Source organism: Myxocyprinus asiaticus, chromosome 22, assembly GCF_019703515.2.
Source record: "Myxocyprinus asiaticus isolate MX2 ecotype Aquarium Trade chromosome 22, UBuf_Myxa_2, whole genome shotgun sequence".
Classification (NCBI taxonomy): domain Eukaryota; kingdom Metazoa; phylum Chordata; class Actinopteri; order Cypriniformes; family Catostomidae; genus Myxocyprinus; species Myxocyprinus asiaticus.
Genome location: NC_059365.1, coordinates 12,098,141 through 12,159,088, shown reverse-complemented (window position 1 = coordinate 12,159,088; position 60,948 = coordinate 12,098,141). Strand labels below are relative to the sequence as shown.

General features: G+C 37.2%; 3 protein-coding genes across 5 annotated transcripts; 1 reads left to right on the top strand and 2 right to left on the bottom strand.

Annotated features, from left to right (window-relative positions):
- The first annotated feature begins 3,072 nt into the window (after positions 1–3,072).
- On the top strand, positions 3,073–4,926 carry il4 (interleukin 4). The gene is made up of 4 exons (XM_051649804.1): positions 3,073–3,263; positions 3,407–3,454; positions 3,609–3,707; positions 4,650–4,926. The coding sequence occupies exons 1-4, from the start codon at positions 3,132–3,134 to the stop codon at positions 4,779–4,781; spliced, it is 411 nt and encodes a 136-aa protein (XP_051505764.1). The 5' UTR covers positions 3,073–3,131; the 3' UTR covers positions 4,782–4,926.
- Positions 4,927–4,985: 59 nt separating this feature from the next.
- Positions 4,986–25,779, bottom strand: LOC127413020 (kinesin-like protein KIF3A). The gene is made up of 17 exons (XM_051649803.1): positions 25,636–25,779; positions 24,482–24,764; positions 22,896–23,040; positions 22,660–22,744; positions 21,217–21,322; positions 20,663–20,802; positions 20,385–20,582; positions 20,081–20,255; positions 18,790–18,888; positions 10,289–10,445; positions 8,316–8,496; positions 7,955–8,065; positions 7,698–7,823; positions 6,989–7,042; positions 6,805–6,873; positions 6,572–6,699; positions 4,986–5,698 (listed from the first exon to the last, which is right to left on the bottom strand). The coding sequence occupies exons 1-17, from the start codon at positions 25,639–25,641 to the stop codon at positions 5,650–5,652; spliced, it is 2,112 nt and encodes a 703-aa protein (XP_051505763.1). The 5' UTR covers positions 25,642–25,779; the 3' UTR covers positions 4,986–5,649.
- A 2,284-nt stretch (positions 25,780–28,063) lies between these two features.
- Positions 28,064–49,581, bottom strand: LOC127413212 (E3 ubiquitin-protein ligase SH3RF1-like). Of its 3 annotated transcripts, XM_051650149.1 has the most exons (12): positions 49,465–49,581; positions 49,258–49,372; positions 48,612–49,019; positions 47,493–47,759; positions 44,140–44,235; positions 40,574–40,879; positions 36,433–36,554; positions 36,072–36,242; positions 34,198–34,439; positions 31,492–31,781; positions 29,093–29,376; positions 28,064–28,812 (listed from the first exon to the last, which is right to left on the bottom strand). In XM_051650149.1, the coding sequence occupies exons 3-12, from the start codon at positions 48,984–48,986 to the stop codon at positions 28,632–28,634; spliced, it is 2,334 nt and encodes a 777-aa protein (XP_051506109.1). In that variant the 5' UTR covers positions 48,987–49,019; positions 49,258–49,372; positions 49,465–49,581; the 3' UTR covers positions 28,064–28,631. The 3 variants fall into 3 exon arrangements, with proteins under 3 accessions (XP_051506109.1, XP_051506110.1, XP_051506111.1); XM_051650150.1 differs by having other exon boundaries at positions 48,612–49,372; XM_051650151.1 differs by having other exon boundaries at positions 49,258–49,530.
- Between the last annotated feature and the right edge of the window lie 11,367 nt (positions 49,582–60,948).

Sequence of the window (60,948 nt, the reverse complement as noted above, 5' to 3'; positions counted from 1 at the left end):
TAGGTTACATGCTGACCTTTGTTAATTCAGCATTTCACTTTTTTCAGTGTCTTTAAATAATAAACTTAATTCAAAATGCCAAGTGTAATTTGTAATATAATCTTCAAACTATCATTTCATGTGCTAAACTGACAATGTAGCTTGATAGTAGACCGATAGCACCCCCTGCAGATAAAAGAAAACTTGATTATCATTAGATTTTTTTCAAAATTATTAATTTTAAAGGCATCATATCCTACCCTTGTTTATCTGTCTATTTTTTAAGTCCATCTAAACAGCAATCTGGTTCTATAAAGCATTTTTCTCAGTTAACAGCTATTTGAAATTAAATGTGTTCCATTTTTATTATTATTATTATATATATTTATATATATATATATATATATATATATATATATATATATATATATATATGTGCTGCCTTTGACATCACAGCTCAGGATAGTTGCTAGTGAAGGTCTTGGGACTGGTGCCATCAGTCAATAAGTGTTGTCATGAATGTCCAACATCACTTACAGCACGTTTAAGCAGTCAAGTATTAAATAAATGTTCTATTTGGATAGAAGTTCTGAAAGTTTACATACTACATTAAAAAACTGTTCTATGGAATATCTGCTTTTAAGACATGACCCCTTTAATATTAGTAGTAGTCAGGGTTGGGGAGTAACGAAATACATGTAACGGGATTACGTATTTAAAATTCAAAATATAAGTAACTGTATTCCACTACAGTTACAATTTAAATAATTCATAATTAGAATAGTTACATTCAAAAAGTATTTTGATTACTGAAGAGATTACTTTGCATTTTATTGTCATTTGTTTCATTTAATATTTAGTCCTTTCAGATGGAAAACATTTATACATATAAATGATGCGATCCAAAGTGCATTTGAACAGTGGTAAAACACTTGCTTATGATGTGTTACATTCGTACGAGCAGACAGAGAAGTAAGTTTGAAGTAAAGACACATGCACGTTACCAGGCATGATCATAGTTGTTTATCGAGAAAATTCATGTTAGATCATAATTTCTTTTTTTGTAGTAAGACCTTTGATATTAGGGCAAATATCGTATTCTTGATAAATTTTGTATTGTTTTCCTGTAAAAATATCTAAAAATCCTTAAAATAAGATCAGTTTGATTGATCTTGTTTTAGAAACAACACTGCATAAGATATTTAGGTTTTTCAGAGAATGTATTTTTAACATGTGTATTTTGTCTTTCTGTACTGGCAGAGTTTTTATAGTCAAAACAAGTGAACAAAAATCTACCAGTGCTGAAGAAGTAATCCAAAGTATTTAGAATACATCACTGACCTTGAGTAATCTAAAGAAATACATTGCAAATTACATTTTACAGCATGTAATCTGTAGTAGTGGAATACATTACAAAAGTAACCCTGCCAACCCTGGTAGTAGTATTAACCCTTAAATGCATGGGAATTTCACCAAACACTCTCACATATTCGGGTCTTTAGAGACCCAGCACATATGTCTATCAAAATGGATCTACAAAATGCCCAGATAGTGTACAATTTTCAAAATATTTAAGACAATTAGAAAACAATAGAATAAAATATATTTATCTATTTTGATGTTTTATTTTTCATATATCAAACATATAATGCAACAAATCAGGACAAATCTAGAACAGGATTTATTATTTTCCCACTCAAATTTCATGAGACAACTGGCTGTCAAACACATATTGAGCTACACATAAGTATTTTCTCAGGCACATATTGAGTCTAAATAGATGCAGAATTTACATAATTTCAGTAGTACACCCAAATGACAATAGTCATATCATACTGTTCGTATATTATACTTGCTATAGTTTACTTCCGTGTTGTTTCATCAAATAGCAATGTCAAATGTAAATCAAGTCAACCACTGAAACAACAGCGCCACCTTGAGTAAGAAATAGCATGCATAATATGTATGTGTACATGCATATGAGATGCTGATAATTCACCATTGTTGCACAGAAAATCATTGTGATATAGTATTTATTTGTATGAATATAGTACTAATTTATCTTGTAATAAACAAAGAAATAGATATCCGGTGATAGTAAATGTATATAGATATGAAATAATCTAAATAATTATTAAATATAATAATAATAAATAATATGAGTGCAATTTTGGCTTTTTGTGTGTGTGTTATACTATTTATAAGAGATATATTAAGGAATACTAAAAAGGTGTGGGCATAACTCCAATAAATGGATGAGGTACAGGAGGTGAAATTAAGTCCTGGGTTTCTAAAGACCCGAGGTATGCATTTAAGGGATAATAATGGTAACACTTTACAATAATGTTCCATTTGTTAACATTAGTTAACGTTGGCTATCATGAACGAACAATGAACAATATTTTTATTACAGTATTTGTTAATCTTGGTTAATGTTAAATGAAAATACAATTGTTCATGAATATAATGAATATTATTACCATTATAATAATAATACATGCAAACATTCTCCAATTGTGTCCTATTGATTCTATTTAGCTAATTAATTAGTGATTGAATGTTTCATTTTATCTCATTTTACTTTCCGAAAGAGCTAAATGTGACCTGGATAAAGGTACATAACCACTTGTTTTGCGCTGAGTCTGTTATTGGTACTGCGTGATAATGCATCTGGTGCATTGCTCAGTTGAGTTCAGTCATCTGTTGTGGTTTTGTATTGTCTTCCTAATGCAAACCCTAATTTACCCCTGTCTGATTCTGGTGCACTATCCCTCTCAAACATCACAGCATGTAAACAGAACTTAAGAAAAAGTCAAAAGAAGATGAGCGATGCTACATGGTAAAACAATCTCAGATTAAATTAGCAAATATTATCTTCCTCCATATTAAGGGGATTCTTTCATCATACTTATTCTCTGAAATTACTGATAATGAGGGGGTGGATGAGAGGTGTGTTTTTTTTTTTTTTTTTTTTTTAAACAAGTAATCAACTGATCTTTAAGAAGTATTCCCCCAAATAAACATTATCTCAGCATCAGGGCAACATCCTCTCACAGGACTATAAGTAGGTTGATCGTTCAATACTGAAGCCATCAAGTTAGAGACCAGCATCTCATCTGGATAACTCAATAGAAATCATTTGAACCAAAGCTATGAGAACATTCTTGCTATTAGTCCTAACTATTGCAATTAGCGCTGAATCAGAAAAAACTAACGCAGGGATGGTTCTCTTGCAGGAATGCAGTGAAACAGCGAACCATATGCTACGTAATAGTTCAACGGAGGTAAGAGCATTTTACATTGTACTTTAAAAATTAATTATTAATTGAAATAATTTAAGAAGTTGTGACAACTATTATCACAATTTTAAGTTAAAGCCTGGAGCTTAGTCTAACAACATTTAAACATTTTTTTTTTTTTTTCATAGAGTCTTAACCAATACGTACAAGATGTATTTGGGACAGAGGAGTGCTCAGTAAGCAAAATTTTTTATTTTTTTATTAATCAAACTGTACAAGAACTAATCTGCGTGATGTTAAAAGCTCCTTTTCAATTTTCTCACCACTTATAATACAATATAAATACCATTTTAATATAATTATTTCTTAATCATTTCTATGGCTACATAGGTCAACACCCTTTGCAAAACATTAACGGTCCTGAAAAAATCGCATCTGAATCGCAGCAAGCTACACAGACAGCTACATTCCTATGTAGTCTATACAGAGGTAAGTGTTCACTAATGTTCATTTATTGGCAAAGTATAAAATTCTCACTTTATATAGAAGCAACATGATATTGTAACAGTCTCAAACTATTATTAGGATTGCAATTATGTATACTTATACTCCTGGCATGATTCACCCACTTTGGACCTTAGTCAGGGTAGACGTTATATTTACTTTGATGTGAATGAAAAACGTGGCTGTGAGAGATAGACATATAGTTTATAGATCTAATTTACACTAATTAAGTTTTTGATGTGTTAATTCGTTTTTTGTCAACTTAAATATTTTATATCTACTGAAAAATACTGAAAGACATATTTTCAATGTTTTGTCAGCTATCATTTTCATTACTATTAGTGTTCTTTTAAGCAATAAGATATGAGAGGCTGTGCAATATTGTGAATATAGTCACAGCTGAAGGGCATTGTAAGGCATGACATGAAACTGCTGAAGTGCACTGCCTGAAAACCCCTTCAGCCGTGACTATATTCACAATATTGCACAGCCTTGAGCGCTTATTGCTTTTATAAAGCGGTCACCACATGATAAAAATATAAAGGACACAAATGTTCATTTTGGAAGTAAAATCATTAAATGACATCCTTCCACCAGAAAATATTGTCCTTGGCAGTAAACAGAACTTTGTTAGGCAAAAAGAATAACTGTCAGCTATGGGTGATGCGGAGTGATACATATAGTTCCGTGAAGAGGTCAGAGCTGTGCTTTATCATGAATAAAGCATTGCTATTGTCCAATCAGCATCCAGAACAGGAACTATCAGTTTTATAATAAACAATAATGCAAGTTTACATGAATATATACTGTACACCATGCCTACACGCAACAGTTAGGTTTACAGCTTATTTTGTTAGAAGAGGTTTGGGTTAAAATTTGAATGTAAGCTAACATGGCTAAATGTGTTTTTTTTTTTTCTCCATACAGCACGTGCGTAACTGCAACATCACCACTTCACTGGAATACACAATGAAGGACCTCCTGAAAAACATCAAAATGTGTTGCCAAAAACAATATTCCAATCTTTTAACTCACATGCACAAAAAAGAGAAGAAATAATTCTAGACTTGTTTATCAGGACGATGAGATCTGCTACAATACTTACGTTGTCTAATACTGTATACTGAATGTTTTTTTTATATTTATAAAATATTTATTTTATTTATCAATAAAATATACTTAACAGAAATTGTATTTTTATTATGTAAAATAAACTTATTTTATTTGAAATTTGGAATTATTGTACCATAAAAATGCAGCACATTTTAACTTGTAAAATAATTTAATAATTTAAGGAGAGTACAGGATAAAACACAGTAAAATGTAAACATTTTTACATAGTACATAAGACTAATGGTTTTACTACAGTGCACACTGGAAATACATTACAGTTAGAATAAACTTAGATAATGTTAACATGTCACTAAAGCCAGAGAAATATGGCATGCACATTCTCACTATATATATATATATATATATATATATAAAAGTAGCATAGCTTGTGTACATTAAGCTAAAGTAACTGCACACTGCCAATTGTATTAAACAGAGTTTGATTAATTTCTCAATAGCATATTCCCTGACACCAAGCTAATCCTTTGGGTCAAGATTAGTAATATCCTGCTTTTAAGACATCCAGCCAGAATAACCATCAATGTAAAGCAGAATATAAAATAACAGTGTTTGTTTGATGGTTGAAGGTAAAATTTGCCTTTTGTAGTTCTATCATAGGAGACATTTTAGTGCGAACTGTCCTCACCTTTGGAGCACTGAAGTTCCTGCATATACACACACTTTATATTTTTCACTTACATTACTCTTTACATCAAAGTGCCCTTAAGTCACAAGAATCATTATTTCCTAAGACATATACTGGACAGGCCTTGTAAATGCGCAAAATATGGTTGGTTGTCATTAGACAAGAGGCTCACTGCAGCAGAGATTCAATCACAGCCTCTGGTTTGGAGGAACGTTTCCTGAAAAACAATGGAAAACACACACACATATATATATATAGTGTGAAATTTAGATTCTTAATCATAGAACTTTGCATTTACAAATGTGATCTGTAATTGCTGAAATCTGTAAGCCTATGACAACACTACTTGGGAAGCAACTGAATGGGTTTCTTATGATCTTAAAAAATAAAATTGAATCTAAAAGACATTTCTTTTTTTTAATGGATAGAATTGGACCAGAAATTTGCTGCATAATTCTCATGTTTCCATTTGTGTTATTTCATATTTTTGATGATTTTATTCTGATTAGCCTAAATAAACTGAATGATTATGGATTTGTTTAATCATTGTATAGATTCAAATTCATTAAACCAGTATATGCAAAGGTGTGAACTTAAAGGTGAAAGGTTGCTTTTACACTAAAACTTTTGGTGCACACACGATTCGTTAGACGACAAATTTCAGATTGGTTTGGATGATGTGAACGCTGTTTTCCGAACTCAGGTGCACACTCTTGAACCACACCAGAGTCTGCTTGAAAAGGTGGTCTGGGGTACTGATATGAACGCAATTGTCCTAAATCGCAGAAGTGAACCGCTGTTCATGCCATATGATTTGAGCCTTTGCATGCTCCTGATTGCAATAATTAAAGTACAATGCATTTCTGATACCTTCTAGTCTGTCAGATAAATAGACATTCTTCACATCTTTACACCTTCAATGCATCTGCGGCAGACTAACGCAAGTGTCGTTCTGTGCATGTAAAGTTTTGGTGGTAAATCCAAAGGGACAAACTTAGGGCCGGGTAAGGTGGAAGGAAACCAATCCAGGATCGGACCAAGCAATCAAACCAATTGTAAAAGCATGCTAAACTAAAGTGTAGCACCTCACCTACGTCCAGTTTTAGGCCTGGACTTCCCACTCTTTGACGTCCGAGGCCTTTCTAGTTTCATTAAGGACTGTCTCATGCTCTCCTCAGTGTAGGCCAGGTAAACATGGGAAAGGTCCACTTCAAATGGCTATGTCATGAAGAGGGAAAATGCATGAAATATTAAAAACATTGAAAAGGCAGAATATGCAATGGGTCACCCTGAAAAAAGTGATGTAAATTGTCAGATACTTACATCTTTCTCTTTCTTGTCTGACATGGGCGTCTGTTTTCTCATGTTGTTGCCTGTGTAGGCCACACATTTCTGAAAATAGCAATCAGATCAGTTGCATTGTCAATAGTTGTTTTGTTTTTTTTGTACCCAAACACAAACTCAGATTTGGGAGAGTTGACGCAGGGAATGTGTGAAAGAATCTCACCAGCTGCCACTCTCCAATGTCCTCATTCCAGTGCACATAATTCTCAATCATCTCCTGTGGAAGACAAAAAGAGACAGATGATGATACAGCATCAAGCACAAGTGCTGTTCCTTTATTTAACATCATTTAAAAATTAATTGAACTCCCACAAAAGTGCACACATAAGATTCTAAGACAGAACTTAGGCACATGCTGCAAAGTTAAGCCACGGCAGATATTTGTTTTTTGAATATCGTTTTAATTTTTTTGTTACGTTTTGAGGATCTAAGCCAATGATCAGTTCGTTATTAAATGTTTACATTATATAGTCTCAAAATATACATTTGCCATTACAGACAATACAGGGTTTACACACTTTTTTAACCAATTAATTTCCATGACATTTCATAGTTGTTTGTGATTCCATTAAAAATAATTTTGATTCAGACTGATTCACTAATGAATCATTCAGACCAATTTACAAATCAGACATCACTATGACTTGCGAGCAATTTCTACCCGACAAGCTCTAACCATAGAAGTATGCTTCTAAGCATAGAAGAAGATTTAAGTAATTCTGCCATGTATGGAATAGTTTGAAGCGTATGAAACTACAGTAATAAACTTGATATATTGCAGGGAAATTGCAGTGTTGCAGCAGCAGAAACTAAATGATCACAGTATCTTGCACAAAATATGTTTGTCCATGTGCACTGGCACACATACAGACCTGATATTCCTGAGGAATAAAATTGTCAATAATGAGCATCTGTAGACGGAGCTCTCTGCTCAGCTGCCGGATGTTTTCCAGGAGACCTTCAATCTCCCTGTGATGCTCTTGCTGCAGATCAGCCATCTGAAACACAAGAGAGACATCTTAATGAATACATTGATGTGCTTTTGTTGTGAATTTGAAATGTGATCTCATAAGGTTCCGGTGAATGGCTGTTTGAAAGCACAAGCAGTATACACTTCACTTCATTGCACCTCAGATTTTGCTGCCATCAACATGGTCCACACTTTCTTCAGTTTCTTGGTCTTGCCTTGAGCTTCTTCCTGTAAACTGGTGTATTTCTCCTCAATGTCCAACCGCTCTTGCTGTTTCGGAGACATTTACAAACATGGTAAATCTTTGGCTATGAACTGTCATTTTCTATTGTTTAAAATGTTGATATCAGCTATATCAAGACTAGATAAAATTTAGGTGATGGTATACTTCTATATAATTATCGGGCATGATATCGGGCAGATAAAATAGACCATGTCGGAAATGTTACAAACAAGTCTGTCAGACTGATCAATAATGATTTATTAGAGTGCTATGAGAGTAGTCTCGTCCAGTCTTTACCTCCTTTTCTTCCAGTTCCTTTCGGAGCTGCTCAGCCCTCTTCCTCCGCTCCTCCAGCTCACTGTTAGATTCATCCAGAAGCTTCTCTTGCTCCTCAGCCTTTGCCAGTAAATCAACCCCACCAACAATGACCCTCTTCTCCAGAGAGGACAGCTTCTCTAGTAATAAGTGGTGTTCCTGTCTGAGATGGAGGAATTATACAGTGCAAGATTAATATTTATAATAAATTAGTGCTGTTAGTTGATTATAATGTTTAACTGCGATTAAATCGCATAGTTATCGTGATTAATCGGAGATTAAAAGACCTGAAATTTGACTCTATATATTATTCTTTTCCTGTCAAGATGCATTTATTTCCTTTTTAGGAAAGAAAACAAAACAATACACAGGGTTGGGAGGGTTACTTCTGAAATGTATTCCACTACAGATTACAGAATACATGCTGTAAAATGTAATTTGTAACGTATTCCGTTAGATTACTCAAGGTCAGTAACATATTCTAAATACTTTGGATTACTTCTTCAGCACTGGTAGATTTTTCACTTTTGACTATAAAAACTCTGCCAGTACAGAAAGACAAAATACACATGTTAAAAATACATTCTCTGAAAAACCTAAATATCTTATGCTGTGTTGTTTCTAAAACAAGGTAAATCAAATTGATCTTATTTTAAGGATATTTAGATATTTTTACAGGAAAACAATACAAAAATTATTATCAAGAATATGATTTTTGCCCTAATATCAAAGGTCTTACTAGAAAAAAGAAATTATGATCTAACGTGAATTTTCTTGAAAAAAAAATATGATCGTGCCTGGTAACGTGCATGTAAAATGGCTAGAAATAGCATTTTAGCTTAGCGTAAAGCTGACAATTTACACAAGGTTTATTTCTATTTCTTCTGCTCCAAACTTACTTCAAACGTACTTCTCTGTCTGCTCGTATGAATGTAACACATGATAAGAAAGTGTTTCACCACTGTTCAAATGCACTTTGGATCGCATCATTTATATGTATAAATGTTTTCCATCTGAAAGGACTAAATATTAAATGAAACAAATGACAATAAAATGCAAAGTAATCTCTTCAGTAATCAAAATACTTTTTGAATGTAACTATTCTAATTACCAATGATTTAAATTGTAACTGTAGTGGAATACAGTTACTTATATGTTGTATTTTAAATACGTAATCCCTTTACATGTATTCCGTTACTCCCCAACCCTGACAATATGTAACAATATAATGCTTTATTAACATTTTCCATACAAAGCCTTCCACAGTATAAAGATAGAAATGCACTAAAATAGCATCAATTCAAGTATCATTAAATGTTTTGTACAGTCTAATTGGGAGGTTAACTAACTGAAAGAACTTTGCAACCATAGGTTGACTATTCATTGCAATGCACATTAAATCTCTCTTACTCTCATCCTCCAAGGACTGCGGCTATCCACTTTGCTAGAGCAATCATGAAGCCATATTCATGATTCGTGTCAGGGTGTCAATGCCAGTGTCAAGTGCCGCTTTGAACTCCACATGAAAAGAGCTGGCAAAAAACATCTCGTTCTGCATTTTGGTGATAGTTAAGACATGACGTGCTTCTGTGGTAATTAAATTGCATATTACACAGCCTGCAAAGTACTTGATTTAAATCACAAGTCCTATCTGGACAACAAATAGCTTTAAGAGGTCCTTTGCCCATCATTTGATCACTGACATAGCTGTTGTGTGTGTGTTTTGTGGTGTGTATGTCAATGTAATGACCTTGGGCGGACACATCGCAAAGGTTCCGTACATTTTTTTTAATTAATTGCATGCGTTAACGCGTTAACTTTGACAGCTCCTTTAGAATCAGAGATCATGGTCACAAAACGCCTTTCATTACTCAACAAACAAATTATATTTGTTGAATGACTTACTGCTCATACATATATTATATGCCCCGAAATTATGTTATATTATTTCTCACTGGGCTTTGAGAAGGTCCTTCTCTCTCTTCTCAAGTTCTGCACGTGCTTTATTCCTTTCTTCCTCCTCCATGTCTAATTTGGCTTCCAGGGCCTTACGCTCCTCCTCGATCTTTGCCTGCATCTCCACCATCTTATCTGGGGACACCTTCTTCCTCCCTGAGCAAGACACATTTTGAAAACAGATATAACAATAAATAAAAATACACAGACACACTTGTGCATGGTGCAAAGTTTAACAAGAGAACTCTTAAAACTCACCCCACAGTTTCCTTGTTAGCTATGGAAGCAACATCTCATATACCACATCTCTGAGTTTTCTGTGATCTTCTGAAGAGTTAACTGGTTTACACAGTCCACCAAGGCACCACAAACTATCTTTTTTTCTGCCAGACTCACCATCTCACTCACTGATGTGTTTGCATGATAAACTTACTGCTACCTGGTGTTTCATACAATGTGTCCAAATGCCATTGTGGTCCAACATGAACCACTGTCTATGAATTCATTGCTTTCACTGAGTTATATGCGATTTCTCACACATATAATTTTGTTGGTAAATGTAAAATTCTCTCTTTTTTTTTTTTGTTTTTTTTTGGTGGGGCCAATTTTGGCAGGGCAATTACAAATCTGAACTTCTTACCTTGTTTTTATCTCATCTCAAAAATGACAAACTATGGGGCCTGGATAGCTCAACAAGTAAAGACGCTGACTACCACCCCTGGAGTTCTCGAGTTCGAATCCCAGGGCGTGCTGAGTGACTCCAGCCAGGTCTCCTAAGCAACCAAATTGGCCTGTTTGCTAGGTAGGGTAGAGTCACATGGGGTAACCTCCTCATGGTCGCTATAATGTGGTTCGCTCTCGGTGGGGCACGTGGCGAGTTGTGCATAGATGCCACATTGGATGGCGTGAAGCCTCCACATGCGCAATGTCTCTGCGGTAATGCACTCAACAAGCCACGTGATAAAATGCGTGGATTGACAGTCTCGGATGCAGAGGCAACTGAGATTCGTCCTCCGCCACCCGGATTGAGGCGAATCACTACGCCACCACGAGGACTTGGAGCACATTGGGAATTGGGCATTCCAAATTGGGGAGAAAGTGAGAAAAACAAAAAGACAAACTATTGACTCACTATTTGTGCAATTTTAGCATACTTGATTTTAAAACTCTGAAAAGCTTATGTCATGGTGACAATCTTAGCTGTGGGACAGTATATTACCCATGTGATGCAAATAAAATAGGGTTTAACAATTAAAATTTATTACCAACAATGCACAACATTAAAAAAAAAAATGATTACATTTTATGTTTGTTTACTTTGCAATACTCAGGGTAAAAGCAAACACGGTGACAGGAGGTTGGGCTTCTGAAGAGATCACGACACCAATCTCTTTGGCCTTGAATTTAGAGTAGAAAAGTCAAATGGGCCAGCACATTGCATAAGAGGGGAGAAAACAGAAGCACATCATATCATCATCTAAATGTCTTTTAAAGACAAGTAATATTTGCAAAAAAAAAGGTAACACCCAAACGGATGACGGTAATTGGGTCAGCGTGAAATGAGACAGCACACATTCAACCACTGGTGAAGGAAAATCTGCAAGATGAACTAAAAATGATAAACATGAAGTAATCAGATGCGAGTATCAGTGATGCCTGAGACACATTTTTAGAGTTCCTGTCAGAAGACGTGAGGGTTTTCTTTTCACCAGTTTCTGCTGTGTCAGTGTGTCTGCTGTTACCTACTGATTCAAGTTACATTAAACCTAAAATAAAGGTTTGATTGTTGAGTAATTACATTTTTGTCATTCTTTGTAATTAAATTTTTTTTATTGATTCACACACACACAAAAAAAAAAAAAAAAAAAAAAGCAAAACATATATACACAGAATCAACATTTAACCACCACTACCACCCCTCCCCCTCCCCAACCCTCAACAAACACCCTTGTGGTCACACAGGAGCACATACACACAAAAAAAATAAATAAAATAAAATAAAATAATAAATCACACACATAATAACTACACCTCACTCTCCACTGCCCCACCCCGAGAGCCCTCCAAGAATGCCAAATATTTGCCCCATTCCCCATTGCCTAAAATACAGAGTCTGGGGCAAAATGAAATTTGAGTGCCCAATACATCACATAAAACTCTGAACCTTCAACCAAAATTCTTGGATCTTAACACACCACCAAAAAACATGGGTTGTGTCTCAACTTCTCATTGGCATCGCCATCAGGTGGGTGTGTCTTTAAGACCAAGCCTATACAATCAAGAGGGGCTCCAATAGAATCAATGTAAAATCTTGAATTGCATAAGGTGCACCCTTGCATCTCTAGATGCAGAATCCTAGCCCACATTCCCTCCTCCAATACCAAGTTTAAATCTTTCTCCCATAATCTCTTGATAGAAGTTAAAACTCTGTCCCCCAGACTCTGAATTAACAGGGAGTAATACACTGATGCCTCATGACCTTTTCCAAAAGCAGTAATCACCACTCCCAGAGTATCTGCCACTTTAGGGGGGTTTATGCTACTCTCAAAAATAGTACAGAGCAGGTGGCACAGCTGTAAATACCTAAAGAACTGAGATCTGGGAATCCCAAAATGTTGAACCAAATTTTCAAAGGATCTCAACACTCCATTCTCATATAGATCACCGAGTGTAGTGACACCCCCTTACAATCCACTCTGACCAGCAGAAAGGGGACTTATTAATACATATTTTGGGTTCAGCCATATGCGAGGCAACATTTAAATATATGTCCGAATTAAACACTCTGCACACTTTTGTCCATACTGAGTGCAAATGCGAGATAACGGGGTGTTACTTCTCCGATTAGTTTGATAGAAAGGCTTTGCAATGGCGAAATAGGGGCAAGAACTTCCTGTTCAATACAAAACCAGGGAGGGGCTCTCTCAGATGGAAGCGACCAATGAGCCAAATGTCTGAGACCGAATGCATAATAATAAAGCAAAATCTTGGGTAGGCCTATTTATGTAATTCTTTAAAGGTTATTAAATGGCCAGATTTTGTGATTAGCAGAGGGTATTGCAATCACAAACAGGAACAGCTGCATCATGAAGGGCTGATGGGTTATCAGGGAGAAATGCTGAAACCGAAGATGTGAGTGCTTTTTGACCTTCTAATTGACTGTCCAATGTAACCCTAAAGCTAAATCAGGGTTCCCACTCTTTTCAAGGCACAATTTTCCAGGACATTTCAAGGATATTTGATGTGCCCAACAAGTGTAATATTTAAGCAAAAACACGTGTCCATTTAAATTGTGCTTTTATTTTGGCGTTTCTCTGTTTTTTTCCCCCCTTTTTTTCCTCCCCTTTTCTCCCCAATTTGGCATGCCCAATTCCCAATGCGCTCTAGGTCCTCATGGTGGCATAGTGACTCGCCTCAATCCGGGTGGCGGAGGATGAATCTCAACTGCCTCTGCGTCCGAGACAGTCAATCCGCGCATCTTATCTTGTGGCTTGTTGAGCGCATTACCGCGGTGGCCTAGCATGTGTGGAGGCTCACTCTATTCTCCGCGGAATCCACGCACAACTCACCACGCGCCCCACCGAGAACCACATTATAGTGACCACGAGGAGGTTAACCCAACGTGACTCTACCCACCCTAGCAACCGGCCAATTGGTTGCTTAGGAAGCCTGACTGGAGTCACTCAGCACGCCCTGGATTCGAACTTGCGACTCCAGGTGTGGTAGTCAGCATCTTTACTTGCTGAGCTACCCAGGCCCCCGTTTCTGTGTGTTTTTGATGGTAGTTTCTCACCTCCAGATATGCAGTTCGCTACATGGTCCAGTGTGATTATTAATCTCATGCATATAATATTAATCCCTGTAAAACTGTGATTTAAATAAATACATAGTCTTCATAATGCTCTGCTGTCTGTCATCTCACACACTCAAGAGAGTGCGTTATGATCATGATGAGGTATTTTCAGTGTATATGTGGCCGGCTTCACACATTCATTTTGAAGCACGCATCACTTGCAGATTATATAATTATTAAATTAAATCACAGAATTTTGTGGTTTAATTATCCCACTAGCACATATCGCAATTTTAATTTGATTAATTGTGCATTCAAACATTAATTTAACATTCATGAAACTAGATTTCATGTTTCCACATACTACATGTGGTAACCGTGGTATAAGCAGACTCCGATTGTTGAATTCTTGAAAATGAATTCACATCTCGAGGTGTGAAGGCCGAATCACCACGCTACCAACTCAGGGTGTGAATTTGTTTTCCAAAAAATCAGTTTTGGTCCGACAGTCAAATGTTTTGAGGTTAACACAACAGCAATTTTGGAACGAAACAATCTTATTTTGTACTATATTAATACTTAAACTATTTTGTCGGAACAAAGCAGAAATGACAGCAGATGAGCAGAGAAATTATGTGACAGGTATTTGTTTATGACAGTCAACCATTGACATTGTTTCACAATGCGCAGCTTCCGGCAGTGACAAAATTTGTTTCCTATTCCCGATCGTTACAATGTTTCTGTACATGTAAAAAAACAAACAAAAAAAAACTTGTTCTTCAATGGCATTCTGCAGTCAAAAATATTTCTGTATAATGACCACTATATTTGACCTTGGTAGTCCCAGGTAACCAACCTCATTACATTGTGCTAGTTGTATGAACTCTGTGCTCTTTCTTCTCACATAACATAACTTAAACTCAAATCAAAATTGCACGCACATACATTTACTTAAGTAGCTGTTTAATAAGCAGGATAATGTTCAGTCAGCAAGTCATTATGGCAAAACAAATCATGACAAGACCTGATGCAAAGCATCAAGCGGAATGATCTTCAGTGCAAACCAGTCTTAACCAATGTTATGTAAACTGTCAAATTTCAAGGTTTAAACTATTTCCAGAGAATTTCGTTCTGCTTGTGTTTTATGAATGAGGCCCATTCTCTTTGGGGTCAGAATTTACATCTGCCCCATAGTTATGTTTAATGGACATAACTCTGAAAACAAAGCAGAATATACAATTGTGCTCATTGATATCCTTTTTACATTCATGCGACAACTCAAACAACTATTTGAAAGCACTTATTGTTGCAGCCCTGTCCTTGTAAACAAGATTTCGTTTCTCGGGGAGCTAATAAAAACCTTTGCACCCTGATCTGGAATTTGCAAGAAGTCAGCCAATCATATTCAATCTTGATTTTTTATTTATTTATTTATTTTTTCAGTTTATTTGTCATATTCATTAAACGATCTGTGGCCATGATGTCTGACAGAACAAGTATGTTGTCTGTTTACAGAGGGGGGTTTACATCATCTGCGCATGCGCCTGCCATTGACTGTACTAAAGATAATCACAAAGCAGAGTCGTAAACATCTTTGCAGCTCAAATAATTCATGAGTTTTAACAGAAAAATTCATGTAAGTGCTTTTATAAAATTATAAGCTTCACATTTCCACCTTTAAACCCTTTAGAAATTGGCCCCATTCACTTCCATTGCAAGGGCCTCATTGTAACCCAGATTTTTGCTTTTTTTTAAAGGAAAGGAGTGATGAGTCAAAAAAAAATTTTTTTGTGGTAATCAACATTATGCCACAAATGCTGTCGATTGGATGAGCTATCCAGGTACTGCTCCCACTCTCTAGTCTAGGATCTCTCCTCAAAGTGCTGTGCTAAATAGCAGGCAGAGTCTGAACTAAGTGTTGCTGCAATTGTGTGCAAAACAAAAAAAAAAAAAAAAGAAAATAGAGAGAGACTGAAAGACCACTAGCTAACAGCACCACAGTGGCAGCGAAGACAGAGACGGAGCTTAAATCTTGGAAAGCAAAAGTCAGCAAGCCAAGCCAGTGAGTTTTTCTCTAAAGATAACCTTAAAAGCAGGTATCTGAGTTAACGTTAGACATATGTGGGCACAGAGACATAAGAGTCATTGCCAGGCATTAACTGTTAAACACATGACGCATGATGAAACCACATCTTTTTGATCTGATGGCCTAGACAAGCAAACCAAAGCCACAATGTTTCTTCCTCCACAGATACAAAGAAAGTGTCAGGGTACGCAAATAAATCAGATGGTTAATGGTAGGGATGTGCGCTACGACTAATTTGACTGTCGTTTAAACTGAAGTTTTGTAACCGACTAGTCGACTAGTCTAAAGAGAAACCAACCTTCAGAAAACAGTAAAAAAAAAAAAAAAAAAAGTGTTTATGCGACCCATTTAAAATACTTAATCTATTCCAAATCCGATGCTAAATTCCACTGAAAACGGGCATTTATCTGCGATGTCCTCGCCTTGAATTATGATCATTGTACATTAAATATAGAACATGACACGCATTCACTGTATTGAAAACAACTGAATGAATAGTGCAGAATCAATGGAACAACCATTAAAAGCCTGTTCTAAGCGGAAATCACCAAGTAAAAGTTACTTAACATATTAAAACAGTCAGGACATTGTTGAAAATAAGTAACAGGTAGACTAAGCCAAATCTATGACAGAGAAAAAAATCCACTGAAAAGTTGCGGGTATTTCACGACGTGCAGTTGTGCATTAGCCATTGATCTAATATGACAGCTGTTCGGTAAAGAACATTAACCAATAACAGTTACGATGTAGAAAAAAAAAACTAGCTATAGGATAGAAAAAAAAATAGGCCTGTGATGTATCCTACAATAAACCTAATGTATTCTAAACATGAAGTGTACACAGAATAAAAGATAGTTTAACATGTTCAGCAGTCAGCATCTTGTTGAAAATAGCCTTCTTAATCAGCAGATTAAAAAAAATGGCATACCTAGCCTAAAACAGTTATTTTCTAGGCTACTTACTCAAAAGCATAATTTTTTGGATGAGCAAAATTAACCCGTCAACATGGTCTTGGTCATGGTCTGGGGAAAGACGGGACTTGACTCACCTGAGGCGTCTATCCTGCACTTGAAAAAGCCCGCTCAGTGGAAAAATAACGTACAAGCATGCACAGATGTAAAGACTCAAATGTGAAAACATCCATTGGGACTTTCAAACGTTTGGAAAGCCAATTCCCGCACCACCAAGTGATTTCATTACTACTTTGCTGAATTTGCTTGTCTAGCGAGAGGACATTTTCCTGCGCAGCGTGAGTGAGAGAGGGAAGAAGCATGCGCAGCCTGAGGTGAAATTAAACTCTGTATCTGCTCCAGAAATACTCTTTTTTAAATAATATTAGTATTATTAATTCTATTTAAAATATGTAACATTAATATGACAGTAATTTAAGTGCAGCCTCTGTAAAAATATAAAGCCAAACATAAATGTGTAAAAATTATGATCAGTTTAATGGGGGGAAATATTAACCGAATAGTAATTCCAGTGTCGACTAGCAGTATCAGAACCGTTTAGTCGACTAGTGGACTAGTCTCGCACATCCCTAGTTAATGGCCATACAATCAGGAAGTAGCAGTCTTTTTAGAAAATAAACTTAATTGATGGTACAATGACTTAATGTTTATAGTAGGCTTAGGATCCTTTTTCACACATCAATAATCTGAAGATTTTCCCGATGACTGTCGATATATATCAGGATTTTTTTTTCAGATGTAAAAAGGGCTAGCCGTTGCACAATAGTCTGTCTTTTCAAATATATTGCTGAACACAACTTTTGCAAAGCGTGAGCGGCAGGGTAAATTAAAGGGTGGGGGGTTGTCGCACACTAGATGTGTCTGACGGACAACATGGCATGTTCTAAAATTCAAAACATTCATTTTCTATGAAGGTATGTACGCACACACCGTGGGCTGGCTGTCTCTCGAGGCTGCTCAAAAATCTGCAGTGCCACGGAGCTCAACTCGCATTAAATTCGACCCAAATCATTATCAGAGGACAAAGATTATTTACTCTAGCCATCAGTGGATGGTATTTTGTGCACATGCATCTTTCATTGAGCCTGCGCAATGAATTTTCAGTTACAAGTATGTCTTTTTGTGGTTTGACAAACCTCTTCAAAAGATACATACAGAGAAATTGCATAATTTCTAATTGTTCAGTTTGTATACATCCTGTGCAAGGAGCTCTAAGGTGATGCCTTGCGTCCTGTTCAGTAAATGACCCCCTTGTGGTCTCCCAAAGCATTTACGCCAGACATTCAACAGAAGCCCAACTGAGTGAGTTGGAAAGCGTGCAAATTAGTCTTCTAAATATTGGCTAATGTAAACATATCGATGCCTCAATAATATATCGATAAAATAACGTGCCGATCAATAATCGATATACGGATATTTCATGACATGCCTAGTTTTTATATTTACATAATATAATCAAGTCAACAACAAAGACCAAAAAAAAAAAAAAAAAAAAGCACCTTATGCCACTGACAATTCTACCAGACTTTGAAGATGATGTTCAAAGCAATACTTGTAGTCAGAAGTCAGGACCACTGATTGCAGTATTTTCAAACAAAGCTCTCTGACTAATGTTGTGATGGGAAAGTGTTGTCAAGAGTACGTCAATACCCCTTCGTTTCCGGCGTCTCTCCCCTCCATCACCCACATCATCTTCACCTTCATCCATGTCATCCGATCCACTGCCATCAGAACCAGAGATCTCCTCACCTGAGCAGGAACAAATATATATATATATATATATATTTATATACAGTACTGTGCAAAGGTTTTAGACACTTGTGAAATATGTAGCATAGTGAGGATTTCTTCAAAAAATAGTGCCATAATTAGTTTTCATTTTTCAATTAACATCATCCAAAGTCTAATAAACATAAAAAAGCTAAATCAATATTTGGAGTGACCAACTTTGCCTTCAAAACAGCACCAATTCTCCTAGGGACACCTGGACAAAGTTTTTCTTGTTTATTGGCAGATAGGATGTTCCAAGCTTTCACCACAGTTCTTCTATATATTTAGGTATATATTTATTTATTCTTCTATATATCTCAATTGCTTCCATCTCTTCATGTAATCCCAGACTGACTCGAAGTTCAGTGGGGGTCTCTGTGGGGCCATGCCATCTGTTGCAGGGCTCCCTGTTTTTTCTATTCTATATGTAGAAGGAATGTTTGGGAGTCTAAAATGTATATTTCCTATTGACAAACTACATCTAAAGATATAAATAACCATCTTAAGACAAATGTTTTTGTTAAACATCTTATGTGCCTCAGACTTTTGCACAGTATTGTATATAGCTCAGTACTGCATCAAGTTGCCAATTTTTAGGCATCACAGCCCCACTCCCCATATGCAGGCCTTTTCAACAATAGGTAGCAAAATAGTTCTGCCTTTTAAGACAACATGCTCAATGAAAATCAAAAGATGGAAGATTCAAAGGAAACTTCAATTTTATATAACTAAAAAATTTAACTTAAAAATGTGTAAAATATATAACTTTATACAAAAATAATATAAATGAAATAAAAAATATTTCAATATTTGTGTGTGCTTTATTTTTGTGTTTGTTAAGAGTATCAAGTCATTAGCTTAGCAAAATGCTAAAATGTGTCTCTATTGGAATCAACTGTGAATGTTAATCGAGTCTCTTGTGCACTTCACATAAGGAGCAGTATTTGTGTGGTGCTTGTGAATGACTGTTAACGGAGTAGCTGCCTTTGAAAAGCCTTTCAAATCAGTTGTGTTTGAGGTTCCATTTCAGGTTATCATGCTGCTCTAGAAGGTAAGCTGCCTATGTGGACCATAGACGGCAGGGTAGCACACTAGGTTTGGAACAAACACGAGTCACATCCTGGAGACCAATTCCCACATTAAGACATAAGATGAAAATGATGAGTGGTACCTTCTTCCAGCTTTTTCTTGAGCTCTTCAATTTCCTTCTGAAACTGGCGCAATAATGCATCCTTCGGGTCCTCATTAATTCTGGCCTTATTCTTGATGTTTTTAGCACGGTTGGCATAACGAAGAGTACTAATGGTCTCATCATAGTTGTAATCTGCTGGGCCGATGTTTGCACACTGCAAATTCAGAGATGATTCAAAAAGTTGTACCATGTGCAGCACTGTTCACTAAAATATTACTACATTCTGCAGAAATGTAATCATAACTAGTAGAACAAATGTTTTGATCAGTGCACATTTCCATACCATCATGGTTTTGGAGTTTCCTCCCAGAGAGTCCTGTAACAGTCGTGTAAGTTTTGAGTTCCTGTAGGGCACATGGGTGCTCTTTCCATCCACTAGTGCAGAAATAACATTTCCCAGGGTGGACAGAGACAGGTTGATCTTTGTGGCCTCTTTAAGTCGTTGACCTGTGGCACCTGTTTTTCCTTGCCTCTCAGAACCCTGAGCAACAAAACAGTATGCTCAGTATTTAAAAAGATGTTACAAATGTTATACTTTACCACATGATCTGGTCTACTTACCGCAAGGTCAACCAGGTGTAGTTTGCCCATGCGCACATGTTGATCTCCATCTATACCCTTCTCGCTGCATTCAATAGTTATAGTGAAGATGGCATGAGAGCGAGAACTGTGTTCGTTCATATTGGTCGAACCAACAGAACCTGGAAAAGGAGAAAAGACAGGTGTTGGCTATCATTTGGGCACAACAAATTTGCTATATAATTCAGTTATGCAACAGTTGAACATTTTTGTTGCAACAGCATTAACATTCAGCTGTTAAGATCATGTATTCTCCCTTATTCAAATGTAACTGTAATCCAAAACCTCAAGATAGTTCATGGCAAATATTTTGGTTAGGTCAGCTAGTTCTTGAGAAATGCAAAAAAAAAAAAAAACCCCACACCAGTGAGTCAGTGTCTCCAGAAGAAAAAGTATTCCACATCTTCATATTCACATCTTTATTGACTTTATAATCCATAATTCTGCTTTAAGATCCAAATCAACATGATTTCCATGGTGCTAGAGTGATATATAGACTAAGAAGATTCACATACAAAGAACAACAATATACTTACGGTTTTTATGTCCAAGGGTCATAATCCTATCCATATCATCAGCATTGTTTACCACATATCCAGAAAGATCCTTAATATAAACTCCTACATCAGGTCTCTCCTTCACCTATTTAAAACAAAAGAAAGGGGATATATAGGATGCAAGGTAAATAAATGGTATTTACTTTGTAAATCTCCATTCTTTCAGTCTATTATGCTCCCTGTAGTTTGTGTATCAGTTGCATTTCTGGGGTTTACAATTCTGAATTCATGTTGCACAGTAAATTATGTGAGTGCTTCATTCCAGTGATTCAAGCTGTGGTCAAGTCAGACTTCCTCAAAAGCAATGAACCTAAACAGTGATCTTATATTCATATCATTAGGTTACGTTGTAATCTACACAAGCCAATGTTTGTGGATCTATTTTTAGAGGCATCTTTATTCTGGATCAGTGTTTCTCAATCTGGCTCCTGGGCCCCCAAACAACACTGCACAGTTTAGATGTTTCCATGATCTAACACACTTGATTCACCAAATCAGTCAAAGCTTTTAAAGGGATAGCTCACCCAAAAATGAACATTCTCTCATCATTTATTCACCATCACACCATTCCAGATGTGTAAAGTATGACTTACTTTCTTCTGCAGAACACAAAAAATCTAAAGATTTTTTGAAGAATATCTCAGCTCTGTAGGTTCAAACAATGCAAGTGAATGCTGACCAAAACTTTGAAGCTTCAAAAAGCACATAAAGGCAGCATATAAGTAATCTATAAGACCAATCGGTTTTGGGTGAGAACAGACCAAAATGTAACTCTTTTTTTCACTGTACATCTTGCCATTGCAGTCTCTAGGGTCAATCATGATTCATTACACTGACTAGTGCTTGACGCATGCATGAGTGCTAGATGGCGATAGGAAGTGTAATCGAGCTTGAAATCATGATCCCCAAGGAGACTGCAGATGTGAAGATTAATAGTGAAAAAGCAGTTATATTTTGGTCTGTTCTCACCTAAAACCGATTGGATCGCTTCAGAAGACATGGATTAAACCACTAGAATCATATGGATTACTTTTACGCTGACTTTATCAGCTTTTTGGAGCTTGAAAAGTCTGCTCATCATTCACTTGCATTGTATGGACTTGCATTATTCTTCTAAAAATCTTCTTTCATTTTCTGCAGAGGAAAGTCATACACATCTGGGATGGCATGAGAGTAAACGATGAGAGAATTTTCATTTTTGGGTGAACTATCCCTTTAATAAATGAGCATGCAAGGGACAAGGGGGGTGTTGAACTTTGTGGATAATCACCATTCAAATTCTGTGCAGGCCTCCATGACCTACATTTTTTGAGACACCTAAAATGTGCAATGCTGGGGGATCCCCAGAAGCAGGTTTGAGAAACACTAACATCTATATCACCACTGACCTTTCACCTATGATGAAATATGTTGGTTTCTCACCTCCAGCCTCTGCATCTGATCCTTTCCTAACAGGTCCCTCACCTCTTCGTTGTAAATTTCCAAATATGAAACTCTCACTAGAAACCTGTGGTTAGATAAACATGTCATCTGACTTTTTCTTGATATTATGCAAATCCCTGATAAGGTTTAGAAGATATCTCATAAAAAAATTAATAAAAAAAAAAAAAAAGACAGACATTTAACACCAGATCACTCAAAACAGTCCAGGTTCTTACCTAGTGTCTCCTTCTGCTTTTGCAATGTGGCCAAATATATGAGCAAATGAATTAGGAATGATGCCTCGGAGTTCAGGCACTGCCCTGACACCCTCCATGGTAAATGTTTTCCCCGTGCCAGTCTGACCATACGCAAATATGGTTCCTGAGAAAAAAAATTACCCGGAAAAATGTAATGCTTGTAAAATCAATCAAACATACAAAATAGAGGATAATATACAGTATGTGATTAAACATGTCAATTAAGGAGATCATGTATTCTCCCTTATTCAAATGTAAATGTAACCCATAACCGCAAGATAGTTAATTGCAAATACTTTTGTAAAGTCAGCTAGTGTTTGAGAAACGCATAAAAAATCACATCTAATGTTGCTGAGATTATCATCTCTACACTATAACCACCAGTGAGTCGGTGCCAGCAGAAGCAAAAGTATTCCACATCTTCATATCCAGCATCTGTATGTTATAGTATGTTATAGAGGTAGACTGATATTTTAGTTTTACTGATTAATCATGCCGATAGTTGCTTTTTGGAACTATCGGTTATCGGCAAAAATCTATGCCATAGTTGCAGAGACTTTTTTTTATTATTCCTCTGTGTTTCTCTGTGGCCGGTGCTATTATTGATTAGATAATCAAGTAATCTAAATTGAAGCAAGTGCATGCAACCAAAAATGCGACTATATGGAAACATGCCCTATTAGCACATACATTGTGTCTCCAACTTCATCTCTTGAAAATAATAAACCTTATTCCTCATTAAACCTCATCTGGTGATATATATATATATATATATATATATATATATATATATATATACACACACACACACACACACACTACCTGTCAAAAGTTTTGAAACACTCATTCTTTATTATAATTTTTTTTCCTTTACATTTTAGAATAATAGTAAAGCCATCAAAACTATGGAATAACATAAATGGAACTATGGGAATTGTGACTAAACAAAATCCAAAATAAATCAAAACTGTTATATTTTAGCATCTTCAAAGTAGTCACCCTCTGCCTAGAATTTGCAGACATGTACTCTTGACATTTTCTCAACCAACTTCTTGAGGTATCACCCTGGGATGCTTTTTAAACAGTATTGAAGTATACGTATATATGTATGTATGTATGTATATACAAACTGGTGAATATATAGGCTATAAAAAGCTTAATTTGGTAAATACTTAAATATAAAGCATTTTAATGGTGCAAAGTCTCCATCATTACAAAATAAGAGTCCTTTGTGTGTTTTGGGCCTGTTTACAGTTAAAAGTCCCACTTTATGCATCAAATCTTTATTTTTTGGGTTATTATTGGGATTTTGCTTGAACAATAAACTGAATCTGGGATTTTATTCATGTTGGACTCTTGTAGCCTCTATGTCTGTGCCTGTTATAGTATAGACATTTTTAACATTCTTCAAAACAAATTTAAAAACTATCGGCTGATTGAGGTATTATGTGCCTTTCCACCACATTAGTCATCAGTATCTGCAAAATCCACTATCGGTCGACCTCTAGTATGTGATTAATTGGAAGTTGGCTATACTAAGTCAGCATTTATTTGTCTTTACTTACCATTATAACCCTCTAATACTGAGTCAATGATGGGTCGTGCTGTTAAATTATACACATCCAGCTGTTTACTTTCTGGGCCAAACACTGTATCGAAGGTGAAAGTCTTTGGTGGCTCACTGGATATATCAAGTTTGTTCACAGTAATGGTTCCTCTGATCTCATCCACAGACACAGACTTCTTGTGTCCCATTACCTTCTCCTTCTCATTGAGGGGTCGGCATCTCACCACCACCTTCACATTATCACTCACCTCCACCTTCTCTGGTTTATCCAGCTTATTACTCTGTTAAAAAATTTAAAAAATATTACAGTTACAAGTGAACAGGATTGCAGGCAGTGTTTCAAACCCTAGTGGCTGTCTAGTGATGCCATCTTTGGGCACCATAGGCATGTCGATGCTGTCTAGGTAGACACAGTCATAGAATTATCCTGCGTAGTTTAAGCCAAAACATCGTAGTTACTACTACAGTTATTACTGTAATAAAACCATAACACATTAATTTGGGCCATCGCTCATTCAAACAGTTTTTTTTAAATATATATAACAATGGTGACTGAAGTAAGCACAGTCTAATTGTAGAAAAAATAACTAGTAACTATGGTATTTTAAAAGGGACTAATATAGTGACCACAGAAATTGTATTGTAAGGGTTGTTGTTGGTGTATTTTTAGGAGTGTTTGTGGGTGGATGGGAACTGAACTCTGTTGCTAAGCAGCCGAAGCGCTCGGCCTATCTCGAGCTAACAGCTAATTAACAGACAACACAAAACATTTTTTTTTTTTACACACCGAAAGTAACTAGTTATTTCTTTTAAGCAGGTTAAAAATGATTTCCTAACGTAACGTGAAACTGACTCGTTGAGAGATCGTAATATCGTTAAACCCGCTGAGGTTTCCGTGAAGCTAATAACTAGCAGGCGGCTAGCTATATGTGCACAAAACCACTTGTGGTTATTTAAAGTCAAAATCAACACATGTAAATAATTACATGTAGCAAATGCATACAATTACAATGACAAAACGTGATGGAAAACGCGGTCAAATAACAGCCCAGTAAATATTTGCATGCGATTCCGGTTGCAATGCAAAGATGGGGCATAACAACACTCACATTACACCGATAGATGAATAAAGAGATGGCATTGCAATCTTACCGGCATTTTCAGATTTGAATATGTATTTTATTTAGACTTAAATAAACAACAAACGTTCGCCTCTGGTGCGAGGAGAATGAGGACTTTCGGGTGGATGTTTTCTCCAAGCACAGTCGCCCATCCCAAACACTCCGCTGCTGGCTTTACTGGACATGCGCGTCAACGCTTATAGATGTGTACTTCCATATTCGTGGAAATCAATTGTTTAATTTTTTTTTTTACACGTAAAACAATAATATAATATTTAGTATTCCCTCTTGATTCTCTACTATCTTAAATAAATGGCAAAACATATATATAATAATAATAATAATTGCACCGCACTGACAAGAGAAAGAGGTCATATTTCATTAAAGTATTTATTAAATGCTAAAAATCCCATAAAAATAATAAAAATGCTGCAATCTGGGCCACCCCTGGAGTCACAAGTTCGAATCCAGGGTGTGCTGAGTGACTCCAGCCAGGTCTCCTAAGCAACCAAATTGGCCTGGTTGCTAGGGAGGGTAGAGTCACATGGAGTAAAATCCTTGTGGTCAGGATTAAGTGGTTCTTGCTCTCATTGGGGCACGTGGTAAGTTGTGTGTGGATTGCAGAGAATAGCATGAGTCTCCACATGCTGTGAGTCTCTGCAGTGTCATGCACTGTGAGCCATGTGATAAGATGCACGGATTGACTGTCTCAGAAGCGGAGGCAACTGAGACTTATTCTCTGCCACCCGGATTGAGGTGAGTAACCTCAAGTAATGGGAATTGGGCATTCCAAAATTGGGGAGAAAAGGGGATATACAGTGGTGGAAAAATGTTTGCCCCCTTCCTGATTTCTTATTTTTTTGCATGTTTGTCACACTTAAATGTTTCAGATCATCAAAAAAGTTTAAATATTAGTCAAAGATAACACAAGTAAACACAAAATGCAGTTTTTAAATGAAGGTTGTTATTATTAAGGGAAACAAAATCCAAACCTACATGGCCCTGTGTGAATAAGTAATTGCCCCACCTGTTAAAACATAACTTAACTGTGGTTTATCACACCTGAGTTCAATTTCTATAGCCACACCCAGGCCTGATTACTGCCACACCTGTTCTCAATCAAGAAATCACTTAAATAGGACCTGCCTGACAAAGTGAAGTAGACCAAAAGATCTTCAAAAGCTAGACATCATGCCGAGATCCAAAGAAATTCAGGAACAAATGAGAAAGAAAGTAATTGAGATCTATCAGTCTGGAAAAGGTTATAAAGCCATTTCTAAAGCTTTGGGACTCCAGAGAACCACAGTGAGAGCCATTATCCACAAATGGCGAAAAAATGGAACAGTGGTGAACCTTCCCAGGAGTGGCCGGCCGACCAAAATTACCCCAAGAGCGCAGCGATGACTCATCCAAGAGGTCACAAAAGACCCCACAACAACATCCAAAAAACTGCAGGCCTCACCTGCCTCAGTTAAGGTCAGTGTTCATGACTCCACCATAAGAAAGAGACTAGGCAAAAATGGCCTGCATGGCAGAGTTCCAAGACGAAAACCATTGCTGAGCAAAAAGAACATTAAGGTTCGTCTCATTTTTGCCAGAAAACATCTTGATGATCCCCAAGACTTTTGGGAAAATACTCTGTGGACTGACGAGACAAAAGTTGAACTTTTTGGAAGGTGTGTGTCCCATTACATCTGGCGTAAAAGTAACACCACATTTCAGAAAAAGAACATCACACAAACAGTAAAATATGGTGGTGGTAGTGTGATGGTCTGGGGCTGTTTTGCTGCTTCAGGACCTGGAAGACTTGCTGTGATAAATGGAACCATGATTTCTGCTGTTTACCAAAAAAATCCTGAAGGAGAATGTCCGGCCATCTGTTTGTGACCTCAAGCTGAAGCGAACTTGGGTTCTGCAGCAGGACAATGATCCAAAACACACCAGCAAGTCCACCTCTGAATGGCTGAAGAAAAACAAAATGAAGACTTTGGAGTGGCCTTGTCAAAGTCCTGACCTGAATCCTATTGAGATGCTGTGGGATGACCTTAAAAAGGCAGTTCATGCTCGAATACCCTCCAATGTGGCTGAATTACAACAATTCTGCAAAGATGAATGGGCCAAAATTCCTCCACAGCGCTGTAAAAGACTCATTGCAAGTTATTGCAAATGCTTGATTGCAGTTGTTGCTGCTAAGGGTGGCCCAACCAGTTATTAGGTTTAGGGGGCAATCACTTTTTCACACAGGGCCATGTAGGTTTGGATTTTGTTTTCGCTTAATAATAACAGCCTTCATTTAAAAACTGCATTTTGTGTTTACTTGTGTTATCTTGGACTAATATTTAAACTTGTTTGACGATCTGAAACATTTAAGTGTGACAAACATGCAAAAAAATAAGAAATCAGGAAGGGGGCAAACACTTTTTCACACCACTGTATATATATTTAAAAAAAGATGCTGCAATATTTTTAGTCCATTATTACTGTAATCTGTTTATTAATAATAATTCTCCACAAAAAGAAAAAAAGACTGAAATAGCAGGGATTGAGAACATGAGTTTTGGTTAATTGCGTTCAAGACGGACCTGCTGTGAGGTTTTACACAACAAAACAATTCCACCATTACTGTATTGATACAACAGGACTGTGTGTGAAAAAGACAATCTGGAGAACTTCATGTCATCATTAGGCCTTCATTTGTCCAAATAATTTTCAATCTCAAGTTTAACAACCTCATCACCTCTCACCCCATTCAAAAAGTGCAAAGAGTGATTCAACATACAAAAAGGCACAATCATCTGTCAGAGCTGACTAATGATGAAGAAAAAACTTGAACAAATTCTGGTTGTGTACATGAAATATGTGATCTGTCATTCACTGCAATGCTTTGAGTACAATTAATGTATACCCTACAAGTACACAGGATATTGCTTTTAATTTTGGTTTGTTACACAACAGGTCGACACGGTGTGACTCTAAACACAGCACTGGTCAAAGAACATGTACATAACAGAAAAAACTGTGGCACACTCAAATGACTTTGTCCAGTATTTCTAGAATGCTGCTGTGGAAAAGGCCTGTTTTCCCACTGATCTCTTGGGTCACGAGAAGCCTTCCGTCCTGTCGCGGCCTATGAACAACCACTATTTCCCCTTCCGTCAGTGTGAGTTCTGCATCTGTCTTAGCGTTATACCCCTTTAGCGTCCTGTGTCTGAAGAAAATATAATTAGTTAGTCGGAATGCACCAATCTAGTGTCAGGATGTGCATAATCAGTTAAAGTATCTGAAAGTTTCTTCGAATTATGACAGGAAGTGTTTTTCTCTATCTGTTAAAACAAACACAATTTGTGCATTATCGCATTAAATATCTGCTAACTGTCAAATGTTCTGATAGGAAAAAATATTGCATTTATAGATAATTTTACACATAAGAATCTTTTGATCAGATACCATGTAACAACACTTCCTCTTTAAGGCAGGCCTCGCCTCACCTAATAGGGCTGGACTGGTTGTTGATCAGCATTGGTTTCATATTTAGTGAGAGGCAGTCCACAGTGGCATGATCTTGGCCTTTAGTCCTTCTGGGTAGAGGTGTTTTTGTGTCTTTAAGAACTAAGGAACTTCCATCGCGACCCAAGATGGCTGATGGATTCCAGTGGTCTAGGGATGAGAGGCCAGGCTGGGAACTAGTGGTGATATGTTCTGCAGATGAGGGGGGCGTCATTTTTGTTATCTGAGGCTCATCCTGTGTCAGGAATCTTACTGACTTTATTGGCTAAAGGAACAAAAACAAACCATATATTGAATCAGTCACAGTAAAACCACACACAATTTTTTTTTTATACTGCTTGTTTCATTTGAAACTAGAACACGATTCTAGAAAATTTTGTCTCAACTTGATTTCATTGCATTCTATCCATTTAAAATGTTTACTTAAGTCATTTGAGCTGGGACTACATGAATACTTTTTGTGGTGGTTAATGTAGTATTGATGAAACAGGGAAGGGGATTTCCATTTCCCTGCATACTATGCACTAGACTCGATAAGGAGCAAATGTTAAAATTAAGGATTTCTTTGCAATATGAATATAAAGGGAGATACTTGTTAGTGTTTAATATTTTATGTTGAGATTTAGAGGAGTTTCTGTCATGTTGGAGTTTTGGGGGTTACCATTATGGTGAAGAAAGGAAAGGTAGATGTCACACATGAAGTTGATTGCTCACTTTGTAAGTTTGGAATAATGTACAGATTTTGCTGTTTCAGAAGGAAATTAGTACTTTAATTCACAAAAGTGACATTCAGCTGATCACAAAGTATAGTCAGGACATTACTGATGTAAAAAAACAGCACCATCACTATTTAAAAAAGTCATTTTTGATCAAATCTAGACAGGCCCCATTTCCAGCAGCCATCACTCCAACACCTTATCCTTGAGTAATCATGCTAAATTGCTAATTTGGTACTAGAAAATCACTTGCCATTATTTCAAACACTGTTGAAAGCTATTTGGTTCATTAAATGGAGCTTAACATTGTCTTTGTGTTTGTTTTTGAGTTGTCAGATTATGCAATAGACTGGCATGTCTTAAGGTCAATATTAGGTCAGAAATGGCAAAAAAGAAACAGCTTTCTTTAGAAACTCATCAGTCAATTCTTGTTTTAAGGAATGAAGGCTATACAATGCTTGAAATTGCCAAAAAAACTGAAGATTTCATACAAAGGTGTACACTACAGTCTTCAAAGACAAAGGACAACTGGCTCTAATAAGGACAGAAAGAGATGTGGAAGGCCAGATGTACAACTAAACAAGAGGATAAGTACATCAGAGACTCTAGTTTGAGAAATTGATGCCTCACATGTCCTCAGCTGACAGCTTCATTGAATTCTACCTGCTCAACACCAGTTTAATATACAACAGTAAAGAGAAGACTCAGGGGTGCAGGCCTTATGGGAAGAACTGGAAAGAAATAAACACTTTTGAAACAGTTAGAGTTGGCAAACAAACACAGACATTGAACAACAGATAACTGGAAAAGAGTGTTCTGTGGGATCAGCTAGACAGTAAGGTGTGTGAGAAGTGCCCGAAAAGACAGCCACATCTATGTCAAGTGCTACAGGAAGCGAGGGGTGAAATGTCACTGGAGTATCTGGACTAACTGACAGCTAGACCGCCAAGGATCTGCAAAGCTGTCATTGCTGCACGTGGAGGATTTTTTTATGAGAACTCTTTAAAGTAGTTTAAGAAGTTCTGAAAAAACATTTAAAATTTTAATAGTAATTTTTCATGTTATTAATGTCCTGACATTGTGATCGGTTGAATGCCACTTTGGTGAATAAAAGTACCAATTTCTTTCCATAAGAGCAAAATCTGTACATTATTTAAAACCTTTGGCCGACAGTGTAGTTACTAAACTACATTCACTTTCATTAGTTAGTATATTAAAAAATAAAAGAGATTTATTTGAGTTACATTAACACATCTAATTTTGTTGGGTTTACCCAATTCAACTAGTTTTTCTTCAAAAAGTGTTTGTGTTTAGATTACATAGTCATTTTATGTTAAGAGAACTCATTTCAAACATGTGGAACCACGGTTCATGATTAAATCCTGTTAAGCCAAAGAGCTGTTTTTTTGTGTGCAGCCCAACATATGATTTTAGGTTTTAATTCACCTGAACACAACAAATGTAAAACATCTGGGGCTGTATTACTGAAACTTGTTATCTTAAGTCTTAGGTTAAGATCTGACAAGTTCAAGTTAGGATTCTTCAGTCGCCACAGTTACTAAACAGATAAGATTGTCTTCTAGAGTTAAGAGGTTTCTCTAATACAGCCCGGAGCCATTCAAAGAGTAACTTAAATTCCTAAAACACATGCAGGTGATTTTTACCTTCTCTGCATTGTACTTAAGAGCATCTGGTTTAATCAGAATGGACTGAGGAGTTGTGGTTGCCTCTTTTTGGGGAGGGTCTCCGTTTCCTGTTTGATATCCACCAGCAGGGGGTACTGTTGCTTCATATGCCCTATGTTGCATCTTGATGGGATTTGAGAATAAACCATTTCTCTTTTTGGGGAGAACAGGTGAGCGACCAAAAGTAGTATAGATCTGCCCCAAATCCTGAGGTGGAGGCTGAAGGCTGAGGATGGAATTTGAACTGTAGCTTCCATAGTGAGGCAACCCTGAAAATAAAAAAGGCAAAGCAGAAGTGTATAAGCAAATCAGACTGAATATATACCTGCTCAAGAAACAACACAGACCATGAAACACAGCCCATGAACATAAGGGTCATTCTTTGAAACGGGTGCCTTTTCCATTTTGAAAAAACAGTGTTTAAGTAATATTCAGTAAGAAATTCTCTCATAATTTACACATCTTCATGCCATCCCAGATGTGTATGACTTTCTTTCTTCTGCTGGACACAAGCAAATTTATTTCAGCTCTGTAGGTCCTTTCAATGCAAGTGAAGTGGCCAGATCTTTGAAGCTCCAAAAATCACATAAGCACAGCATAAAAGTAATCCATATGACTCCAGTAGTTTAATATGTCTTCTGAAGCGATGCAATCACTTTGGGTGAGAAACAGATACATTTTTCAATCCTTTTTTACTATAAATCTCCACTTTCACTTGCAGAATGTAAAAAAAAGAAAAAAAGAAAAAGACTTAAATATTGATCTGTCTCTCCACCCACACCTATTATATCACCTCAGAAGATATGGATTTAGCCACTTGGTCTTATGGATTACTTTTATGCTGCCTTCATGTGATATTTTGAGGTTGAAAGGTCTGGTCACCATTCATTTGCATTGTGAGGACATATAAAGCTGAAATATTCTTCAAAAAATCTTTGTGTTCTTCAGAACAAAGAAAGTCATACACATTTGGGATGGCATGAGGGTGAGTAAATAATGAGAGATTTTTCATTTTTGGGTGAACTTTCCCTTTAAAATTGTCACCTTTTGACAAACATAACAAAATATAAGATAAAGTGAGAAAATCTGAATTATTTTTTAATTGTCTTTGGCAGAGTTCCTTTGCTCAAAGAATAAGAATGTCATTATAAGTTATGATTGTAACAGGGTTCCGGCATCACCTGGGTAAAAAACGTAAACTTTTAAAAATACGTGACAACAACTAAAATGAGAAAATACTACGTTTTATGCTCATATATTTTTATCAATCAAAATGTTTTGCAAATCATCATATTTACACATTAATAAGGGACACAAAAGGCACCTGTGTTGTAGAAAGACCCATAAATACATATATATTGACCTAAAATAGGCAAAATTAGTACATAAAACCCCTTGGAAACATCAAACTGATAAGATATATTTTGATTCACAAAAGCTGCACAGGTTTACTTACACTACTGTACATGGCCAGAAGTATGTGGACACCCCCTTCTAATTATAATTTATAACAATCGAAAATGAATAACAGTATTAATCTATAACAAATCATTCAGACAAATTTTAATGCTCTGGCATACAATGACATTCTAGATTTTTGTGTATAAAATTGTATTGCAACAGTTTGGTGAGGGCCCTTTTCTGTTCCAGCATGACAATGAACCTGTGCACAAAGCAATGTCCATAAATAAATAGTTTACGGATGCTGGTGCGGAATAACTTGACTGGCCTGCACAAAGCTTTTGGGATGAATTGGAACACCAACAGCGAGCCAGAGCCCATCACCCAACATCAGTAACTGTCTGAAAATGGGAACAAATCCCTGCAGCCATGTTCCAACATACACTCACTGAGCAATTTATTAGGAACACTATGGTCCTAATAAAGTCCCCGAAGTGGTCCTCAGCTGTTGCAGCTCATCCGTCTCAAGGTTTGACGTGTTCTGCATTCTGAGATGCTATTCTGCTCACTACAATTGTACAGAGTAGTTATCTGAGTCAGCTCGAACCAGTCTGGCCATCCTCTATTGACCTCTCTCATCAACAAGGCATTTCCTCTGTAGAACTGCCACTCACCAGATGTTTTTTTTTATTTTTGGCACCATTCTGAGCAAACTCTAGAGGCTGTTGTGCGGGAAAATCCCAGGAGATCAGCAGTTACAGAAATACTCAAACCAGCCCATCTGGCACCAACAATCATGCCATGGTTGAAATCATTGAGATGACATTTTTTCTTCATTCTGATGGTTGATCTGAACATTAACTGAAGCTCCTGACCCATATCTACATGATATTATGCATTGCACTGCTTCCACATGATTGGCTGATTAGATAATCACATGAATAAGTAGGTGTACAGGTGCTCCTAATAAAGGGCTCATCGAGTGTACAGTGACAGCTGTTATAGCAACAAAGGGAGCGATTAATGCCCATGCCTTTGAAATTAAATGTTCAACAAGACACAAGAGCATCACTGAGGTCAGGCACTGATGTTGGTGTTCCAATTCATCCCAAAGGTGTTCAGTTGGGCACCATAGCATTAAGATTTGTCCTCACAGAAATGACTGGAATAGCTAGTGTAAACCCGTTAATTAAAATTGGGTGTCCACATGCTTCTGGCCATATAGTGTAAGTTTTTGTCCTCCCAAACCAGAGATGCAGCATGCTGGGGCTTGTTGTTTCTCACCCCTGTGTGAAGCATGGAGGGTGCGTCTCACTGTGCCCCACCCCTGCTTCCCGCCCTGCTGCGGTGCTCTACCAGGCCCGGCAGATGACATCATCGGCATTGTAGCTGAAGGGGAGTCTGTGTTTACTCTGTCTAGGGCCAGGATATCAGCCTGGGGCTTGAGTGGGGTGTGTCTTTTTGTTGATACAGTGCTTGTGTTAGGAATGGCAGGTTTGGTTTGTTCAAGAAACCTTGCAGACGTTCTGTGAGAAAGACAATATATTACTGTAACCTTGATATTCATTATAAAAGGCCTGCTCACTTTAAGATAAACGTTCCATTTGGAACCCAAAATCATTGTACAGCATAACGAAAAGAACAGAATGCAGGTTTCTCAAAACACATTTTTAATAGTTGAAGTTCTTTTAAAATTGCCTCGGCATCTAAACATTTTGGTGCACCTGTGAGACACTATAAACACTGGGAGATGTGGCACAACGGTCACAGATGTCTGTCTAGCACATATTTACATAGAAAAATAATAAAAAAATCACTGTGGATAAAAATATGTGTTCTGTGTGAACAGCCCCTAAACTAGAGAAGGACCTTCTAAAGTTCCACAAATAATTCTTTGAAAATGATATATGCACTGGTGCTTAAAAGCACACAGAAGAAATACAGTAATATAAGAACCTATAATGCAACTTCAATAATTTGATAACACTTTACAATAAGGTTGTATTCATTAACATTAGTTAACTATATTAGTTTACCTGAAATAACAAAGAACAGTACTTTTATAGCACTTTTTAATCTTGGTTAATGTTAATTTCAACATATCTTTTTTATTATTATTAAAAACTATTAGTTAATAACAATGAACAATTGCATTAAAAAAAAAATAATGTTAAAGGTACAGTAAACAATTTCTGAAATATTTTAATGAACTAAATATCGTGAGATATCTCACTGGTCTCTGTGACAGCACTACACTCTGTAAACAGCAAAAAAATGTTGGTGAACCGTGACCTCTGACGCTTTCTGCCTGTCAATCATTTTGTGTGTTCTCATAGTGTTGTAGCTGCCATGTTGCTCATAACAGTTGTCAGTTGAGGGCGCTATTTTCCTGCTGTTGTTTTTGACAACCATTTCTGCTGGATGCCAGTCTCAATAAAGCTCATTTAGTATCTTTGGAATCCAGGGTTTTGTAAAGAGCGGGCATGGTTAATCCAACGGCTCAGCTTGTGGAAATTCCAGAACAGCTAAAATTGCTTACAGCACCTTTAATTAACATTTACTAAAATTACTAAATGCTATTTAAATATTGTTAATTGTTAGTTTATGATCCCGAATGCATTTACTTACTGTGTACAGTAAAGTGTTACAAATAACATTTTTAAATCTCCAAAGAATCATACTGCCAACACAAATTCTTGCTAAACATAAGGGGTTACAAAGAATCACTGAAGAACTTTTATTTTTAAAGATGTAACTTTACAATACATTTCTATATGTTAAAATTAATCAATGCATTAGGTATCATAAACTTACAATGAACAATATTTTTTCCAGCATTTATTAGTCTTGCTTAACGTGAATTTATAAATATACCATTGTTCATTGCTAATTCATAATGCATTAACTAATATTAACATGCCATTTAATATTAAAAATGTATTAGTAGGCCTATATGAAGAAATTAACATCAACCATGAATGATAAATTAATTGAATGAATTGTTAATTCATGTTTGCTGTAGCATCAACTAATGTTAATGTACACAACCCTATTGTAAAGTGTCACCAGCGTACATGTATTTGAATGACTTTGTACCATTGCACGTATGAAGGAGATGGAGAGGAGAGGTGTTGCCAAGATGTTGTAATGTAACTCACCTAAGCACAGGTGTGACATAGTTGGCTGGCAGGATGCCTACTTTGCCTGTTCGAAGAGATAGTCCACGCAGCCAGCCCTCTTTGAATTTCCCATAAACCCCCACCATTTCACCCTTCCTCAGCTCCAGCTCCTCTGAGCGATGGGGAGTGTAGGAATACAGCGTAGCACACCTAAACAGACCCATTTCATCAAGTGAAAAGCTCTCAGTTTCTAATAAATGTCTCTGGGCCACAAGATCAAGTACACAAAATGTAACACTTTCTGCTAATGTAAAATTGTTTTTATAGCTTTAGGTTCCATATCTTTATGACACATTTCAATGGAGTGAGTGAAGTATGCTGTACACTTTTAGGCACTCACACACTGATGGAGAGCTGTTGGGTTGTGGACATCTTGCTCTCTGAGGGTAAGGGAGGCCCCTGAGGGTTAATCAGTGCCATGGTGATGGCTGGTGGACTTTCACCGTTCATTTTTCTGTCCCTCTATTATAGTGAAAAAACAACTGGTAATTTTCTTCTTTTTGCACAGACACAAAAACAATACTTAGTCTTTTGAATACTAGTGTTTGGAAACCGTAGCTTTGTTGAACTCAAAACATTCACAATTATTTTGCCTCTAGAAGTATATAGAACTTATGTTGTAGCTTCAAAACAGTTTCATATCCATAATGAGATAAAGTACTGATCAGCTTAGTGCTTGTTTAATGCTTGTTAATGACTTATTAAATTATAATAATGTGTTACCCAATTATAAAATGATTATTCTGCCAGTCAAGCATTTCCCCTTTTTAATCAATCTCTAAAATCAACTACACACAGAAAGCCTTTTACTGATTTGCATTCACTGTTTGACAGTCACATACAGTATATCATAATGAAGGATTGAGGTTAATTCAGGAGTTATTTCTGTACTTCTCTAACAAAACAGCAACTTAAACATCTTTGACATCAGACACAGAGCTGACTCAGACAGGAAATAGCCTCAGATTGAGACTTTTCCTTGCTCTGATAACATACTACTAAGATTAAGAGCATTGGCTCATGGAAGAGAGTCAGGTGGGCTGGCTGAGAACCGAGTCATGGGTCTTTTTCTTAAACTGAAATCCAATCTAATATTATCCAATTACGACAGCATGATGATACAAGAGTTTCCATATCAACAAGACAGTCTGCGACCAGTCTCTTGTAGAGTTTCTGTAGCTTTGACAATTTCCATGCCTCTCTAAAATGTTTACACCTTTTCCCATAATTATCTCAGAGGGAGTAGGTGATTACAGTTTAGTTACATCAGCACTTGAAAACACAAGGCCTTGAGAGTTTCACATAATGTAAAAGCTATATTATGATGCTGATTTCCTAATCTCTTAAAATTGCAACACAAACACAAAGCATTAATTCAGGACAGTCAATTCTCCCTGTCTTGGAGACAATATTCAATATAATAAAGGCATGATGAACGATTAAAAAAAAAAAGTGTCAGTTTCCGAAGACTTGTTTGGTTACGTTTTTGTTTGGTTTCTTCTTTTGTATTCTGGGGAACTTCAGTTTTAAAGTCTGCTCTGTTAGCAGGGCCACTGGTCAGTCATTACAGTACAGCAAAAGCATTTAAAAGCAGGTTATAGAAGCAATCTCCTTAAATGGCAGTCTTTAAAGAAATAGCTCACTAAAAAAAATTTACATTCTGTCATCATTTACTCACCCTCATGTTGTTCCCAACCCCATTCTTTCTTCCCTAGGAAGGAAATAGTCAGCAGGCTGTCCTGGTTGCTTTTTTCCATATAATGAAAAAGAATGGTGACTGAGGCTGTCGTGCTCCAAAAATGACAAAAAAAGCACCATAAAAGTACTGAATCACAAAAGTACACTGTATGAAAAGAGTAAAATCTGGAAAAATGCGGGAATAGTAAACTCCCACTTAACTTCAAGTTTGTCAGATGTATTAAGGAAAAACGGACCCAAGTAACCATTAATGCCCACAAAAAGGCACACACCTCAATTCAGCGGACATGTAAAGGGAACTGTAAAGTTTGACGGAAATGTACAGAGGATATTCGACTTGTTGTGACGACTGATGGCAGTTCTGCTGTGAGGTCCTTTTATATGTTAATGACTGGCAATCGTGAGTGAAAAGTGTTAGGTGCTTGCTGTGTTTTCAGAGTACAGGGGAAGACAAATAACTGAAAGTTTGGCTTATTGTAGGCTACAGCTAACTACATTACTGTACAGACAAACATGCTAAAATAAACACTCTGAAATTACCAAAATTTTAACTCAAATATTTATTTTACTTAATATTTTTGACAGACATTACAGAAAAAAACTCTGATTTTAAAATAATTTATCTGTGTATATTTATTTTTTTGTTATGTAAGTTTTCAATCTGATACCACTGTGTTGAAATAACAGTTCATTTAAATTTCTAATGGATCATTCATAACAACTGCCAAAAGCATTTGGTCAATAGCCATGATCACTTGGTCAAAAAATGTCAACCAAACTGTTTTGCAGAAAATCGCATAACATAAAAAGATTTAAAAAGTTGTTTTTTTTACAAAGTACAGGTACAAAATAAATTGAATCTGTCCCATTAAAAAGCTTTACTGTACAGTACAGTAGTAAAACTAAATTAAGAAGTTAATAAAATAACAATAACAAAAAAATAAGTAATAAAAGCAGAAAAAAATATATAATATGTATATGTATAATATAAATATAATATAAATAAATAATATGCAATTATTAAATATCTGTTGTTAAAAAAATAGTTTAAAAGTCTGGTGCAGACACCAGCACACTAACATCCCATGCTGGCTGACCAGCACTCAAAACAACATATGCTGGTGACCAGAAATGTTGGCCATTTCAGCTAGGAAGGCTTTAAGTGTGTCTATACAGAAAAGACTTAAAAAAAAATAAACATACACTGAGAAATATTTAGTGGACAACTAGCCCCGGTCTCACCATTGTTGACTATTCATGACTGACCCCCTTCCCCACCCCCATCCCTACATACACACCTCCATCTACACCACCCCCCCCCCCCCCCCCCGAAAGTGAAAGTAAAAGTGAAGATTTATAGTAATAAAAAAAAAAAAAGGACTGTTTCTCAACCACAACTATTATATAGCTTCTGCAGACATAGATGAAAACACTGGAGTCATATTGATTACTTTTATGCTGCCTTTATGTGATTTTTGGAGCTTGAAAGGTCTGGTTACCATTCACTTGCACTGTATGGACCTACAGAACTGAAATATTCTTGTAAAAATCTTCGTTTGTGTTCTGCAGAAGAAAGAAAGTCATACATATTTGGGATGGCATGAGGGTGAGTAAATGGCAAGATAATTTTCATTTTAGGGTGAACTATCCCTTTAAGATGTCCAACTAATGACATAAACTTCGGTCTGTTCCTCACTCTACGCATTTGTATGGCTTCAAAAAGCATATATGATGGTTTTACAAGAATTTTTTGTCAACACAGCCGCAGTCCTCATTCACTTTCATTATATGAAAAAAGCGGCCAGGACATTCTGCTAAATATCATCTTTTGTGTTTCACAGAAGACAAGTCAAACATGTTTGAAACAACATAAGGGTGAGTAAATGATGAGAGAGTTTGCTAAATTATTTTCCTGTCCATCAAAAGGATACCACTGCCGAGTCAGTGGACATGTTTCCTGTGACTGCACAAAGTGTTGCACATTCTTAAGAAAAACACAAATAATGCAAAAATCCAGTGTTAACTTTCATAATGTCATAAAGGTCATAATGTAAGGCAGAGTGACTCCTCTGCCCATGATATGATGTTTTCCTCGCCTTCTATTAATGACACAGCTGATGGCAGGAGGGGAGAGAGTCACTGCTCAATGAGCCTTTCAACCAGATAAGAGGAAAGTGTTATGTAACCCAATATGAGTCATGAGCTTGCAAAGCAGCAACAGAGAAAGGGGCATTTTTAGCTCGCAAGCATACTGGCTTCCACCGAAGCAGGATAGTATTTTACACTGACAGAGAAGAGAATAATTTTTTAACTATTTTACAGAAAAGATGAGAATATGCAGGAAAAAATTATTCATTTTAAGTACGTTAGATGCCACGTCTGTAGTAAATGTTGAAAAAAACAAGTAAATTAACAATGAATTTAAAGCTTCATGTCAATACTTTCCCAGGATTTTTAACTTCTGATGTATGATTGAGAGATTAAATTGGGCATGTTGTAACAGAGATAATAATTATTGTACCTGTTTTTTCAAGGAGGATCGCAGACAGCAAAAACAACCATTGCCTCACCATACCAAAATTAACTTCTCTGACACATCGACTCTTTCAACACTAACGAATCTGAACAAGATGTTATGGTGAACTCACGTTTTATCATCAAAGAAACACCCGTAAAGCCAAATCATAGCATTGCATGAAAGAAACACATGCATGGCTAAGTAGTCACATAAACAATCATCATTCCAATACAAATGAATCTGAGGCACAAATGCGAGTTCTTACCTTAGGCAAGTTTCTGCGAGAGCTCCTCAAACGCGGTCTGTTAAATGTTTCAAGTTGTGGCGTCTTGCTGTAGGCAGTGTGTGCGCTGGAGCTGATGTGAGGTGGCTGCAGGCTCTGGCCAAGGGGAGGATAGTTCAGGCTGTTGAGGAGACTGACATTTGGAGGCCTGGCTTGCTTAGAGGATGCTCCAGAGAGTCGCCTGTGGGCGAGAGCATCCACGTTAACCCTAGTGCCGCTCCGTGGGTGTGATTCCACAGAGTCCCTCCTTTTTCGTTTTTCTAGAAGCTCGTATGCTGCTGGATTTGGCTGTGGAAGACACAAAGTGCATTAAAGGAAGCGGAGGTACAATACTGGGTCTCTCCTGGCCAGCCTAAACCACTTCACCTGATGCAAATCTAGCCCCGAGATTTTCAGTAAGGAAAAGTGGTAGCTCAAAGCTATTAGTCCCACCTGCTTACCCGAAACTTCCTTTTCAGCCTTGAATTAAATTGTCAGCCGCAGCTGCCAGGATTTTAAGATGGACTAGTGCAGCACATGTGGGCAGCACGGACGCTCCCCCTCCCCTTCCCCATGATGTGCTGCTCTGTCACCACAATAAAAGAAAGCATTACTGTGGCTTCACGCCTGGCTGGTCACTATCTGGATGCCAGACTGAATGAGGCTGATGCAACATTGTTTTGAGAGGGGGGCCGGCTGTTTTATCTCACTAAAGTCAGATATAATCCAGCACATGGATAAGGAATGCCATTCTTATCTGGAGTTTAATTATCCAGCCGCACATGCAGTTCACTGGAGCAGCAGCATCAGAACAATGAACACGTCAGTCGCTGGACTGCAGTGTAAGAGATAGTTGGCTCAATAATGAGGTCTAAAAGCTCATTATCACACTCCATAAGTAACTACTCACACCATGAGAGCTAAAAGATTAGTTCCTTTTGATCTGAGTTTAATTGCGGCATTAAACAGGGAAAAAATAAGGGGACATCGATTAGATGGCCAAATAATTAAGAAGAATTAACGTCACAAAGCAATAATTGTATGAAATGAGTAATGTTATTTCAAATGATTATTACTCCATAAACCCCAAGCCAGTACTAAATCTAATGGAAAATATGTACACAACTTACATTAAAAGCTTAAGATCTTGGGTGAATCTTACGAAAACTGTTAAGACATTTCAGCCCAAAATCAAAAGGAAAAAAATAAGATATGGCTTCATTTTGTTTATGCAAAACATAATTAAAGGGATAGTTCACCCAAAAGTTAAAATTCTCTCATCATTTACTCACCCTAATGCCATCCCAGATGTGTACGACTTTCTTCTGCAGAACACAAAGATATTTGGAAGAATATTTCAGCTCTGTAGGTTCTCACAATGCAATTGAATGGTGGCCAGAACTTTGAAGCTCAAAAAAAAAAAAAAAAACTAAATCACATAAAGGCCACATAAAAGTAATTAATACGACTGCAGTGGTTTAATCCATGTCTTAAGAAGCCATATGATAGGTGTGGGTGAGAAATCTCCACTTTCACATTCTTTCACATTTTGAAAGTGAAAAGATTTATGATAAAAAAAGAACTTAAATATTGATCTGTTTCTCACCCACACCTATCATTTAGCTTCTGAAGATATGGATTAAATCATTGCAATTCTTGGGATTGCTTTTATGTGGCCTTTGTGATTTTTGGAGCTTCAATTATCTGGTCACCATTTACTTGCATTGTAAGGACAAACGGAGCTCAGATTTTCTTCTAAATATCTTTGTTTGTGTTCAGCAGAAGAAAGAAAGTCATGCACAGCTCTGGAAAAAATTAAGAGACCACTGCAAAATTATCAGTTTCTCTGGATTCAGAGTAAAAATGAAAATGTTTGAAAATTGAACATTTTTGTTTTATTCTATAAAGTACTGACAACATTTCTCCCGAATTCCAAATAAAAATATTGTCATTTAGAGCATTTATTTGCAGAAAATGACAACTGGTCAAAAATATGCTGTGTTTTCAGACCTCGAATAATGCAAAGAAAACAAGTTCATATTAATTTTTAAACAACAAAACACTAATGTTTTAACTTAGGAAGAGTTCAGAAATCAGTATTTGGTGGAATAACCCTGATTTTCAATCACAGCTTTCATGCATCTTGGCATGCTCTCTACCAGCCTTTCACATTGCTATGCACCCTCAGATCATCACCGATCCTCCACCTGGTCGTCTAATGTTTAGATGGAGACCTGGAGAGACCTTCAAGCCACAGTGTCTCGCACCCACTGTGAAATTTGGTGGAGGATCGGATAATTTTGCAGTGGTCTCTTAATTTTTTCCAGAGCTGCACATCTGGAATGGTATGAGGTTGAGTAAATGATGAGTCAATTTTCATTCTTGGGTTAGCTATCCCTGTGTTGCATTGTGACATTATTTTCATGACAACTAAGCACCCTCTCCCAATTCTCAGTAGCTTACTGCAGGGGTTTTCAAACTGTGGTCCTGGGACCCCTGGGGACTGGAAGGGGGTCATTTTGTTTCCATTTACTTTTTTCCCCCATCATTACTGAATTTGACATGATTATTATTTTATCCCGCTTTCTAAAGACTGGTTGGAAATAATTAAATGAATCACCATAAAAAATTAAAACAAATCTGCATATAATTTTTTGATAAAAAATGTACGTAGTGTATATTTCTAGAACCATTGGCTGTCACCTTCAACTTAGGGGGACATATAAGGCCATATTCTCTGTAAATGCTTCAGAAAGATTTATTGTAAAAAGCACTTTACAAATACATTTTAATTTAATTGAAAATGTTTCAATTATACATCTAACATTACACTAATAATAATTTAAAAAAAATGACTATATATTAAAATAAGAGTAAATCATTTTGGAGATCATATTTTGCAGATACTGTTTACATTTTTTAGCTTTAGTACAATGACAGTATAAATACAAAATATGTCTAATTTTGCTTACATGTTTTTTTTAAATATCACTTACTATTTTTTTACACACAGTAAAAATGGGTCTTTATACATTTATAAGCTGTATTTATATTCTAGGAAGGGGGTCTCTTGCAAGGGGATCATCATATTAGGTGGTCCTTGGCATTGAAAAGTTTAAAAAACCCTGACCTACTGTAATGCAACAAACTGTACATTTATTTAAATTGTAAAGTACATTTGTAAAATAACATTTTAAGAATACATCATAGTACTATTTGTTGTCCTCCCTTTAATTTATGTTGTATGATGTTTAATTACACTTCATACAACAAAACTTAACTTTAAATGATCACAATTAGAGTAACTGTCTGCACAGGATTCTTTTCATTATTGTATTACTGTAATGACAATGTAATTATTTAGCATTGCAGTAATAAGAATTTAGATGGAAATGTGCTTAATTGTATGAAAATATTATGCAAAATGATGAAATGAGACCAAGGCATGTTCTTCACAGTTTTCGTGAGATTCACCCAAGATTTTGTACTGGCTAGGGGGTTATGCAATAATAAGATATTCACCCTCTTATCAAATTATTTTCAGCTAAGAAAAAAAGCTGTTGTCTTACCTCTGTGAGCTGCAAAGGAAAAATTCCAACTTTCTCTCCAAGTTTACCCTCAACCCAATTTTCATCCAATTGTTTAATGAGAGTTATGCTGTCTCCCTGTAGAGGAAATAGAGATAACCATGTGTTAGGCAGCTGAGGGTGTATGGGCATCCCTGAAGAGCTGTCCCTTTTGTGTCTGCAGGACTATTACACCCTTAACTCAGCTCCAGACCCATTTGGACCATCTGCTCTTTAAAAAAAAAAAGAAAAAGAAAAAAACACTCCAGGAGAATGTCCTTTAATGGATCCTGTGCCTGAGTCAAAACTGTTATATAATTCAAGTCCTGCAGTCTAACAACAATGGTGCTACATTAGAGAGCCTAAACTAAGCAAAGTTGAATTTCTATTCTTCCCATATTTTAATTGCTTAAAAGGGGCAATTTACTATATTAATATTTTTATTACTTACTACTAGAATTACCAAAGAGGATGCGTTTAATCTTTAAATGCATCAGTGCTTCACCAAACATTATTACATACTCGGGTCTTTAGGGACCTGGCACGTTTATGTATCAGAAATGGACCTATAAAATGCCCAGATAGTGTCAAATTTTCTATTTTCATTTTCTTTTTCAAGATAATTAGAAAATATTACAATAGAATATTTTCTGATTTATTTTGATGTTTTGTTTTCATACATCAAAGAGATGATGCAACAAATAAAGAACAGGATTCATTACTTCCACACTGAAATTTTATGAAACTCAACTTGTTGTCAAACACATATTGAGCTACACAAAATCTACACATAAGTATTTTGTCAGGCACTTATTGATTAGATAGACGCACAACTTAATTTCAGTAGTACACCCAAATGGCAATAGTTATATCATACTGTTAATGTGTTACACTTAATATAGTTGACTTGTTTCTTCATCAAATAGCAATGTCAAATGTAAATTAAGTCAGTCACTGAAACAACAGCACCACCTTGAGTAAGAAATAGCAAGTATATTCTGTATGTGTACACGCAAATGGAATACTGATAAATCACCACTGTCACACAGAAAATCAATGTGATATTAGACACATGAGTACTGTAATAAAGAAAGAAATATTTTCGGTGATTGTAAATTTAAATAGAAATTAAATAATCATAAAAATATGAAAACACTATAACATATATGGGGTCTTTAAAAGAATGTTCCGGGTTCAAAAAATTTAAGCTAAATAGCATTTGTGGCATAATGTTGATTACCACAAAAATGTATTTCGTCTCGTTCGTCTTCCTTTGTAAGTGCCTCACTGTAACCTCGATTTTTGCTTTTTTTAAAGAAAAGGAGGAACAAGTCGAAATACATTTTTGTGGTAATCAACATTATGCCACAAATGCTGTCTATTTAGCTTAAATTTTTAGGAACAGGGGTCATTTCATTTTTTTCTTTGTTGCAATGTTTTGTTTTATGATTGTGCCATTCTGTTATAACCTACAGTTGAATATGAATCCCATAAGAAATAAATGTATTTTGCCTGCTCACTCATGTTTTCTTTAAAAATGGTACATATATTACCAATTCTCCAAGGGTATGCAAACTTTTGAGCACAACTGTATATCCAATATTTTGGAATAAAGTACAGGTTTTGCTGTTTCGGAAAGAAATTGGTACTTTAATTCACCAAAGTGACATTCAACTGATCACAAAGTATAGTCAGGACATTACTGATGTAAAAAACAGCACCATCACTATTTGAAAAAAGTCATTTTTGATCAAATCTAGACAGGCCCCATTTCCAGCAGCCATCACTCCAACACCTTATTCTTGAGTAATCATGCTAAATTGCTCATTTGTTACTAGAAAATCACTTGACATTATATCAAACACTGTTGAAAGCTATTTGGTTTGTTAAATGAAGCTTAACATTGTCTTTGTGTTTGTTTTTGAGTTGCCACAGTATGCAATAGACTTGCATGTCTTAAGGTCAATATTAGGTCAAAAATGGCAACAAAGAAACAGCTTTCTCTAGAAACTCATCAGTCAATCATTGTTTTGAGGATTGAAGGATATACAATGCTTGAAATTGCCAAAAAACTGAAGATTTCATACAACGGTGTACACTACAGTCTTCAAAGTCAAAGGACAACTGGCTCTAATAAGGACAGAAAGAGATGTGGAAGGCCAGATGTACAACTAAACAAGAGGATAAGTACATCAGAGACTCTAGTTTGAGAAATAGACACTTCACATGTCCTCAGCTGACAGCTTCATTGAATTCTACCCGCTCAACACCAGTTTCATGTACAACAGTAAAGAGAAGACTCAGGGGTGCAGGCCTTATGGAAGAATTGCAAAGAAAAAGCCACTTTTGAAACAGAAAAACAAAAAGGAAAGTTTAGAGTGGGCAAACAAACACAGACATTGGACAACAGATAACTGGAAAAGAGTGTTATGGATCTTAACCCCATTGAGCTTTTGTGGGATCAGCTAGACTGTAAGGTGCGTGAGAAGTGCCCGACAAGACAGCCACATCTATGGCAAGTGCTACAGGAAGCGTGGGGTGAAATGTCACCTGAGTATCTGGACAAACTGACAGCTAGAATGCCAAGGATCTGCAAAGCTGTCATTGCTGCACGTGGAGGATTTTTTGATGAGAACTCTTTGAAGTAGTTTAAGAAGTTCTGAATATTTTTTTCAAATTGTAATAGTAATTTTTCACATTATTAATGTCCTGACTATACATTATGATCAGTTGAATGCCACTTTGGTGAATAAAAGTACCAATTTCTTTCCATAAGAGCAAAATCTGTACATTATTCCAAACTTTTGGCCACCAGTGTAGTTGCACCGAAAAGTATTTGGACACTTAAGTCACACTTAAAAGAAAATATCAAACCAAGTGTCATTTATTTTTAAGGAAGATAGCACAAGCACACTTTTTAAGCAAAACATTTATCAAAAAGAAGTTTTCTAGGTTTAAAACTATAAAACAAGAAATATACTGTTCAAAACTAAGACAAAGTATTTTGACACTTTCTTAGTTGTTATAAACTACACCTCCTAGGACCCCTGCATGAACTTGAATGGAACTGACTTTCACATCCACTAAAAATGACCTTCGGACCAGTGCGTTAAAAGTAACTCCAAAAAATGGCTCAGAAAAGTGAAGTTAATTCTTCAGTTTAGTTAATAAGAACAGGTCTATCAACATTTCCTTCCAGATGCAACATTCATACATTTTTAGCATGGATTAAGTGTCCATGTGCTTTCGGGGGCCACTGTACCAGCCCATTACCAAGCTGAGTTGCATGAAAATCTTGGTGGTACATTGTTTATGGGAGGAAAAACATAATTAAATGAGAATGTTAAAAGATTAACCTTGAAGAAGGTCAAACATTCCCTGCTGTCCTCTGGATCCAGACGGTTAGCATTGAAGTCATAAAGTGCCCGGCACAGAGCCAGGGGCTGGGACTGCTCACTTATGACTTGTACCACATTGCACGGAACCAGACCACTGCCCTCTCTGGCTTCCCCATAAAACCAATTATCATCTACTCTCCAACGTAGATAAATGATGTCACCTGACTTCATTGTGAGCTCCCCAGGCGCATTACCCTGGAAATCATATAAAGCTCGGGCTTGCACCTGAAACAAAGTAAAATCAGATAGCATGTCAGAGATGAAAATAATATTTTATATACAAATAATATACATTATAACATTTATATTAATATAAATATGTTAAAAAAAAAAAAAAAAAAAAACATAACACTTCTATAAATCATAAAAGCATCTAATAGCACTCTTTATTGCATACTTCTGTAGTCCTTTGCATGCATTTCTTTAAACTACAGGCATGCAGTGGGAAAGATTTCCCTAGTGCTCAAAAGCATCCTGAACTTTTAAACAGTGCTACTGCTTGTGACTGCAACAGCAATGGCCTTTCATCCACTGAAACTCAAATCCAGTGACCTACTTAAGCCGAACCAAGGCCCAGTGTGTTCCGGTGGGCATTGTTTAAAGTCACAGACATTATGGACAGATACAGAGTGCTCTTAAGCATTTCAGAAAGACAAATACAAGACAACACAAAAACCACACAGACACCTTTGAATATATGAATTGTCACTGTTCGTCATTATATTTCGCTGTGCAGGATTGTGGTTTACTGTACAAATAACTGGAAAACAAACAACATGTTCTGTTTGATGTAGCACAACAATTGACTCAGTGTAATATGATACATGCAGGACAGAGTTTTGGCAATATTTTTTGCAGCCCTAGCACTATATCAACATAATAATAAACCTGTCAAATCATAATGCCAAAAGCAAAAGCTTTTAATTCAGAAAGGACAGCAAACAACCCTAAATCTTGATGCACAAGCATGCCACAAAATACACTACAAGCAGTTATGAAAAAGAACATGCTGATTTTTTATTTTATTTGAAATGATTATATACGGTCTAATGCAAAAGTACATGCTGTACTCCTTACCCCCTGTGTGTTCAGCCCCTGTTTGGGCAGCTGAAGTTGCAGATCTTGAATGTAACTGCTTAAAAGATCCTCTTGGTCTGTAGAGCACACATATCTCACTGATCTGTCCCTCGGTGTGCCCAGCGGTCCCCACTTCTGCTCCTGGGGTCTCTCTAGGAGTCTCACTAGCAGCAGGTTGGTGGGAAGCTCCTCCACTGATCCTGAAACAGGAGCTCTGCACTCTGGGCAGCACATCTGATGAGGGTGTGATGCCTTATGCTGCTGTAGGCATGGCTTACAGAACGTGTGCTGGCATGGCAAGACCTTGGCAGACACGTCTAAGGGCTCCATACACAAAGGACACTCCAACAAGTTCAACACAGCCAGATCGTCCATGTTACAGGACTAAATCACGAAATCTCAGCACACCTGACAAACATAAAGCGTTTAATATAGCCTAGTTATTATATAAATGAGAATTGGTAACTGATTTGGTCATAAATGTGAATTGGACACATTATGCCACATGGATTCCTTATTTGAAACCGGTTTATAATACACTAGAGCTCGATTTGTGTATTTCCGTCAACACCTGCAACAGGTCTGAACACCGGTGACAGACAGACACGATAGATGTTTACTTTTAGTTTATACAATAATCATTTACCTTAATTAGACATACATAATGAAGACCAGCTGTGTTATTACGTTCTCGTAGATATGAGAAGAATGTTTTCAATGAAATCAACATCGGACGTGTCGGCGCGTGACGTCACATCTACCTGGTAAGGACACACATTTACACAGAGAAAACGAGTTCGATGCGACGAAAAACAGTATCATTTTAGCTATATACAATTTAATATTTACATACCTCATGTCATATAGGTATAGATAAATAGGAAGAAGTTCTGACGATGGAGTGAGAAGCTTTAAACTTGACTATCGCGTGCAGGTGTCATCTTACACTTTCAGTGTCACAGAGATTCAGCCGGAGAAATGGGTTGAGTGTCACGCGGAAGACTTGTGAAGGCAAAACTCCTTTTTGATGAATTGCAATTGGACACGTACTTGTATAAAATAGGTTTATGCAATTTCTGACATAAATGTAGTATTTAATTAATATTAATATTTTGATAATTAGTGAATAGTGTTTTTCTATGTCCTAAGCTTATTAGATCGATAGACAGACGGACGGACGGACCGACCGACCGACAGATGAATAGGTAGACGGATAGGTAGACAGACAGACGGCTAGATAGATGATAGACAGACAGATGGATATAGATGGATGGATGGACAGACGGACGGATGGATGGATGGATAGATAGAGTTGAAGTCAGAAGTTTACATACACTTAGGCTGAAGACATTAAAACTCATTTAACCACTCGACAGATTTCATATTAGCAAACTATAGTTTTGGCAGGTCGTTTAGGACATCTACTTTGTGCATGACACAAATAATTTTTCCAACAATTGTTTACAGACAGATTGTTTAACTTTTAAATGACTATATCACAATTCCAGTGGATCAGAAGTTTACATGCACTAAGTTAACTGTGCCTTTAAGCAGCTTGGAAAATTCCAGAAAATTATGTCAATCCTTTAGGCAATTAGCCAGTTAGCTTCTGATAGGCTAATTGGTTAATTGGAGTCAATTGGAGGTGTTGCTGTGGATGTATTTTAAGGCCTACCTTCAAACTCAGTGCCTCTTCGTTTGACATCATGTGAAAACCAAAAGAAATCAGCCAAGACCTAAGAAAAAAAAGTGGACCTCCACAACTCTGGTTTATCCTTGGGAGCAGTTTCCAAATGCCTGATGGTACCACGTTCATCTGTACAAACAACAGTACGCAAGTATAAACACCATGGGGCCACGTAGCCATCATATCGCTCAGGAATGAGATGCATTCTGTCTCCTAGAGATGAATGTAGTTTGGTGCAAAAAGTGCAAATCAATCCCAGAACAACATCAAATGACCTTGTGAAGATTCTGGAGGAAACGGGTAGACAAGTATCTATATCCACAGTAAAATGAGTCCTATATCGACATAACCTGAAAGGCTGCTCAGCAAGGAAGAAGCCACTGTTCCAAAACCACCATAAAAAAGCCACACTACAGTTTGCAAGTGCACATGCAGACAAAGATCTTACTTTTTGGAGAAATGTCCTCCGGTCTGATGAAACAAAAACTGAACTGTTTGGCCATAATGACCATCGTTATGTTTGGAGGAAAAAGGGTGAGGCTTGCAAGCCAAAGAACACCATCCCAACTATGAAGCATAGGGGTGGCAGCATCATGTTGTGGGGGTGCTTTGCTGCAGGAGGGACTGGTGCACTTCACAAAATAGATGGCATCATGAGGAGGGAAAATTATGTGGATCTATTGAAGCAACATCTCAAGACATCAGCCAGGAAGTTAAAGCTCGGTTGCAAATGGGTCTTCCAAATGGACAATGACCCCAAGCATTCCTCCAAAGTTGTGGCAAAATGGCTTAAGGACAACAAAGTCAAGGTATTGGAGTGGTCATCACAAAGCCCTGACCTCAATCCGATAGAAAATTTGTGGGCAGAACTGAAAAAGCTTGTGTAAGCAAGGAGGCCTTCAAACTCGACTCAGTTATACCAGTTCTGTCTGGAGGAATGGGCCAAAATTCCAGCAACTTATTGTGAGAAGCTTGTGGAAGGCTACCCAAAATATTTGACCCAAGTTAAACAATTTAAAGGCAATGTTACCAAATACTAACAAAGTGTATGTAAACTTCTGACCCACTGGGAATGTGATGAAAGAAATAAAAGCTGAAATGTATCATTTCCTCTATTATTCTGACATTTCACATTCTTAAAGTAGTGATCCTAACTGACCTAAGACAGGGAATGTTGTCTACGATTAAATGTCAGGAATTGTGAAAAACTGAGTTTAAATGTGTTTGGTTAAGGTGTATGTAAACTTCTGACTTCAACTGTAGATAGATAGAGCATCTTTGGAATAAGAGCTTTTTTGGATGAGTTATATAGTAGGTTTCATGTTCATTTTGGTGTAATACTGGCGCATCCTAGTGGCGAGTAAAGGCAACTGGATTTGAAAATGAATGCAGCATTGCTTTATAATTTTGTTTCACATATGTTTTTCTTTGAAAAAACTTTATCTTGTGGTAATGCCATACAAGAGTTAAAAAGAATCCCTATCAATTCCACTCACAATTTAATGAGTAGATCTTTTGATAAAGAACAGGACTTGACCAATGATGATAGTAGCTTGAGTGGTGGTGATGACTGCATTCGTCATAGCATAAACCATTGCCTGCTTTACTCCACCATGAAACAAATCTGTTTTGAATCTATGTAATTTCAACTTCACACATCCCTTGAAGCCCAAAGTCCTGTTAACATCTCACAGTTAAATTATTCATCAATATTGGCTCTGCGTTCTGCACAAGTTCAGGACATTCACTTAAATTTTTAAGGGTGCATGAATCTTTTATCTGTTTTGTAAGTCTGCAGAATATGGGAGTTTTCAGAAATTCTTTATAAGGAGGGTTTCTTATATGTTTATGATTTGATGTGGTTTCACACTAATAATATGGATCTCCATACTCTGGTGTTCAATGTCTAATTCATGCATGTTTTGAAGTGCTTCTTATAATGAATGAATGTTAACAAAAAATACATTGGTTTACTTTAAGGTGGAGTGTTTGTGACTGACTGGAGTGTAATGGGCATCTACTTGGTATTTGTTATTATTTGGCCCTTTATCTGATAGAAAGGTAAGTGAATTGGCCAGCAGAGGGAGCAGCCTGAATGGCTTTATAAGACCAGCAGATGATAAATAAGGCTTGGCTTACTTCTCAAATGTAACGTTCCTCCTTACACAAAGACTATCATTGGCTCATGATAAATTAATTTTATCTTTATTTTTTTTAAATCAGTCATTCAGATTAGTGCTTTCTCTGCAGTTTTATGTAATCAAATCATTAAGTTCTGAGGGAATGGGTGTATGGGTGTTTATAGGCTTCCATTACAGTCCATCAATTATTCATTGCTGATTATATGGCGGTTGTTTCCTGCCATTATTTTTGAAAGTTTACATTTATCAAAATCATTCACCCAGACAAGTTGGATCCAGAGTTTACTTCTATAACTAGAAACAGTAATGATCACACATATCCTTTTGTAAATTTAAAAAAATGAATATGCCAGTTTTGTAATTTAAGGAGGTATTTCAATAAAAGGATATACCAAACTTTCAGAAATATGCTCTCAATATGGTCAAGCTCAGGCACTCCAGCTTTGTAGCTTAATTATTTACAAAATGGCATGTAAATGAACAGGATGCATAAAAGGAGGGAACATGACAGGATAGAAATAAAGAAAGGAACAGGATGCCTAACAGGATGGAACTTAACGGGATCCAAATACAGAGTTTAAATTAGCCATTGCTCTGTAGGGGATTGAGAGTCTGTTGAAGGTGTTTACATGAGAGTTAATTTTGTATATGTTTGTAACTATTTATTTTGATAACTACACCAATTTCTATAATGTTTTTGAGTGAGACAAGCCAACTCATTGTACTAAACATAACAGAATTCATTAAATCTTTTGTTAATACTTACTGTTGTTTGTGCTGTCCTTCCTGGTGGATAATGTCATTTAGAATCTCTCTTTTGTTATTTAAAGGGATATTACAAAAAACTAACAGGATGGAAAGTGAATTTGAGGACAAAGTAAACCCCTTTTAAATAGGTGAGCAATTAAAATTCACAATTTGAAAATTAAGAAAACTTGTTTTCGTTAGAGAAAAATATGTGACTCAATATGTGCATTAGTGTTATCCAAGCCAGAGAGAGGTCAACCGATGTCAGTTTAGGTACTTTAAAGCAATGCAATTTGTGTTTTTGCTGGGAAAATCAATCTTGTTTATTGGCAGTTTCTGTGTTGCAGTGTGTAGGAGACTAATATACAGTATCTTCTGTTTATCCATCTGTCATGCTTCAAATGTCTCTTTAATTATGGTTATATCCATATGTGCAGCATGTGTGGTTATGCAGCAAGTGTTTGCAAAAAACCTGCCACACAAGACAAATCTGAATATCAACATTTTGTGTTTGAGGTTGAAAGCCACCCTTTTAATTGTCACAGAAAGGTTAAAAAAAAGTTCAAAGCAGACCAACAGATTTTTTTAAAAAAAAAGGAAAAGAAAAGAAAAGTGGAAAAGCTGTCACTTTAGAACAACTTAATTATCCTTGTCTGAATGCCTTGAATCTAATTTTTTAAACCTAATGTTAGCCATTTTAGTAGCAGGTGGTCCCCTGCCAAATGTCTTTAATATCCGTCTGTAGTGCAACTGTGCTGTGATTCTGCTCTGGTTTGGCAATTTATATGCAATGCATATAGCAGGTTGCTGTGTGTCATTCTTCATTGAAAAATTCATTGTCCCTCTCAGCTCTGTGATATGATACCATAACACAAGAAATCGTTGTACCAAACCCACTGTACATGATTGAATTAATGAGTACTCATGTCACTGATATTGATATTCCAGCATGATAAAAATACTAAGATGCACGCCTGGTTTAATTCTATGGTGGCCTGATATTGTGGGGCATTTTGTTGTGCATGTCCATTAAGAAAGGGCCGTCATCAATGTGGCATCTCTGATGTTCTGACATTCTGCCTGACCTCTAGGCGAGCCATCTAAGGTCCTGCTTGCCTTCTGGACCTGACAGGCCATCATCAGAAATAAACCTCAAGTACTCCCATTAAAGAGGACATTACATTAATTTGCACAATAATTATCTGATATGGCCTCAGTGGATGTGTGTGTGTGTGTGTGTGTGTGTGTGTGTGTGTGTGTGAACCGTATCAAGGGAGCTTTCTGAATATTGAGAAACGGGATCTTATGGTATGTGCAAAAGGCTTTCTCTATACTGAAGCCAGCATTTAATTGAAGAATACACAAACAGCTGTCTGAACAAGGGAAGAACCTAAATATAGGATACACACACACAAACATGCATCCCAGCCAGCTGCCTCCCTGTTTGTCCTTTCTGAGAACACGATATTTTCACTAACTCTGGGTGAGTAAGGGGTGTTGAGTACAAGCTAAAATCCAAGCTCCCCTTTTCTGTGCCTTGGATTAAGGCTGATTAACTAGCAAAATTAGAAAACCATCCACAATGGCCTCGCACCAAACACAGTTTTGAAATAACTGATCATCTCCAATTCCCACATGCTTTATTCACATTGATTTCCAATGAGTGCTATTGGTCCCCAAGGAAAATACTATCACTGGTGAATAAGAATGCAGGAAGGGAAATAAGGCCACATTTAATATCAATGCACACACACACAAAAAAATCCTGTCCTCTAAATGTTTACTGAACTGATAAGACCTTTTAAGTGAAATTGAGTGGCTTGTTGAGAAAACAATCAGGAATATGATTTTCGCCTAGCCGATAATAAAATGGGTGAAAAAAAATCCCATAGACTTGCATTGAAGGAAGGACCCATGACATTTTGGACCAGAATATTGAGACTTGGAGGTGGGCTGTCTTGACTTGGGCCCGTAAGCAACCTCAAAGTAACCACCCAGAACATCCTAGCAAACACTTGGCAATGGCCTGGCAACTACCGACAGCATCCTCGCATCATGGCGGCGAGTTTTTTGCATGGGCATTATTTTTATATGGCTACTCATATTTACATGACAAGAGAACGACACAGATCACAATCTCCAATGAAAAACAGAGAGCGCTCAAGGTGCATATTTTAGAAAAGGAAAGGAAAAAAATGGTTATGTTGTGTATGCAGCTCACGTGGAATAAACAGTCCCCTTTCATTATTTCCCCTGATACCGTGCAATAGGCTGTTCAGTTTCAAAGTAAAACTAGTAACATGATTACATAGCTCCCTACATGTTTGTAAATGATGAAACTAATTCACATCTGAAATTATACTGGCTGCCTTTCCCACACTTATCAGCTGGGAAACAAACAAGCTCAATAATCATGGCTTTGATGTGTTTGTGTGTATCTAATTACAATTGCACACAAAGATTTTTGAACAGTGCTCACTCCATCTTGGCCGGGGAGCCAGAAACAGTTATTTTGCTTTAAATTTTGTGCCGCAACTCTCTGGAGTTTGTTTTCTTTTTATGAAACACTTTTAATAAGCTCGCTTCCTGATACTTGCCCTATGTGATCTGTCTGTGCATGACACTAAAATAGACAATCAAATCTGCAGATTGTTTTGTCTGCCACACAATAAAATGGGCACAAAAATCTCATATACTTACACTGAAGGAGGGACCCAAGCCATATCTAGGGACCAGAATAATACTTTCAGGCTTTTTCTTTACTTGGGCCAGTAAGCAACCACTTAGTAACCACCCAGAACACCCTTCTGCACGATAAAGCACCACTAGCTTACTTAGAAATTCTTTCACACATGATTACAAATTAATTTTTTGATCCCTCTAATTCTTGATTCCAAATCACCCTACTGCTGATTTACAGTACGTTTGGTAAGTCTTTGAGTGTTTTAGAATCGGGATGGAATTGCACTTACAAACCTGATACTAGCTACCAGCCATAATTACACTGAAGATGGAGCGGTAATCCACACATAAATGCAGAACCGATTGCATTAGTGCGGTAAAGTTAGTTTTGTTTTGTGAATTACTGTTATACTCAGCTTAGTATCGAGTAAAATACACACACAAAAATGATATCAGTTCTCATATTTTGATCCATTAAGTACATTTTCTTTTAATGCATTTACCGGTAAGCAACATTATGTCAATGTTACATGTTTATCCTACTCAAATGCATGTGACATCAAATTATCAAGAATAAAGTCATAAATAATACAAATGTAATCCAAAAGCAATCAGATTAGATTACTTAAAAATATATATATCTAAACAGGGCAAAAAGCCCCCTAGGGCCAGAGACAATATACTTATGTGGCATGGGGGGCATGGTCATGTGTTGGTCTGCGGGAGAGGGAGAGCGGTAAGGGTCATCACCTGGCTCATAATTATCTCTAACACCTGTCTCTCATTATAGTGATGGTGGAGGGAGACTTAAAAGGCATGCCAGAGCATCAGAGAGGGAGAGAGAGAGAGTGACCGACAAGTCCAGAGACAGCCACGAATGTTGTTGTTTATTATTTAATCTGTTTCGACGGTTACCGTCGATTGTGTGTGTGTGTGTGTGTGTGTGTGTGTGTGTGTGTGAAGCTAAGAATTAAAAGACTGACCTTGAATCTGCTTAGCTGTCTCCTGACTCCTCCATTTGCCCGAACTAAGAACTTGTTACTACATATTTGTCATTTTCAGTTGTGTTGAAGTTGATTATATCAAAACTTTTTCAATAACCATCCAATAAGTGAAAGGGTAGTATTTGGGGTAAAAAGCCCCCTTGTTGGAGGGGCTAAAGGTCTCCCATAAAAAGACCCACTCTAAAGTAGATGAATTGCTTTTGGTAACACTTACAATACGGTTCCAACATTAGTTACTATGAACTAACAATGAAAAATACTTTTACAGAATGTATTAATATTGGTTAATGTTAATTTCAACATAATGAACATATAGAGCAGTAATACATTTTTAAAATCAAAAGTTGAATATGTTAACATTCGTTAATGCAATGTAAAATAACATTAACTAACAATGAACAATTGTATTTTTATTAACTAGCTTTAACAAAGATTAATAAATGCTGTAAAATATATTATAAATATATTGTTCATTGTTAGTTCATGATACCTAATGCATTAACTAATGTTAACGAATTGAACCTTATTGTAAAGTGTTACCAAGATTTTTTATGAAGAATGTTCAAAGTGGGCACACATTAACTGATCCAATAACAATGGAGATTCATATGTTTATAGAATTCTTGAGATGTTATGAAATGCTAAATGTGATTGTGAAATTAACAGGAAAATTGTGCACCCTTTTCTGAAGAGGTTATTTTGATAAAGCATTTTCTTAATTTGTTACTCAAAAAAAGCATCTTTTGCACTATAACTATTGTCCCTATATATAAATTATATCACTGTAACCCAAGTGTGGGGTAAAAGCCCCTTTATCACCATTTTTTTATTTTATGAATTTTAATCAAAACAACCTTCTGTTATTATTTATTTTCACACAAATGATATTGCTCTTTCAATACTTAGAAACATTTCTTTTTCAATACTTAATACACTTAGCAACCAGAAAAACACATTTTCCTTAATGGGTGGGTTTAGTCCCATTGCACCCTGAGCAATGGATGCTCTACTCTTACATATTACAGTAACACCCTGACTTTCACATTGTCATGATGCTACTTAGTGCTGACAGAGTGGTTACACCTTTCCATTGAGAGTGGCTGAGGAAGCAGGCATAACTATTGTGATATACACTTTACAAAGGTAAAGTGACAGAAAGAGAGAGCCAGGCCCAAACCACAGCTGAAAATAAACCACAAATTTGCAGTGTGGCAAAATAGCATGAATAAAATGTTGTCAGCACCCTCAGGCATCTCTCATGGATCGCAAAGCACCCCTTCAACACGGGACACACCCCAAGACAAGCCAGCTATCCTATGTGTTCATTTTTTATAACTGACAGCTTGCCCTCTCTGGAACATGTTAAACAAATACTCCAGTCTGGAGCCATTTAGAGTCGGATTTTGTTTTATATATTTGTCACATATATTTCTTCCCCCTTAAATGTTGTCGTTTAGTAATCAGTTCCCTTTCGTAGGAACTCAAGCTGTGTATTCGCATTGGGACACGCCCTGATTGTCACGTGGTCTGAAGCCCTCATACAATCACGCCAATTTATTGGCTGATGGCGCTTAAGCAACACCCCTAGGGAGCTACGTCACAGGCTCCATAAAGGCACTCGCTTCGCACCATTGAGTCAGATTTTCTGTTCTTTGGTGCACGATCTCGTCTGGCCTGTGTTGTACCAATGACTCACGTCGAAGCAAGGATCATTATTATTCTCCCTTTTGAGTGGTAACACAGGATGGAATTTAGGAAGTGCATACCTCCATGCACGCGGTTCATTGTCAGTGAAAATTCCCACTACATGTGTATTGCCTGTCTGGGTTTTCGCCACGCGGAGGCCGTGTTGGAGGGTTCGGATTGCCCACAGTGTGATTTAATGAATGTCAGGACACTCCGCGAAAGGCTTGCCTCCTTTGGAATTTCAGTCAAGCAGCGTGCTGGTGCAGACCACGTGCCTGCCAGAGCCACATGGCCGTTTGACTCATGGGAGGCCGGCGTGGACGCAAAAGAGATGGGAGTTGAGTGGTCACAGGTCACGCTGCAGGCAAAAGCCATGCTTTAATCCCTCTGTCTGGCCGTCTGTTGGCTTGGCAGCAGCTGAATGGCATTTCAAACTGGGTACTTTGAATGATAAAGCATGGTTATGTTTTTCAATTCAGGCGAATTCCGCTGGTGTTCAAGGAGTCATTCCGACAGACGTTTCTGTTCGAGAAACCCCGTTTTTGATTCAGGAAATTCATTCTCTCCTATAAAAAGTACTGATAAAAGACGGCGGTTTGCGTCCCATTCTGGATTTGAGATGTTTGAATTCCAAATGAATTACATGTAAATTCAGAATGCTGACGCAGAAGCAAATAATGTCACAAGTGCAGGCGGGGGACTGGTTTGTGACAATAGATTTGAAGGAAGCTTATTTCCATATTCAGATTGTGCCGAAGCACAGGTACTTTCTCAGATTTGCTTTCGGGGGCAAAGTGTATCAATTTTGTGTCCTTCCGTTCAGATTGCACTAGCTCCACGCACTTTCACAAAATACAGGGATGTGGCTTTGACGACTTTGAGGCTTCAAGGCATCTGCGTTTTGAATTATCTCGACGATTGGTTGGTGCTAGCCCACTTGGAGACTTTGGCTGGCCATCATCGAGATGGTATTCTCACCTCTTTGAGCAATCTAGGGCTGTGTGTAAACCTAGACAAGAGTGTCCTGTTGCCAAGGCAATAGACTCTGTTTCTAGGGCTGGAGCTAGATTTGTGGGCAATGCAGGTGCATCTGTGTCCAGCTTGCGTTCTGTCATTCCACCGGTGTCTAGCAATGTTCAGAGGGGACGCGTTCTCCCTGCGAGAATATTTCACAGGCTTTTGGGGCTTCCGCTGTCATTCCCCTGGTCATGTTGCATTCGAGACCTTTTCAGTGCTGGATGAACTCCACAAAGGGACTTCAACCACTGATGCAGGCGTTCCGTCTCTTCAAAGTGATGCGTGGGTGCTACCGAACTCTGTTACCATGGAAACAGACCAGCCTTCTGATGTCAGGCATTCCATTGGGACACGTGTGTCACCGCAAAGTTATAATGACAGATGCCTCCTCCACGGGTTGGAGCACTGTATATGAGGGTCGTCCAGCCTACAGGGTCTGGACAGGCCAGTGGCAATATTGGCATCTAAACTGTCTGGAGATGTTCACGGTGCTGCTGGTGTTAAAAAACATTTCAGGGCAGCCATGTCCTTATCCGGTCGGACAACAGGATGGTGGTGTCTTATATCAATCGCCAGGGAGGAGTGCAATCTCATACCATGCTGAGGCTGGCATGGCGTATTCTTCTGTGGGCACGGGACAATGTGTGGTCTCTACGAGCTGTGCATGTTCAGGGCCGATTGAATTTGGGGATGGATCTCCTGTCCAGACAGGGCTTGATGCCGGGACGGAGGAGACCCCTACCAGCCGCTAAAATGCGGTGGGGTCAAAGGGAAGACCGCCATCCGCAAGCGGGGAGGGGCTCACTACCGGCCGCCTGGAGCGGGAGAACCGCTGCCAGGGGGTGGAGGAGACCCATATTGTCAACCAAAACGCGGCAGGGCATTCTGTTCACCAGGGGCCGGACGACTGCCTCCGATCCACCCCGGGAGGAGCGGCTGTCATCCACTAGAGGGTGGAGGAATGACCGAGGACCAGGCTATGGTGTTTCAGAGAACCGGTGAGTAAATTTTTTTCTCTCTCTCCTCTCTCTCTCCCGCTGTCACTCCGTGTTGGCCTTTCCCTCTCTTTTTTTGTTGTTGTTGTTTTTCCCTCCCCTTGTCTCCCTCCCAGGTCTGAGAAGGATGGAAAGACCTGTCGGCACAGGGCCGGAAGGGCACAACTTTTAAAATGGCCCTGCTGGTGGCATTGGCGTCTGTAACAAGGTTAAAAATGGGAAAGGAGGATGGTCAAAATGATATTTAATGATACAAAAAGACACACAATACAAATGCACACACGGCAGCTGTGTGTGGCTCTCTCTCAAACTGCCACATCCCGCTGCACTTATCCCTCTCCTCGGCTGATTAGCCCGATTGGGGGCCAGGCATGCATA

What these genes read in the sequence shown, in the direction of transcription:
- LOC127413020 (XM_051649803.1), bottom strand. An exon ending in TACACCTGGTTGACCTTGCG is followed by an intron (nt 20,583 to 20,662) that starts GTAAGTAGACCA and finishes TTTGTTGCTCAG; the next exon opens with GGTTCTGAGAGGCAAGGAAA. An exon ending in TTATTCCTCAGGAATATCAG is followed by an intron (nt 7,043 to 7,697) that starts GTCTGTATGTGT and finishes TGTCTTCCACAG; the next exon opens with GAGATGATTGAGAATTATGT.
- il4 (XM_051649804.1), top strand. Translation starts at nt 3,132, where the DNA reads ATGAGAACATTCTTGCTATTAGTCCTAACTATTGCAATTAGCGCTGAA. An exon ending in TACGTAATAGTTCAACGGAG is followed by an intron (nt 3,264 to 3,406) that starts GTAAGAGCATTT and finishes TTTTTTTCATAG; the next exon opens with AGTCTTAACCAATACGTACA. An exon ending in TTGGGACAGAGGAGTGCTCA is followed by an intron (nt 3,455 to 3,608) that starts GTAAGCAAAATT and finishes ATGGCTACATAG; the next exon opens with GTCAACACCCTTTGCAAAAC.
- LOC127413212 (XM_051650150.1), bottom strand. Translation starts at nt 48,986, where the DNA reads ATGGACGATCTGGCTGTGTTGAACTTGTTGGAGTGTCCTTTGTGTATG. An exon ending in AATGTTTGACCTTCTTCAAG is followed by an intron (nt 44,236 to 47,492) that starts GTTAATCTTTTA and finishes TTTCCTCTACAG; the next exon opens with GGAGACAGCATAACTCTCAT. An exon ending in CAACAGCTCTCCATCAGTGT is followed by an intron (nt 36,243 to 36,432) that starts GTGAGTGCCTAA and finishes GGGTCTGTTTAG; the next exon opens with GTGTGCTACGCTGTATTCCT.